Below are 72089 nucleotides of genomic sequence, written 5' to 3' on the forward strand. Positions count from 1 at the left end.
AAACCCTTTAGTGACTTATTTTCTTTAAAAAAAAACGACTAGCAACAAATCTATCAACTTTTTATTTGTTATTTGCCAATTTGCATGACAGAAACTAATTGTTCTGTTATTAGTGTTTCGAGACTGCGGTGAAGTTAGTATTAGGTTAAATATTGAATATTCATGCTCAGCAGCCAGTCAGCAGACAGAGAGTGGCAGCCTCAGATCAGCCTACCTGTATCGGCTCGAACAGGAGGCTGACACCTCTGAAGCCGCGGAGTGCAAATGTCCATTGTCCAACCCACAACTAAGTTCACCGTGGTTGCTGTGAACTTCCCTCTCTGCCTTCCCTGGTATTGAAACCTGCCTGCTGCAGTCAGAGCAAAGAGAAGATCAAGCATGCTTCGTGTCCACATTACAAATTAATCATGATGCGCAAAGCTGCCGGCAATCCCACCTGTATTACAAAGCGGGAAATATTTATGATAATATATAACTGGACCGATCCTGTCCTCCACTGCCTCTGCAGCCCCTGCTTTGGGCTTCACTGAGTCACCGCCTTGAGCCATCAGCTCAAACTGATAAACATCTGGCCCGCTTGGCTCCACCAAGCGTCACTCAACTTCTGGTGATGAGGGGGGTGAAAAATCCTCCAACTCAAAAGACCGAACCGTGGCGTAACTACTAGCTTAAATCTGCTCACTCTCCTTGATCCAATATGTCAAATCAAGCTTGCGGCCTATATCGTACGTTTTGATCTCCTAAAAGTCCATGTCTTGACCATATCTGATTATACATCGCATATTTTTGGTTTTTAGCTTGTTAGCTTGTCACAATTACATCATCCATGGCGCTTTATTTTCGCCGACTCTTATTTTGGGATTCTTCCAGAAGTGAACTTTGACACAGGGTGTTTTCCTATGCATCTGAAATTAGAACTTTAATCAAATTTAGGTGTCACGTAGCGTTATGCTTCTGGTGTACATTTATTAACTGATTAAAATGAAAAGCTAACGTAAGCATAGGATGCGTGTATGCTGCTTTGCTGCACTTTGCAACGGGTCTGGTGTGTTTCCTCCTTTACACCTCTCTCTCTCCTGAAAGGGAAAGCTATCTGTCTGTGCTGGGAGGACAAAGTAGTTGGACTACATTGCCCTGTTTCTAACATAAAGCCAAAAATAAATTTGACTTTTATAATGAATTGACTTACTTTTTTTATTGTTGCTAGCTCGTACTCCGGGCGCGGCCTGCTTTACATGAATGTACTTCTAGTTTCGACATTACAGTCAGGCAGTCTTGTAGACAGCTCAGGGGGCCGATTAAGCAGTGACACAGTGGACCGTAATGCTCCGAATATCCATTGAGCAGAGCAGTTTCGTTTTCTAACCAAAGTCATACTCACACATTTTAACAGATTTTTGATAAAAATTGGTCAGTAAGCACAATGGGGATCATATATAAGGCACACCATCAATTTTTAAGAAAATTTAAGGATTTTAAGTGCACCTTATAGTCCGGAAAATAACAATTTGATTGCACGATCAAGAGAGTCCAGCCTTTTTTAAGCAGTAATAATAAACAGGACAACTTTTCCTTTGATAAAGCCTTGTTTCCTCCAGCAGTTTGTGCACGAGTTGAGACGCATGTTTAGTCTGGTGCATATAGAGGGTTTCTCATGGGGAAAATGCTATTGGGGGCGGGGCTCACGGTTTAACCTAAACTGTTCTCCTCACTCATGGTTTGAATTTGTGCAGAATCAGGGAGAGCTCCTTTAAAAGCAAATGGGTGATTTTGAAAGCATATAGAACCATACCCATTAAAATAAAAATACAATCACCATATATAAACAATGGCACATTGTCTTAATTAGCAAAGCACAAGCACCAATTGTTGTGTTTTTTCCTTACAAAACAGAATTTTTTTAGATGGAATATTTCATTGCTGTATACTATATAGACCCTTTTCACATGACGTCACTCAACTTCCGTTTTGAAGCGGAGCAGGGTATCTTTACTTCCGGCTACATGCTTTTACATAGAAAATTCGGGAGGTGAAGAGGTGTTTCACTGATAATCAGCGCGATTTCATAAGGTAAGACTGAGACCACAATGTGTCGCATTGACTATCTTTATTTTCCTTAGTATTTGTAGCGATCATTGCTGTTATATAGATGCTTTGATCGGGACAGTAACATGAAGATCAAAGCTAACATGGAGCAGCTTGTTAGCTTACTTTACCTGTCATTAATCTGATGTAGATGTTATAAAATGATTACTGTAGCTTTGTTATTATAGAAATAAATCTTGTTCACTGAGTGAAAAAAGAGACATTTATATGCTACATTGTTCCCCTTACTTGATTATGTTGACGTGTTATATATAATTGCAGTCACTGAATTAAAAAGATCTTATTCCATTTGAATCTTTTTGTTCATTCCTAAAAAATTACCGTGGGTCTATTGGACAGTACTTCTGTTTCTGAATTTTCTGTGTATTATAATGAATTTACTTCATAATATTGTTTGCACTTATATTAATACACTTTTTTTTAGTTTTTGTGCAAAATACTGTATATTTTAAGTAGAAGCCTGAAATTGTTTTATTATACTGTATTAGTAATGACATGTGCTGCTGACCTCTTAGTCAGATCAACCTTTAAAAAAAGAGATCTTAATCTCAATGGGAGTTTATCTGGTTAAATAAAGGTTTTAAAAAGTATTATAATCTATTTTTTCTCCCCTTGTGTCCATCTCTCAGCAGCATCATATCCACCAAGCATGGCACAATCACAGAGAAACTGCTACTGCAGTGTCCCACAGTGTTCAAACAAAAAAAAAAAAAAAAAAAAAAAACTTTCCATATCTCAGTTTTCACGACTTCCCGGCTGATGCTGAGACTGGAGCCCATTGGGTGACGGCAATAAGAGGAGACAAGGGGCCAAATTTTAAAATCCTTCGCGGCAGCACTTACGTCTGCAGTCAGCACTTCTCTTCTGAGGACACCTATGTTTCTGCAAGTGGTCTTTAACAAATTAAACTCCATCTTTCTTTCTTAAAGATAATTGAGTTATAAGTTTATTTAGCTATTCCCAAGATAATTTCAGTGGCTCACCACGTAAATTTTTATTAGAGCTGTCAAAACCAATTTGTTAATGAAAGGAAATTAATCTGAGAAATTAATTAATTTCTGCACATACAAATGGTTTTTAAAAATACTCATCTGTACACTGTGATCGCACACTGTCTCTTTCTCCTGCATTGTTTACATTTCAATTGTTTACTGTTAAATCACTGCTGTAATTTACTGTAATTCTCAAGCTGTATGCAAACGGAATTTCGTTCTGTACGCACTCTGTGCATACATAATGACAAATAAAGTTGTCTAAATCTAATTTGTGTATGGATGAACCCAGAACCACACACAAGGGACTTAAAATGAAAGTCTTTATTGAAGGTTTGATGGGATGGAGGGTGATGTAACCAGCGAGGTAGAACTGCACGGGAACAGGGTGATGGTGTTGGCAGGAGCTGACGGACCGGAGAGAGACTTCTTGGAACCAGGAACAGGCAGCAGGGTCCACACCTCGGCAGAGAATTGACAGTTCAGGGGAGAACCCACCAGAGCTCGGCAGCAGGCTCTTCTGTAAGGCAGAGGGGAACCGGAGCAAGGCAGCAGGATAAACAGGACAGGTAAAAGGTAAAATGGACAGAGCTGCTATGAAGTATCTATGTAATAAATAACTAAAATATATGAAGTGTGATGTCTGAAGTTTTTTAAAATCCATGTTTTTTTGGTTAGTTCCTGAAAAATAACAGTATAGGACACAAGGGGTTTGCCCCGACAGCAGCATAATCCATAAATAAATACTATAATTAACTGATTATTAGTGTGCATGCAACATTATTGACAGCGTCTTTCTCAGTCTTTGATGTCCTAAACTATCACAGTTTTAACAGGAATGGGCAGAATTATTTTATTAATTGAGGCTCCAAATCTACTGTTGAGACTGAGAAACACACTGAACCCACAGAGGAATTTTGTGGGATACTGCAGAGTCTGCAACCTCAGTAAAATACTACACACACAAAAAAAAAGGGAGGGAATGAGGCTCCTCATTTTTATTCATAGAGCTGTGACCAAGTGGCCAACAGTATTGAAACTGTTCCAAAACAAAGTATGAAAAGGCTCAACATTATACATCAACTATATCCCTGCTGTGACTCATTGGCTAAAAGCTGTGAAACAGAATAGCTGATATAGCAATAAAGCTAGTGTAGCAATATAATGGAGAAATAGAAAACTAATAAATGACAAAAGTCCTGTTGGTAGCATAGCTATCATTATCCTAGCATCTATGCTAACAACAGAGCTAAGAAGACAAAGCTCTTACCTTCATAATCAAAAAGGTATTGTTCCACAAAGAACTTGTAATCTTTGTGGAGTTTGGAGGCTGGTGTGGCCGAAAGCTTTTGTGCCAGTCTGTGCACGTCTCCCAAACGAAATTTGGAAAGATTGGTGAGGGACTGTGTGAATTCTCTATGTAAAAACACTGCTCGCGGAGAAAGGGGAAGTAAAGATACCCTGCTTCAGCGCAGAACGGAAGTTGCATGACGTCACTGTGAAAAGGGTCCATTATCAACACAGAAAAGAACGGAGTGAGCACAGTTCCTCTTCCCTAGTTTCTTTATACATGAAAAGTGGGTGGGAGTTGTTAAACATAAATAGAATAGAACAATCCTTTATTTGGGAAATTCAGCAACTGAAGTCATCTGAAGAGACAAGGCACATTTATTTGTATAGCTGTCATGATTTGCTGTTGTTGAGGACCACAAATGCAGCAAAGATAACGCAGAGCCATCATAAAGGTAAGTGACTTTTATGAACAGAACACAGAGAGAACTTCAGGTAAGGTTACAGAGCAATTGAACCAGCAGATTAACTATGGTTAACTAGGATCCAAGGAAGACTGAACAGAAACCAGGAACTTAAATATGTTGGGCAATAATCATCTGGATAACAAACAGGTGTGAGATAATCAACAGAAATACATGCAGCGGTGAAGACAACAAGGGTGCAGGCTAGAACGGCACAAAACACAAGTAAGCTATACACAAACCAAACACTAATTAAAAGATGCACAATCCAAGGAACCTAAAAACTAATTACCTAACACCTTAAGATCGTGACACTAGCACATTTCAGTACAAGGACATCGCAAAGTGCTTTACATGACTAAAACATAGAAAAATAAAAACAGAATAAAAGCAAATTGGTGTAAAATGTAGAAAGATTTAACCAAAATAAAACATGGGGAAATGGAAACTAAAAGCAAATATTAAAGACAGTCGGACTACAAACTTAAACTAATGATTTTTCAGTTAACAGTTTAACTAAATTAGTCGAAGGAATCATTAGTAGAATGATTAAAGAGAGCGTATTTCTCTTCACACAGTAAACTGTTTTTCTGTTGGAAAATGTTCAATTCCCGAGATTATTAAACAATTTGAATTTTGGCTCTAAGGGAAGAAAGAAACTCAAAAGAACATAATTGTGTAAATAAGGGAATATTCTAAAATTATAAATAAAATTTTCAACATGTTACTTCAACAAAGGAACAAAAAAATTGACAGCTTACAGTAGTAAAAGGTGGGAGTAAATGATGTTCAGGTCCTTTACTTTGCCAAAAAATATTTATTTTTGAGTTCTACTGATATATTTCCCTTTCTCTAAATTTCAAAAATGCAATCTAATACATTTTTGGTTCACATGTAAAGCTATATGGACACTTGAAATCAGAATGGTGTTATTACAAATGCAAAAGGTCTCATTTTGGATATCTGTTCTCAGTTATTAACGTTGTCAGCCAGTTATTAAACGGCGTCTTTAATTTCCTGTCACCACTTCACAGTTACTTCCCTGGACGTCAGTCGCCTTTTCTTGTGCTGAAACAAAAATCTGGCAGTTAGCTCTTATCTCCTCATTCTGCTGACAATAGCTGCCGTTGAAATTAGGTCATGGTTCATGGCTGCGCTGCTTTTAATCACAACCCTGAACACTAGCCATTAGGGGAGATCAGGAGCTGTGCTTGAACCCACCCAGCTCACAATGGTGCCCACCCGGCCATTGTGTGAAGTTCATCTTGTGGGGCTGTGGTTGCTAATAAGGCTCTCTTATTAACAACGGCGATCAAAGGAGAGCATTAGCAGTGGATATGGAGGATGGTTTTCCAATCATGTTGATGAGGAGGGTTATCAAGCCTCGGAGGCTGCATCGAGGTGGATGCTTAAACACCGAACCCTGTGGGACATTAAATGAATGTGTGCGTAACAGTTCCTTAGTGTTACACTGATAACGACTTAATTATCTCTTCAGTTCATGCATTGTTTTTTTCAACACCGTTATCTGTTTTGGGTCACTACAAAACGCGTTTCTCCTCATGTCGTTTGTCACGGTTCAAGCCTGCAGCACGGAGAGCGGACTATAATTATCAAGGCAGACGGCAGCAGCTTCGTCACTGCAAACAGTTTGTGTCCAAATGCATTCATATTGTGACAATTCCCCGATAAGAGATTACACTATAGTTTTCTTATTTTGTGTGCATTGGTGGATGAAAAAAATGTTTGAAACATTGGTTAATGAAGTAGTTTTATTATTATTTTTTTTGTTTAGTTTTTTTCTTGCTTGGTCATAACATACTGAACATCTACAACACTGTGGTATTGTCTGGTACTCGGCTAAATTGGTTTAAATTACACGTAGCAGACATTGTGTCAGTAAACAAACATCGATTTGAGTGAGCAATATTTGCATGTGGGGTTCCTCAAGGCTCCATTATTGGGCCACGTTTCTTTTTCACCTTCCGGTTGAAAACATCTGGATTTAGCTTTATGCTGTCTTCGCACTCAAAGATTTTTAATACTGTAAAGTTTTCTTGTTAGGGTATTTGTATCTCCTTAAAGCTCTTGTGTGAAAACTCTAAGTTTTAAATACTTGTCAATAGGAGAATGTGGCCATAATGGACGAGTAGATGGGACTGAATCTTTTCAACCATAATGCAGAAAGGGCAATACTTATTTTCTTTGGCCCAAAAGGTGCAAGGTTAGAGATCAGGACTCAACCTGATTCATTTGAGGTACACAAAAAAACAACAGAATTGGCTGGTGCCTGTCTCCAGCAGTCATTGGGCAACACAGAAACACAGAGGGAAAACAACCATGCACACACACAAACTCTCTCCCAGGGGGGATTTAATACAACAGTCTTGTTTTTGTGCTGTGGGAAGCAAACAGAGTACCCAGAGAGAACCCACGCATCCCTCTGCAAACATGCAACATGCAAACTCCATGCCGAAGGACTCTGGCCAGGACCTTGTTGCTGCAAATTTACAGTGCTGAACTCCTTCCTTAGGATGACAGGAGATGAAGGTTGTGCTTTTTATTATACTGTCAATGTTAGAGGATTGTGTGTAAAAAAAAAAAAAAAAAAAAAAAAAAAAAAGGGCTTTACCCTTTCACCAGCTCTGTCAAGTAGTGAGTGTAAACAAGTGTTAGCTTAAAGTTTCAAATTCACTCTTTTATTAAACAACTGGTTATAAAAATCATCACCGGCAGGCAGTTTTACATGTTAAATACTGAACAGGCTTTTGTTTATCTATAAAAGTCTTGTTTGACACTACAGGGTTTTTGTGGGTTACTGCATGTAGTCCACTCATTGTTACCCTTCACATTAGCTATACATTTGGGTTAAAACATAACCCAGTGCTCTGGGTGATTTCCATTTTCAAACCAAGGACTGAACAGGATTAACAAATGGCCAAAAGTTGGTTTGTTTTTAACCTACTCAGTTGGGTTAGAAAAGAGACTGGAAGGCACCTGATCAGTCTTCAACGACCATCAAAATGATCTAATTAGACTCAGGATGAAATCAGAAATAGCATAAGAGCAAAATTGTTCTGTATAATAATGGTAATATCAGAGGAATGTGTATATGACTTTAAATATCCCATTAGACATTATGAAGCAGTTTTCTCTTTATAATCTTCAATATAGAATTAAGCAGAAAATAAGTTCAGATCTTACCATAATTGAACTGATAAAGGGTTAGCAAAATAACCCAAATGTTGAGTATACAATGAAGGTTTTAGATAAAGTAGTCCATATTTACAAGAAATGTAATCAATCTTTCTCACTGTGTCGTTCCTCTGATCTTTTTTTTATTAGCCAAGAACAAATATTGTCAACAAAATAATAATTGTTACAGGATTAGAGGACTAAAGATTAGCTGTGTGATAGAACTGGTAGCCTTGGACTTAGAGTGATCCTGAATTGATCATGTATGCATGTGGTAGTCACGATTTTGCAGAAATTGCATTCTTTTTCGCACAGACTGGATTCCTGCTCCTTAAGGAATGTTTCTTTTTTCCCCTGCTAGTTGAAAACATATTGGTTTAGCTTTATGCTGTTTTCCCTCTCAGAGATTTTTTAACACTGTAAAGTTTTCTCATTAGGTTATCTGTATCTCCTTATAGCTCCTTTGTGAAAACTCTGACCAGGTTTGAGGCTATATTTGAACAGACATATTGAAAATGTCAAACCGAAACAGGAAAATAAAGAGCAATGCTGGTGTTTGACTTCCTTTCCCTTCCTTATCCCTTTAGCTTTGAACCCACAGGACACACAGGAGACAGATCTGACATGGATCACTGAATGCACATGAAGCAGATAAATGCTTCCCTGCAACATTTTATCTTTAGACGCAACCTAACTGAGCTCGGCATGTCCACATGATTCAAAAGTTGCATCGAGGGATCATCCTGTTGCTTTCATCAGCTTATGTTGAAATCTTAAAATTGAACAAGTTGTATAAATCCACAGAGCAAACTAAGTCAAAGGATTATTTGACCGCCGGCCGTTTATTCGTTTATTGGCCACCATGTAGGCTAGTATACCAGAAGAAACTGGGATCAGAGCTCCGGTATCTGCGGCTGATTAGTTTTCCACAAAGACAGTGTGTGTCCCCTCATTTGTGAAACAGCAAAAGAAAAAAAAAAGAAAAATATCACAGATTAAATGATTCCCCGTCAACAAAAATTTAAATAACTGCAACAGGACTTAGCTTTCAGAGGTCTGTGATCTGCAGCTGAAGTGTATTTCTCAAGAAATGAAACAGGAGGCGGTAAACGCCCCAACAGCTCTGAAGTGCATCACAATAATAAATGTGAGGGAAATAATTATAACCGTCATACACGGCAGCGCCAAATAAATAATATTCTGACTGAATTAACTAATGTTTTCCTCCCTGTGTTTGCTTTAACAAAATCTTCCACGCTGTGCCCTCAGGAAGTGAGCGTGCTCGGGAACAACATTATGCATAATTAAGCATGAAAATTGCACATTACTCATGGAGAATTTACAAAAGAGCTTCTTGTCTCTTTAAGACCTACCCAGATAATAATTTACACAGACAGACATCTTTAGGATGTCTAAGCGAAAGGGACAATTTATGAGTTACAATTAAAACTTTGTGGCTTTATTTGACGATAGATTTGCAAAGTATGGCTTATTATATCCAGCTAAATCACGTTAAGCTTTATGTATACATTTCTCCTCAGAACTTTATATCCACTTATTACAAGCATGCGTTTTATTTTCATTTTGGGCTGTAAATGATTCATTATAACTACTGTCATTTTACAACATGGGATGAAAACATAAAGCCTCAATGCTTTTTAAAAGCAACATGAGTTTGAATTTATTCTGGATTCTTCCTATTCTTACCACATGAAAATGTTACATACAAGCTTCAGTACATACTTACATACACCCTGCACTATTTAGTTAAATGTCCCTAAGTACTGTATGTTGCACCAGAACTTCACTCTTTTAACAATGAAAAGTCTCCTGGCACTTTCTGGCTGATCGTTTGTCTAATCTCAATCAGAACTGATTAGATTAGCGTTTAATTGGTTTTCCAAACTTTAAAGAATGGGACACACAATTTCAATAGGATTGAAGTAAGAACGTCCCTGCCTATTGTGAGCCTGTTTTGTTTATATTTAAATTGGTTTAGACGTTGGTTTGGATTTGAAGTGAAGTTGAAGAAATTGAAGATAGTCTTCTTTCTTGATCATTCCATCCACATGAGCACCGCCTGCAGCAAAACTGACCCTCAATACTACCACCATCATGCTTACTAAGTGGTTTAGCATTCTGAGGTTTAAAAGACTTAATTCAGCTTCTCCAAATGTAACAATATTGTGGCCAGACATCTTGAAGGAGCTGATTTTAGAGCTCACTCAGTCCATGTCAATGTATAACAGGCTTCAAATTGGGCAGAGATGTGTTCCTGGTGTCCTCAGGGTAATGAAAGGCCTGATTGGTGGTTGTGAACTCTTCCTAAACGTCCTGATCAGTTTCCTTTCCTCTGAAAGGGTCGGTTTGGGTCAGACTGTTGAGACCTGGACGCAGTGGGGGGTTTCCTGTACAATGATCAAAAATAGCTTTAAAAGCCTAACAATAGTCTATCCAAAGGGCTGGCCTTATTTGTAATGAACATGTACGTTGTATTCCACGCTAAATGTATCTTTGAAAACATAATATCCATACCGATGATGGGTAAAACTCTGATCAGAACTATAGGTGAAAATAGATATTATTTTCAGTGACCGAACATTTTGTTCATATTGTGAGTTCTGATCCACGTTTTCTATGAAAGCTGCAGGATTCCCATTGGAATTTTGTCGTTTAACTCCCAGTTTCTCCACTTCATCCATATGGAACCATCCTTGGGCAAGATACCAAACCAGCACATTTGTCCCGGGGTGTAGCCATCCCTGCCTGAATATGTGTATGAGTTGCATGCGACTTGGAGGGTTAGCTGTTAAAAAACAGTCAGCATGACTTACAAGTAGCTATATAACTATCTTTTATGTCCTACTACTAATAACACTGAAAATAACACAGAATTTGAAAATGTTTTTGAATACTCAAATGCCAGATGGTCCACAATTTGAGCATTTTTGAAAATACAGATTTAAATTTTCTGATTGGATGGTAATCCAGTGAAAAGAAGCTTCAGGACCTATGAAATTTAAGAATGGACAAATTGTCGATCCAAGCTCATAGAGACATACGCCCTTTCATCTGCTGTTACTGAAAATGGGTCTTTGGAGAAAGAATGAGATGTACCGACCAAATGATTGAATCAACACAGAAAAGCTTCTGAAACTTCTGTTATTCTCTCTTTGTGACCCAGCTAAAATGTTCTGAACAGTGAACATTTTGTTGCTAACACAAAAAATGTGGCCTCTTCGTGGGGGATATAATGCTTTTTGAACCATGAGGATTTTTTCATGACGTATCTCTTTAACATAAAGTTGAGGGATTTGAAGTAAATATGACTGATTTTATGACATATTTCTTATTGCTGCAAGTCATTTGTGCAATAAAGGACGTTTATGAAATCAATGTCTCTATAGACTGCTGTTTGTATTGCTTTTTTCTTTCTTTCTTATTCTATCATTATAGAATTTGCTTTTCAGACAAAATCTGTTTTGTTGTTGTTGTTGTTTTTGATTGCAAGACCAGACTGCAGTGTTACTTTTTTTTTTTTATAAGGTTATCACAAAGAAATCAGCACAGTACACCATTAGCTCTGCAGCAGCACAATTGTATGTGAGGCCAAGGGGGAGAAAACAAGAAACATGGGAAACTCTCATTTAAGGAAACCCACTGCCACCCAGTGGACAGTGTTTGTATGCATGTTTTCACGGAGAAGCACCACAGCTCCTGACTGTATAGTTTTTAGGACTGACTGTTAAGATAATTTGGTTACAACTGATATTTTGGGTGACATTTTCCAGCTTCAGAATGAAGACACTGAGCTTTTCCATCTTCTATTTGTTCTTTGTGCTCTATAGCAACATTTGGACTCTTTACAGTTCCTATGTTGCATTCCATTTGCCTCGGAAATCAAAAATGGGAGCTGGGAATGAGATAAACCTGAGTAAAAAGTGTTCTGGTTAATGCAGTCAGAGAAGTCAGGGTTCCAAAATAAAAATAAAAAGTTAGAATTCCATTGTGACGACGGGCAGGAAAGATGTTGTTTTGTTTGTAGTACCTCTTAAAAATTTCCTTTAAAACCTGTACATTCCACATGCAAACGGCACTTTTAATTTGTTTTGTTCAGAGTTGCAGCCGGTACATGTAACATTAATTTTAGATGCACTCTTTACAACTGTGTCTTGTAAAATTAACATGTTTTTATCACATCTTACTGTTGTTGATGCGAGGAGCTGACACCTTGGATCCGATAACTGGCCTTAAAACATTTTTCAGACTTTCCGAGGGGAAAGTCTGACTGTAGCGGCCATTACAGTAGACTTTTTCCGATCGGAAGTTGGGATTTCCGAGTTCAGAGGGAATGCATCTCTACCACTGCTCCTGTCGGAGGTTTAATTAGCAGCTTACTGAAAACCTTTGCAGTTGCTCAGGTATGTTTGGTTTAGAGGAAGCCTGGCCTTCGTTAGATGCCTCTCTCCTTATCGCTGATTTCTTGAAGCACAAGCAGTATGCTAATCCATAAACACCTCAGCTCCCTCCTGCCAACCCTCATTATTTTCATGCTATTTAGTAATGAAAGGTGCAGGGCAGCTCAGTGCCAGTGAAATGGTTTTTTTATACCACAATTATGAAAATGAACACGCAGACTGGTTCAAATCCAAGAAAGAAGAAAAGGACTTTCAGATTTGCTTGTGCCAAATTTAGTTTCCCCTCTGATAAATGATGAAACTGCTGTTTCCAAGGAAATGCCACAATATTCTGATTGTGACATGATATTTGAAGGATTGGTGTGAATTTGTGTGTATCCAAAACTAGAAACACTAATTATACAGAGATAAGAGAAGGGTACACAGGCCACACTGGGCCTACAGTTTATCTCATTAGATTAGAATATAATTGAAAAGTTTATGTATAAGCAATTCAAAAGTAATTCAATTCGAAAAGAGAAACTCATGTTCATCACCCACAGGGTAACATATTTATGTTAAATTTGAGAAAAGCTTACAGCTAATGTAAACACCAAATCCAGTTTTTTGGTCAAAATATTACATAAAACCCATTAAAAGGCATTTTATACTGAATATTTAAACAATATGTCCATGCACTGTACAATAGGGCTACTTTTGCATGAATTACTGCATCACTGCAGCAGGACACAGGGGGAGATCAGCCTGAGACCGTGCCCTGGCTGCTTTATTAGTGACCTTCATCTCATCTGCATGATAGCTCTGGTATTTCTCATCTTCCACTTGATTATATTCCTTTGCTTCCTACGAGGATTTAGATCCAGCCAGTTTGCTATCAAACAAAAATCAAAGCAGGTAGTCCACGTGGGCACGGATCTAAAAATAGGTAAAATGTTCTTAAAAAAAAAATTTGTCCTAGATTTGAGCAGGTAAATAAGATTATCTGCCAATGGAATGAGTACTTTGACCCCTGAAATAAGATAATTAGATATACTGCACTTGAAATAAGATGGAGATAAATTGTTCCTATTTTAAGTGCAAAAATCTTATTCTATTGGCAGATCATCTTATTTACCTACTCAAATCAAGGAAAAATACACACGTTTTAAGAGCATTTTACTTATTTTTAGTTCCGTTTTTGCAGTGTAGTTCATGCTGGACAATGAAATGAGCGTCTCCATAAAGCTTACCCGCTGGAGGAATGAAGTCCAACATTTTCCTGGTAAGCCACTGTCCTGGTTTTTTATCTTATAAAACACAGTGGACCAACACCAGCAGATGACACGACACCCCAAATCCTCACTGACGGTTAAAACTAAATACCGGACCTCTCGACTCTTCCTCCAGACTCTTGATTTCCAAATGAAATGTAAGTTTATTTACATCTGAAAAAGAGGACTCTGTGGCACCGAGCAACATTCCAGCCTTTTTTTCCCCAACACTTCTTCTGATGTCTGTGCTTCTGGAGTGGCCTAACACAAGGAGTGTGAATTTGCTGCCCAGCTGCAGTCCTGTGTCTCATGAATCTCCCCAAAACCTTAGAATGGGCTTTGCTTCAGTTTCCTCCTGAGCCTGCGGTTATTCCTGTTGTTTGTGCATCTTCTACTACAAGTTTTCTCTTCAAGTCAACCTTCCATTAACAATCTCGAATTACCAAATTCTTAACTTGCGACTTTTGTAGCACACTTAACAGAAATAAATACATATTTTAATATATCACTATGTGTAATGATGAGTTTCAGTTTTTGGATGACTGTAGTAAATGTACTTTTCAGTTGCCTCTCGACCTATTTAGCATCAGGACACACCCACCCGTTTGTCACAAGTTAAGTTTTGACATGATCTGAACAGATCCAATCAAACCTTTGAATGAGAAACCCCTGGAATGACAGGAATGACTGAAACTAGGGCAGGTATGTGTGAGCGGTCTGAGCTCATCTCAGTGCGGCGGGCTTTTTTTGCAAATAGCTAACCTTAGAAATGTCCGTACAAAGAAACACCTTTCACTAAATCCCTACAGAACTTTTAACACAGTTAAGACCAAAACTTACCCACAACCCCCTCCCCCTTTTGCTTCTCTGTGTACCTCTACCCCCCCACCACCACCACCACCACCACTTCCAAAGTTGTTAGATGTTCTTGGCCTTATCTCAAACACTTCTACCTCCATGCATACATACAATTAGCCCCTCCTCCCCTGTCCCTGCAGCTCCCTGGCATTAACATAATCACAATAGCTTAACAGAGAGGAGACGGTGAGAAGTACAAAAAAGCACTCACAGCTATTCTGTTGCCCTTGGCTTTATTTGACCTAAAGCAGGTCAAATGAAGTAACTATAGGTAGTCATTACAAAGGGATTTTGCTGTTTTTTTTTTTCAGTTATGCTTTATTATTTTTTGCCCCATTGCCCAAATAAACAAGAGATAGTATGCATAGTATGATTATATCAACAAACCGCATCTACTGCAACTAAAATGAGAAAACTTCAGTACTTAGAAACATTTTGCAGCCACTTATATAAAAATATGCATAAAAAAAATGTTCAACTATGTTAATGCATGTTGAATCTTTATTGATATACGGTTGAAAATTACAGATCCAATCATCTAGCAGTTGAAAAAAAAATCAATGCCAGTGTTTCTGACACACAATGAACAGAAACTAATAATAAATACATGTTGTATAAATGTAAAATGAAATACTTTTCCATTGGCTTGTTTTTTTTTGTTTGTTTGTTTTTGTGTTTTTAAAGAAGACATCTGTGTAAAGATCAGTACAAAAAAAAGTAGCTTATGCAGACAAATCTTCTCCCCTTCATGGGAATTAGGTAGTTTTATGATGACGCAGTGTCAAAAAATAAAACATCTATTTTCAGATTCAAGTTTCTTCCCCTCAAACAGTAATTGAAACCACTTAACAAGAGTTTGCATAATGGTTCATACTATACATTCAGTACTGCGGTGGGTATCATTCCAGTGCAAATCTAGTGTGACAAACCCCAGCTTTATGTGAAGATTTCCTGAAAAACTGGCATTTAATTACCAAAAACGTAATCACCTTAAGCTTTACTGTGGATTTTTGCATCCTGTAACTTAAAAGATCAAAGTAGGATTAGACTGCTGCTTGCCTCAAACCTTTTTTTAAGCTTGAAAGAAATAAAAACAATTTTTCCAAACTGTAGCAAATGTTCTCCGGTCAGATATTACATGCAAAACATATGCAATCACAACAATAAAAAGTTATTAAAAAATAAAAATAAAAAAGCCCAAAGTTCAAAAGAATGGAATAAAAACAGCTTCATACAAAAAGCGACTAAACAAAATGCAGGGTTTAAACAGACGGGCAACTTTTCACACATGTGCAAACATCGAGGAGGTAGGAATGATCCAAGGCAATGGATTTAGATGTTAAGCTAATATACGTAACACGGACTTAACATGATAGGTAGTTTAGATTGATTGAAGCCCTCGCTCGTTTAACCATGCACCAGTGACACCCCATGGTACAAGGCTCGCTTCCACATGTAGTACGTCGAGCGAGCGGTGAACGGGAAGTAGGATCGGAATTCTTTGAACGTGGGGAAGGACTTCTCCTCGAAGCGTTGCTGAAGGAAGAGCTTGGCTTTGGCCTTGAAGTTGGCGAGAGCAACAACATCCACTGAAAGCATCTGCTGAGCCACGGGCACCCCCCTGGGGAAGGGGTGGGTTAACTGCGGGGCGTCAAAGGAAGGCACAGCGCAACGTTCCCGGTACTGGGGGATGTGGACAAATGGGAGCCCGGCCTGCTTCTCCGTTATCTCGCTGGCGTTACTCTCCTTGCTCTCGGGGACATTGACCTCTACCGTCTGGGGGATCGCCGCCTTCTTCCTCGTGTGGTTTTGTCTGCCACGCCACAGCCAATAGAAACACAACGAGATGGAGGGGAATTTGAGCTTGAATTTTGTCAAGGACCAGTTGGACCTCTGAACCTGCAGCTTCGCGGCTTCTCTGAGCTGTTTTTTGCTCAGATAAGCCAGCGTGAAACTTCTGTGCTTCCGTCCCCAGACCCTCATTCTTGGTGCCGGTGGGTGAGTGAGGCCAGGCACTGCCAAAGTCTGATCTCTTGGGCTCTGAGTTTTGTCGGCATCTGAGCTGTCTTCGCTGCTCCCCGCGGTGCCCTTGTATCCCCGATTAAAGAGCAGAGCTTCTCTCCTCCAGTTGTAATAGGTGGATCGTGAAATTCCCGGGAAGTTTCTCTTGAATATCCTGAAGGGGAAGGAAGTGTTCATGGCAATGCAGTTCTGCAGACAGCGCTTGGCCTCCTGCATGTGCAGCACATTCTGAGCCCTCTCAGCATCCAGCTTGCCCAGGTTAAGGCCGAACATGCTGGCCACGTTGTCGTGGTGGTCGGACTCGTCTTGCTTGGTTTCGGGCGAGGACCAGACCTCCTGCTCCGTGCTCTCTCCGGGGCTAATCTCTCCGGCAGAGGACGACGTCGAGAACTGTCCGCCGAATTTCAGGAGCTCGTGCTTCCAGTTGTAGTACGACGACCTTGAAATCTCGGGGAAAAACTCTTTGAACTGGTGCAAAGGGATGAGCTTGCCTTCCAGGAAGCAGGCCTGGAGAAAGTATTTAGCCTCATACCTTGCTGCAGACTTTTTGCAGTGTTCCTGCGTCTGCCTCTTCCAGCGATAGAAGGTTCTCTTGGTGATGTTGTACTTGTCCTTCAGACTTGGGTAGGAAAGCTGCGACTCCTGGTTGACTTGGCCCTCGCTCCTGTGCGGAGACGCCGTCTCCTCACTTTCAGGGCTTCTACACATGAGACAACTTGCCTGAACCAGGGAGACAAAGTATTTGGGCCTGAACAAGGCTTCGGACTGCATGTCCCCGGACCACATTATGTGGATGGTTTGTGGCTCTAAGTCCTCAGGCCAGGTCCTCGGGCGAATCAGTCGATTGAAATAGGGCCTGATCTTGAGGTTGAACATTGGGTAGATGGAGTAGATGTTGAACTGAAGGACGGATGCCAGGGCGTAGACATGCCACATGTTGGCATAGGAGCCAGGGAAGCAGGACGCTTTAACATCTGCATCAAAGATGGCCTCCAGGACGGCCACGGGCAGGTTGAGCATGTCTTCAGACTCTTCGGCGCTAAGACTGAATCGAACCGCTTGGAGCATCATTTTAGAATCGATCATCCCGGATAAGTAGTATCTCTTCCACAGCAGCATTTCCACCACAGTTCTTACCTGTGAGGGGGAGGGGGGGATATGAGAGAAACTGGTGTTACAAAGCCGGAAAAACTCAACACAGCAGGGTTCAATTTTAAACGCGTAGCTCTCTCTGCTAACCTGCAGCTCCAAGCTGAGTCCGGTGTTGCCCACAAGCAGTGTGCTCACAGCATCAAACAGCAAGTTGCCTTCTCCGTTGCAGCTCAGCGGCAGGAGTCCCCCAGGTGCGTCAGCAGGGTACAAAGCATGGGCTGCTTTGTCCACATGTGCCCACTCGGGAAAGTCCTGACAGGGGGCTTTGGGGAGCTGGAAAGGAGCGAGGACCCGCTCCACCTCCATGGCCACTCTGGTCACAGCGTCCAGGCCGGAGTTCTCGGTGGCCTCCTGAAGCTCTTGCAGGACCGACAGCACAACCTCATTCCTTTGGATCATACCTGCAGGTTTGAGGAGAGCTGCAGGGAAGACAGAGGAGGAAAGAGACAATATTTCATCGTCACCATGACTCCCACGTTTAGGCATCAACTGCAGCATTTTTTAACTCAGTTCAATAGGTTTGAGATGATCAGCCTTGTATATTGAAACATTTGTTCCCTGATATTGTCTCTCACAATAGACCAGCTCTGTTAACCGCTAAAAACTAATATGTGAGGCATTTTCTGAAATGATTCGGCCTTCTTCCAGCCTTCCATGGCGTAGGCCACCATATCTTATTTATTAACGTCATGACCGACATAGGGCTGGGCGATAAATCGATTAATTTCAATTTATAATTTATTTTTAATTTTTTGGAAAATCAGGGTCTTATTTTGCAAATGCACTCATTGAGTTTACATAAAGAGAATAACACACAATGCTGAATAAATGTTTAGGAAATGTATTAACAAAATATTATAAAAGAGGAAACTTTTTGTAACATAATACAAGATACTTTTATTTATTAATTTACTTTACTATTTACTTCACGGTTTACTTTACATTTACTAATTTAGTTTGAAGTTACACAAGAGATTTCATTTTTAAGCCATATAGCCCATATAGCCCAGCCCTAGATCGACATCTTTAGGACTGTTCTTAAGTGGCTAAAATTACATTTGACAGAAAAATGTATCCAAGCATTGGAAAACAGGCCCTGTAAACATTACAAGAGAAATATCAACTTGCACACTGCTCAATTTTAGGGCCTAAATTTAGCTGAATCAGAACAAAACTGAAGTTTTAATAATGGCAAGGACCAACAAGCAGAACTTTGGGGATGAACCCCCTATATCAAATGGAAAATCTGGCTCTTATAACACATCCAAGTTTAGATTTACTATCACTTCCTAAAAATTTCGCCAAAAACATTTTATCAGCTGTAAGACCATTTCCCTTTAGTCCGAAGAGACTGTCCATGCATAATACACAGATAGAGAGTATAGAGAGTGCTGCAAACATTTAGAAAGTGCTGCAAAGATCAGCTTTCTGGTCTTCCTAAAAAGTAACAAGACAGCTCTCCAACTACTTCTAAATCCAGCTGCAAGAAAACTGATAAAGATCACAAATGGAGCATGCATTATTCTCCTCATTTTAAAGTATCTGCATCGGCTCCCAGTGTAGTTTAGAACTGATTGTAATTTGTTTTTGTTGACTTTTAAGATCTGTTGTGGTCATAAGCCTGGTTATAATCCATCAGATTAGTATTTATTTGATGAACCATCCAGATCCCGAATGTCTTATAAAAATTGTATTTTGATAGCGTTCAAAGTAAGAACAGAAATCTATGGTGAGTTCCCTTGTTGAGGGCCCATGTGCCTGGAGCGGCCTTCCTGAAGTTCTAAGGGAGATGGCTCAGCCTTTTGGTACTTAATAGTATTTATTTTTAAATAAACCTCACGTTAATAGCATCTATACTTTTTGCAACTTTTAATTTTCCCTTTACTTTCTTTATTTTATCATCTCGATAACCAAACTTAATGCCAATTGCATAATTTGGTTGTACCTTAAAGTTTTACTCAACATCACAGTCTATTTTTAATCGCTATTTATTATTTGGATCTCAGTTTTAACACTCTTATCCAGGTTTTAGAATCCACGATTAGAAGCCTAGAGCCTCATCATCATCACCATTACATAACAATCAAGCGTTATGTCCTTCAAATTTCATTTCCATTTTGGTTTTACCTGGCCATGTCCAACTATCTTTTTTTGTTTGTTTGTTTTTTTCCTCCTCCCGTTTTAATCCGATGTAAAGCAGTGTGCCTTGCCTTTGTGTGCGAAACGGGCTCTAGAAAGACTTCGATACGACAACAATATTTACTCAGCTCTCCAGCTATGGAATCGCCACCGTTTTTATTTCAAATGCTGTTTACGTTTTTGTTTGTTTGTTTTTGGCTGACTGAATCAAATACTCGGCGTGATTTAACGGGCTACAGCATTAGGAGAAAAAGTTCAGTTCTTACCTGGGCGTCCTGAGACTGACATGAGTCCCAATAAAAAGTCGCACACAATCCCGGCGGAAGGTTACACCGTTCGAGTCACAATGATGCCGCTCTGTGAGTTCAGTCCATCGCCTGCTCGCAGCTCCGGAGTGTCCTGTCCGATTTGGGGACTGATAGGCGGAACCTCCCATCAGGAAATTGTCAATCGCCCGAATAGCTTTTTTTTATCCCACTTTTTTTCCCTCTCTCTCTCTCTCTCTCTCTCTCTCTCTCTCTCTCTCTCTCTCTCTCTCTCTCTCTCTCTCTCTCTCTCTCTCTCTCTCTCTCTCTCTCTCTCTCTCTCTCTCTCTCTCTCTCTCTCTCTCTCTTTCTCTCTCTCTCTTTCTCTCTCTCTGCGCTGTAAAATACCTCCTCCTCCTCCTTCCCGTCTCCTCACGTTGAGACAGGGTCAATTTCAATGTGAAGTGTTAACAAAAGCCAACGTGTTAGGAGCCTTGGTTGGCGGGTTTCGGTGCATTTAGGATTTTATCAACACATTTTTTTTATTTATTTTTTTTGGTTTGCGTCTCAGAGCTTTCTGCCTGCAGGTCACTTCCAAGGTTACTTTGACAAGTCCTCTGTGTAACAGGGATGCATTCCCTGCTCTCTGCTGTCCAGAGTTCTAGGCCTGGACAGGCCGAACCCGCCTGAGCACCATTTAAGATGGGATTTTAACTACGCTTTTGGAAAAACGCAAAATCCTAAAAATCCCCCGGCCTCCACACATTTTTTTTTTCACTCACTCACTTACAATGGAAGAGTCCATTTTATCTGTATATTTATTAATAGCTTAATTTGTAAAAGCATGCCAAAACTGAGATAGAATGCAAGGAGGCCTGCAATTTAACAGGGGTGACCGTTGCCAAATCGATCAGGTTGCAGCTTAAAGGCTGCTGTTTTCTCTAAATTGTGCTGTTTTCCAGCTGAAAGCCCCTCTAGTGAGCCATCCGTGTCACCCATCAAAAACCAGCCACTGCTTCTCTTCTAAACATAAACCTTTATCATGACAATGACCAGAAATAAATGAAGAAATGTATTTCATTGGATTGTTTACTTAATGTTTATTATTAAAGTTGCATTTACCACACACAAGAAACTGTGTTAAATTTGCTGTAAACGTAAGCTCTTCTTTTCAATACATTCTCCAGTCTGTACTGAGTAGGTATGAAAGCAGGTTTGTTGATTAGAAGAATGAATGTGCAGACGGGGTGTGGGCACGAGCTTTATGAGACCAGAGGAAGGCACCTGAGCCCCAGCTTGGAAGGTTTCTCTACTGTATCACTTTTGACACCTCCTCTACTGCCTTTTGCAGGATTTCTCTAATCGACGCCTTTTGTTCCACACACGCACAACAATCCCCGCGACTCTTCCCCAACCCCCACAGCCCCCACTGTAGACCCTTCTGACACACACATTAACACTCTGGGACCAGAGCATTTGGCCCCCACTGAGCAGCTCTGAGGCCTTGGCAGACAAACTGGTGCCTGAGTTCATTGGAGTTCAAGGCTTTGGCCCAAGCCTCGTCAATTACTGTGTGGGCCTCGTGAAAAAAACATGTGCGTTTCACCGCTTTCTTCTGTCAATATGTAATGGAAGTTTGGTCTGTAAGCATCAGGATGTTGTTATTTTTCAGTTTTCTTTAAGGTCTTCCTCTTTTGCTTTTGGGGTTTGTAAAATGTGTAGGTATCTGTTTAAATACAGATCCTAGTCTCCAACCTACCATCAGCTCTGGAAGGTGACAATCATTTTGCACACCATATCTTGCAAAGGTATTCCCGTTAAAAACCATAAACTTCCACGTGTTTTATAGAGTTTGTAGAACAACCTTTAATATCCTTACAAGTATGTTAGGATATCTATCAACTTTGGAGGAGAATGTACAACTGGATATCATCTGCATAGCAGTGATAGTAAATATATTTAAGAGATGACAATATGGGACCAAGCAGGAGGAGATAAAGCAAAAACAACAATGGCCCAAGAACAGAACCTTATGGAACACCACATTGAACAGGACAGGATAGCAGATGCAGCAAAGAAACTTGACTTATCAGACAAGTAGAAGGCCAACCAATTTAGAGCAGAGCCTGAAACACCAGCCCAACACTTGAGCCTATTTAGCAGGGTTAGATGTTATCAACCCAGCATCAAAAGCTGATGCCAGATCTAACATAGGCAGAACTAGGGAGAGGTACCGAATTCGTTACTTTTATAGGTACTGACCGAATCCCGTCGGTACTACAGGTTACAGATTCATGTAAAATCAAACGGTACCACGTTCCAGTACCTAAAAACATTACTGTGACACTGAGGGAGTAGAAGAGTGGGTCATTTTCCATGCCGAACATGAACACAGCATCACACACACAAGAGTGTGATGACGTCAGTAGCCGATGGTCCAGTCAATAAAGCATGGCTGATAGAAAGCAAAAAAACGACTAGCAAAAAATCTAGCGACTTTCTTCTGTTATCGGTGTCTTCCTGTGAAAGTAACAACCGTTCTGAAGTTACTGTCTTTGGAGAGCCAAGCACTTCTACAAGCTTCTCCCCGCACTGTCTGCTGCTGTCAGCTGCTTCGTCCTGAAACTCACCTGCAGTCAGAACAAAGAGAAGAGAGGAAAGCCTCTTCCCTCATTGTAAATGTATCCCGCCCTGATTTTACAAAGCGAGATAAAATATGTTTTTAATATTTTTTTTCTTCTCTGAAACTGTTGGGACTAAAACAATTCCCTGAATTGCATTCACATAGAGCTTTAATCCCATATTCACCTCATTCCCTCTGTGCCTCTGATAACTGTTGTTTTGGTAAACCTTTGTTTTATTATTTCACTGCCTTAATTATTATTCAGGCAATGTATTCAAATTAATAAATTATTTAATAAGGTTCATTTGTAGATTCAAACAAGTTCATATATTGAAAAATAAACATGTTAAATTGAAGATTTCAAGATTTAAACTGAACAATTTAGAGATTTTATTAATAAACTGACATTTATTACTACATAAACACACAAAAGTACAGAAAATAAATACCGGGAAATACCAGTATCGATCCCCAGGTACTCAGTATCGGTACCGTATCGGTTCAAATGTGAAATGTATCCATCCCTAAGCAGCACAGAACATTTTCCTGCATCGCTTTGCATCAAAGAAGAACAGTTTCCATGCCTGAACCATGGCAGCATTAACCACAGCCATCTTATAACATTAATTATGAGGGAATGCAATACTTTTTACAGTTGTTTCATATTTTATGTCTGGTTGTCTGTTTATGTGTCTTTTAAGTATTTATTCAAAAATATTCCACAAGTTCTATTAATTATTACTTGGGTTTTATACGTGCAGCCAAAGGATTGCAGTTACATTTTACTTCTACAAGGGCAATAAAGACATTCATTCATTCATTCATTCATTCATTCATTCATTCAAAGTAGTTTGCGCTAAGTCATTCTTTATTTGATGGAGAATGTAGAGGAATATACATTTTTAATTTTGCTTAAATCTTTGGTAGCTTCCAACATGTTTTTGCTCCTAAATTTATTTATGTATTTCAATTTGAAAGAATAAGCCCCTTGAGATGAGACCATCTCGTTTTCTTAAAAGAAAAAGATAAAAGATAAATCAGACAAATAAACAAGACATATGTAGAAGTATATCCAATGCAAGAAATACATATACACACACACATGGCCACACACAACCAATCATACCATACATTCAAACAGACAAAGCTCTCTAATAAGGATTACGCTAACAAAATATTGTAAGTTATTATGCAAAAAAAAAAGTCAAAAACTGTTACAAATGTTTTGAAGCTGTTGGGCAAATAGCCTGTACTTTAGCTCCATCCATTGTCCCATTTCTGGCCAGCCCAGATGTAGCTGCTGAAGGAGAGCCTTCCCACATCATGAAGCTGCCACCACCATGCCTCACCATGGAAGCAGTGTTTTTTAATGATAATGTGCCATATTAGTTTCCTGATTCACATAGAATACCCATGTAGGTCAAAAAAAAAAAAAAAATATGGCCAAACTTGATCAGAGTATCCTCTTCAACATGTTTGGCTATGTTCTCTACATGGCCTGTGACGCGCAAATGGCTGGTTTTCTTTCAACAATGTCTTTCTCTTATGAATGCCCGAATTGTGGTATGCACAGCGAATAGTCATGCTGCCACCAGCATTCTCCTGCCATGGGTCTCTTCTCTGATCATAACCTCTTTGCGCCTGGTCTTACAGTTTAGGCAGACGGCCACACCTTGGCAAGTTTATGGCTGTCCCATACTGTTTTCATATGCTGGACTGAACAGAGCTCTGTGAGACGCTCAGCGGTATTAGATGTTGTTTTATAATCTCACCCTGCTTTAAACTTCACTGCTATCTTATCTCTGACATGCTTATTGGTCTACTTGGTCTTCTCATACAAACACATTTTTCATTTTTCACCCTGTGTGATCCGCGGCAACATTTTATTTGGCTACTTCGGTTCACATTGCACATAATTAAAGCTAAAAACCTGACAAACATTTTTTATTTATACATTTGTTTTAGTGTTCAGAAAAGTCACAGATAAAGATAATGAGGTAGCTTCACAGAGCGACTAAATTACATACAGATGGTCTCTATAATTTATTTAACTTTGAATGGTTTTATTGGATGTTATTTTAGGAGTATCAAAACAGTGGGGCCTGGAGACTTTGCCAGATTCCTGTTTGTAAAACGTTTTAAAAACCATGGATCTTTTTATCCCTATTGCACAACCATGCATTCCTTTGTGGCAGTCTATCACTGAGGTTTGAGGTGACAAAATGTGAACAAGTTCAAATCTGAATTATTTTTCAAGGTACTGAAAGTTGCACAATTTGAGCATACTGAAAATCTTTTTGTCTTGATATCGTTAATAATCTTAAGAATCGCCCAGAAGTCGACCAACAGAGACTTTTCTGTTTACCGTATAAATTCGGTGATCCATAACATTGTAGAAATGATTCATTGGTCACTGTAGGCATCATTTTCCAGACTTTTCAGCTGCACTAAACACTCCTTTCTTGGTGTTATCTGTTTACCCGGAGACCTTCCAAAAAAATCTTTGGAAAAGATGCTCAATATGCTTATGTTTTCATTTATGTATTTATTTTGCAAGCTGTTTCCCAAAAGTTTACATTCAAAAAGTGAACGCACTAGAATCCGAGCTGCATCTGCCTCCACATCAACCCATCCAAGCATGGTTTCTTTACTGTGTCCGCCCGCTGTTTCTGTTTGAGTCAGCTCCATTGCCTCAACCCCCGCAGACTCCTTCCTATAGCCAGTCACACACCTTAGGTGTGTAGATTAGCTGTGCTGCGCTGCACTGTGAACACAGTAGTGGGCTTGCTGGAAGCATTTAAAATGCAAATAGGGCAACACTGGGACCGGCTCCGGCAGTCTCTTACCTGCTGTGGCAGTGTGTGGCTCTGTGCTTGTATGCGCAGGTGTGTGTGTGTGTGTGTGTGTGTGTGTGTGTGTGTGTGTGTGTGTGTGTGTGTGTGTGTGTGTGTGTGTGTGTGTGTGTGTGTGTGTGTGTGTCTGTGTGCAGGGGAAAGTAAATACATGTGAGGCCAGGAGACAGGAGTGTACTCCATGTGTAAAGTTAATTCGGCATGTTTGCAAAAGAAGTGCATGTTTACCGCCAAATTAACTCTAGCCAAACAGATTGACAAGATAAATCTTTACGCTCGATTCCTGGGAAGGACATACATCGTTAATAGGGAGCAGCGTGATAAAAACTCAACATTCAGCAGAGCTCTCTATGAAATCTATTCAGAGCTGTTTAAAGTGTCAGTTTTACAACAATGCTGCAGTCTTCAAGCCCCTCCGCCCGGTTTAACAATGCCTGGGGAACAGATTGCTGTCAGACGAAACTGATCAAATACTCAAAATTTGGTCAGCCTTAAGTGACCTGATGAATGCACTGAAGGAGAAACCTGAAGTCATCAGTTTATTGCCTTTTTTTTTGCCTTAATACTGCACGATAGAGTAGTTCAGGACGAGAACGTGATCAGTATTTCAGGCCAGGAAATATTCTATTACCTCAAATGCTTTTAACAAGGTGTTGATTGAGTTTAAAAGGTGCAGTCTAATGGCTTTTATAGATGTTGTTATCTTTAAATACAGCAGGTAAAATAGGTATTTAACTCGGCAGGAACTTCCCTCATTTATTTTATTTCAAATATTTTTTAGTGACAACAATAAACTCACCCGATGTCAGTAACAAGCAAAATAATCCCCCCACACTAAGAAATCAAAACAGATCCATCCATAAATTAATATAAATTCCATTATTGAAGTGGAATGGTTTAGGAATTACCATTCAGCATAAAAGGGAAACAATGTTCAAAAAGCAGAAAAAGCCAAGAAACCAGCTCAAATCTGTCAGTGTTTAGAGAGCTTTGTGGTTGTTTTGTATAAATCAATATCAGCTGGTTAAATGTTTCCTGATAACCTATGACAAGGTTGTTCATTACCAAAGTAATACACAGAGTAGTGCAAATGTTAAAGGCAAAGACATCTTTACAAGAAAGTTCTACTGAAATGATAACATTTGCATTTCTAAACTTCTGAATGTTCCAGTGAGCTCTGTTGGAACTGTTATCTGAAAATGGAAAGAACTTAACTTTGCCAGAAAGATTTTTGACAGAGGAGTCAAAAGGATAAGTAAAAAAAAAAAGAGCTATCCCAGGCCAGAACAAATGGGCATTTGCAGGGAGCTACAGAAATACCTGCACAGAACAAATAGTGTTTTTTTTTTCCTTTAGAAAACAATAAGTAGTGCATTCAATCACCATGGCCTCTATGCACTCACTGCACAAGACTCCACTAGAGAAGAAAAGGGATTTAAAACTTGTTTGATTTTTACTGCAGAAGATTTGAACAAGCAAGTGAAATACTGGGAGAATATAGTATTTCTGATGAAGCCAAGGTTGAACTCTTTGGATGTCATTGTGTAGACCATGTCTGAGATACGAATGGTTCTGCCCAACATACTCATCCCAAATATACAGCTAAGGAGACCCTTAATTGGTTTCAGAGATAAGATCTAAAATTCTACAGCCCAGTCAACCCTTATGTATCCATGTTGAAAATCTGCAAGAATAATTGGATGTCAGAGTGCATAGAAATGACACCCAGAACCTTCAAGATTTGAAGACAGTGCAAGTATAAAATATGTACCTGAGTAATGGACTAGTTTCTCGATACAGGACCGCTCTTAAAAAAACGCTTTTGTGTCTACGGGGTTTATTTGTGTCTATCCAATTTTTTTATACATAACAAAATGGCCTAATGTATCTTGATTACTTGGATTGTTACTGACATCTAGTGTCAATTACAAATAGTGTGCTGCACTATTTCTGCTACACTAGCACAACTTTCTTATAGAGATTACAACAGTATCATCACATATAACACTTAAGAGAAAGGATCTAATCTTCATAGTGATTTAAGTCAGTGAAAAAGCGCACACACAATAAATATTTTTCAAACCTAGATTTTATTCCTAAAACTTGTTGTCTTGGTGTACTTTCCAAAATAGTTGAATTTCTTTCATACTTATATATAAACAATACCTGGTTTGTGGGTTTATGGCCTTGAAACTCAGAACCTAAAAATGTACAACAAAGTTGTAAAAGTTAAACAGAGACATCTAAAAAGTAAAATTAGGCTGCTTTTTTAATCATGAAAAGGAATAAAATGTAAAAGTAGGTAATGTTTCTCATGTTTCTAAGAGAAAATAGTCTACCTGAGAACTTTTTTTGACAACTACAGCAAGAACAGAGATAATTTAATTTGTATATTTAACACCATGCATAGATCTAGTCCAGTCTGATCTTTTTTGCAGTCTTCTTCCACACTATTTGTAATTGACACAAGCGCATTCTGTTGACTCGCACCCCTGGAGCCACATTCTGTCGGAGCCTGCAGGAAGGGTGATGTCTGCGTAGATCACGTCATCTAAAGCGTGGACATCAACAATCCTATTAGCTTTCAATGTGTTCAGAAAACATTTGGCTTGAGTTGGGCTGGGTTTAAAAAAAAAATTCATGACTTACAAATAGTCAGTCAATCAGTCTCCTTATTGCATAGCACTTTTCACCCATGAAATCACGAGGGCTTTACAGTAGGAGTGACATGGAAATACCATGTTACCAAGTGGGTAGCCTCGAGGCAGCATTCTGAATGGACTGATAAAAACAACGTTATAGTAATCGATATGGGATGAGATGAAGCATGAATAACCATCTCCATATTTGCAAAGGAAGCTACAGCCATCAGTTTACTGACATTACACAGGTGCAAGAAGCAGGCAAACACGTATCACTGAGGTTTTAGTCAACCTGCAGTGGCATGTAGGTGCATTCATAACTCCTCGAGAGTTGTTACATTCACGATGGTACAGCCAGTTACTTTAAGGGACTTTAATGGGATTTTATGTGACAGACCAACACAAAGTAGCCCATAGTTGTGACTTTGGAGGAAAAGGATACGTGCTTTTCAAAATCTATTCACATAAAATGTGAAAATAGTGAAAATGATACTAACCAGATGCCCCTATTCAGCTCCTTTACCCCTAAATGAAATCTAGTGCAACCAACTACTTTCAGTTGTCACTTCATTAGTGGTAAAATGTGCTGTGTGGAATCCTGGTTATGCTATCAACCAATATCCCAAGTTTAGGAGAATTTATGAAGTGCTGCTTAATCTATCATCTGAAAATGGAAAACCTAAGACAGAACTGAAACCCTACCTAAACAGACAGGCTGGAATCCAATACACTTAAAATTTGTGACGAAAAAAGATTTAATCCGAGGAGCAGCGGAGAGGGTCGGGGTAACTCCGGAGGAGCTGCAGAGATTCGTAGCTCAGGTGGGAGAATCTGCCAACAAGATAACTATTAGATGGGCACTCCACAAATCCTACCCTCGTGGTAGAGTGAAAAGAAGAAAGCTATTGTTTATAAGAGGTTTTGTTTTAGTTTACCACAATCCGTGTAGGGAGAAGGTTTTCTAGTCAAATGAGATCAAATTTAAACTTTGTGGCCTACAAGAAAAACATCTGCATAAAAACGTGTCCAAAGGAAAACTTGGCTATGGGTACATCATCTGGTGGAAATGCTTTTTTTCTTCTTCTTCTTCTTTTTTTTTTTTAAACGTGTCCTGTCTGCCAGTGTAGCACTCCGAACTGCTATCTTAGTGCCAAAGAAATCCCAATGAATTTACTTTCACAAGTGGAGCAATACTGCTTCCGCTATAGTGCTCCGCCTGATAATCATGTAAGAAGATTTATCGGACATTATTCTGGGATTATTTCTAATTCAACGGACTCAGAACCTGAGAGGTAAACAGGGAAAAAAGGAAGGGAGAAAGGTAAGGCAAAACCTTAAAAAGGAGAGAAAGTGACACAAATAGAGTAGAGGATAAAGAGAATACAAGATGACATGATGTGGTGCTTTTCTCCGACAGGGAAGCCAGTCAGAACTGATTGGAAGATAGACAGAGATAAACTCGGGGCGATGCTGGAGGTAAATCTGTTTGAGGTTACAAAAGGCTTCCAGCAGGACACAACGCTAAACACACACCCAGGGCTACAATAGAGCCTAACATACGAGTTAGAATTAGCCATCAAGGTGCCAACTGGAGTCCAACTGAGAGCAGGAAAAAGCATCAGGTTAGATGTGCAGAGCTGGGAGAGACACTGTAACTGGGGTTGCAGCGTGTTTGACCCCCCCAACAGAGTCAAAGTATTGACAAATGCACACACAAATGCACTTTTCAAATTTTTATCAGAATATTTCCGCAAGCCAGTCATTTTGTAAATTATTTCTTAAAACCACATGATTCTGAATGTATGTAGATTACAAAAAATACTGGGAGACTTAGACTTTAAGATAAGGCCTCTTCCCCGTCCAGTAGGGCCTGCAAAAGGACGTTTTTTTTTATGCGATTAATTCTTTGTTTTTGACAGCACATAGCAGAATTATAGTTGTGGCCGACAGTCAACAGACCTGGCACTCGGATCCACAACTCCTCTGAAGTCTGGACTTGCTCATCCGCGGACACCTGACACTTAAGCCTCCTGCTAGCGGGACTCTGCAGCGCCACAGTCAGGGTGGCGTCACAGGCAGACCTCTGCTTTACCTGGAGCTGGGAGTCAGGAAGCATTTGGGAGCCGGTTTCATCCACCCACGTCAGGCTGATGTTTGGCTGCTGTGTGTCACACTGTTTATCCCTAAGGGGGGAGAGGAATACACATTGGAGCGAGAATGTCTCTCCAGGTGCAAGGATTATGTCTGAGGAAGCTGTTGGAAGAAAAAAAAAAAACACATTCATGGGACAGATTCCTAGTTTGTTTGTTTTTTTTACTCTGAAACCTATATGGTTATCCACCTGCACATTTATTTATTTTCTGCCAGAGAGGAAAATGGATGCAGCAGAGCACACCTGGATTCTTTTGGCACCCAATATGTCCGTCATCCACTGTGAGACGTAGAGAACACTTTGAGCTGTCATCCTCTGGGTTAAACGTCTGGATTTCTGCATTACGGACAATTACAATGTAATCACTTGTGCGGTTTGGGCTGAAATGCCATATGTCATAGCAAACGGCAGCTTTATCACATGGAAATGCATCAGAAGTCCTTTTTAAAAAGATCAGATCCTCTTCGCCATTTACACCTGGAGAACAAAAGCATATAAAATTAAGATCATAGACCAGACATAAACACAAACTATAATGTTTGCACGTCCATCAGGGTACCTGATCTGATATCACAGAACAGCAGCAGCTTCATCACAGCGTAAACCGTCTCAGCCATCCTGTGGAAATCTGTCTTGTCAAACTGAGGAGGTGTGAGATTCAGCTTTTGCCGCAGTGACTTTTAACAGTATTATCATTTCCTGTTTTAGCCAACAGAAACAGGAAATAATGGAGGCAGCTTGGGGGAAGGGGGGTAAAGTGTTAATACCCCTTGAGCATGTTCACATTTTATTATATCACAACCATAAGCCTTTGATTCAATTTTATTCAATTTTAAATTTTACAGTGCCAGTTCATGAAACATGTCATCTGAAAGCACTTTCCAAAGTCAAATTCAATCAGATTATACAGATTAGATTACATTTCATCAATATTAAGAAAGAAACGTGTGTTTTTTTTGCACATGTAGTGCAACCAACTATCTTCAGAAGTCACCAAATTAGCTAAAAGAAAAAGTGTGATTTAATCCCAGTATGAATTCCAGCTGTTCTGTGAAGGTTTGCTAGACAACATTAGTGAATGGACAGCATGATAAAGACCAAGGAAAAGGCAGCAGAAAGGCTGAAAGTGGTGGAGAGGTTCAAAGCAGGATTATAGCTATCACACGTCTCAGGCGTTGGACAAAGTTTAGTTCACCATCCAAGTATGTCACAGCTGTAAACCTATGAAGACATGATCAACCCAAAACTAAAAGATACACGACAATAAGAGCATTAGTCGGAGAAACAGACACGAGATCCTTGGAAACTCTGGAGGAACTGCAGAAATCTACAGCTCAGGTTGGGGACTTTGAAGACAGCACAATTGTTAATCCCCTTCTTCACCAACCTGACATTTACTGGAAGAGGTGGTAAGAACAAAGCTTTTGTTGAAAGGCAACCATCAGATGTCCTGTTCAAAGCAAAGAAAACATGCATTAGGAGGCGCTCTAGTAAGATAAGGCCAAAAGCAATGTTTTTGGCCTAAGATTGTTAACACCATCCCCCCTACGACTCGCGGTGGTGGCAGCATTATGCTGTGGGAATACAGCAGGAAAAGCGAGGCAAAGATGAATTTTAGCGACAGGAAAATCCTGGAAGAAACCCTGCAGAAGACTCTAGACTGGGGTTGAAGTTTTGCTGCAGCCAGAGCTACATTAAGATAGATTTAGATGTGTTAGATTGGACCAGTCAAAGTTCAGACTGACATCTAATTGAATATATATATATATAATATGTAGCCATAGCAAAGCTGGTAGAGACAAAACTCAAAAGAGTTGTTGCTGTTATTGTCGCCTACCTTGGTTCTTGAATCTACAGAGCATTGACTCAGGGGGTTCCAGAATACCAATGTCAGAGTTTTCAGATTTTAATTTGTAAAAGAAAGATTCATTTTTAAAATTCTGCACTTTCACTGTGGTGGTCTTTCACATAAAATCAAAATAAAATACACTGAAGTCTTTGTAATGTGACAAACTTCGAAATAGTTCAAGTTCTGTTACTGTCTTCTGGAGTTTTTTAAAAAAGCAATGTTTGATTATCTAAAAGATTCCGATTTCATTCAATATCAAAACAAATCCCAATACTAAATAAAACCAAATCTGTATCACTTAAAAAATGTTCAGCTCTTAACATCAAATTGTTTATGAAAACACCATTAATGGAAATCTACAATATTCCTGAGAATGGGTAAAGATCAGAAATAGACGTGTGGCTGCAGAAAAGACATGCTTTGACAACAACAACACAACAAAAAAGTCAGGGGAAAAAACACTCCATTCTCCAAAGGATGGCAAAAAAAGGAAAATAGTTAATTTCCTCTCAAAAATAGGTTTTTACAATCGTGGTAATCAATGCGCTCCTACAGTTTTAAACTGGTTCTCTGCTTTTATTTTCATCGTAATGGATTTTGTCCTTCTACTCCACCCATGAAGCTGTCAAACTTCCTTGGTTTATTTGCCCTAACACCACCTACTCTGCAGAATACATTTCTTATATTTCATGCCTCTTGTTTTGCAAACTGTCCAAAGATACCACAAAGCTCAAAACCTCATTTGAATGTATTTACTTTTCAAGTAACACTACAACGGCAAAAAATAAATACTTTCGATTTTTATTGAATGCTCTCCTAGTAATCGTTTTACAAGGTTTTGTGAACAATATCAGCAGAAGCAAATGCTCCCTGAGCCACCTCCTGAACAACCTTCAGCTGTGCTGAACTGCATTCAGCCCTTCGCTGAGAATGACAGCCAGCTGTTTTCAAAAAGATGTTTATATCCGAGATACCTTCTATGCCATTAGAGATAACATTGAAATACAAAACAGGTTGATAGAGGCATAGATAGCCAGTAGAAGACTGAAAGAAGCTGTTAGATGCAGCTAGTTGTTAGCAGATGTCTGAAGTTGATCCTCCCAGATGAAGCGTTCCCTGCAGCGAGCAGCAAGTTATCTGGTTTATGATGATGGGGCTGAGCAAAAAGATGACAGTTCTTGATTGAACTCTTTGTGTTGTCTCAACACTCGCTGTGTACAATAAGTTAAGAATGACCTTAGAGAAAAAAAAATTGTGTGCAAAAAGACCCTTTCAAAAGAGCACAGACAACATTTTCAGAATTTGGGCAGCCAACATGTATGTGTGCTTTTATTTTACGTTTGTTTGATCTGAGCTCTGAACTTTAAGATTAACTAGTTTAAACTTCTGCGTTATTAGGTTAAAAGAAATCAAAATAAACAAATGTATAAATTATTAAATAAGTATGTCAATTTTAGTAACAGAGCAAGGTCTTTTTTTATTACATTTACAAAGCAAATTTTGAAATTGAATTCTTGATTTATTTAGCTTTTGAAAGTGTTGCGTTTCCCATAGTTTATCAGCAGAGGGCGCTCAAGATACACCTATAACTACTACTTGCATGTATGCTTGTTAAGGTTAAGATTAAGGTTTACTTTATTAATCCCCAAGGAAGAAAACTGAGTTGCGATTGACATGTAAAACAAAAAACGTTTTGTTCTTTCTTTCAAGTTCAACTTTTTCCTAATGCCTGCGCTTTCATTATACTAAAAGCTGTACATGCATTTAGAAGGAAAAGTCTAGCTGCTGCTCACTTTTTCAGTTTCAGTCATTCACCTTTGTTTACAAATCTGTTACAGAGAAAACAAATTAATTTGAGCAAATGTTACGGCTTACATAACACCACGTGAAATTCAACTATTCAATGAGGCCTGCTGTATGAAATCAAGAACGTAATTTGGGGAAATGCATTTGCTATATGAAAATACAGTTTGCAATAACAATATTCCAGCTTCCCTGCACATGTTTTAATGAAAAGCTGCAATACTTTTTTCTTTACATTCAACTTAAAGTACAAAATAGTAAAGTTAGCTATAAATCTATGGTAAATATTGAAACAGGCATGCTTTAAATGCATAATCTGCAAAAACAAGGAACCTTAAGGAAGTAATGAAGGAAGGACAGCAAAGTGATAGGACAAGACAATGCAACACTAAAAGGATGCAAGAAAGGAAGGATCAAAAGGATACAATTAAAAAAAGAATATGAGAGAAAAGGAGGGGTTAGGAACCAAGGAAAGACATATGGACACAACAAAGAAAACAGGATATATGTAGGTCAATAAGGGAAGTATGATACAAGAAAAGAACAAATGACAAGAACAGGAAGGATGAAAGAAACATAAGAAATCAAACAAGGAAGGATGGAAGGATACACAAGGGAAAAAAGAAGGAAAGAGAAGTATACAAGGTTACAAGAAAGATAATGGTGTAGCAACCCTGATGTTCAGAGCACACTGAAAATGTCACCATTAGGATCTATTATTGCTAATTAAATACATGTCTATAATAAAAGGTTGCAATAAAAAGGCACAAAAAGCTGGTGAATTATTTTTATTCCCTCACATATACACTCAGAAACAGGTTCTGTACGACAAAAATATGTCTCCAGTTTCTAATAAAACGTCGACTAGAACCAGCCCAGACGGAAACCACTCAGGACATTTGTGTCAAACCACACACAGCACTTCAAAGCAAGTCTCACATTGAATGGACATGAGCATCTCTCACAGCAGCTGGGTTGGGTTTCCATGTCACCGTCACAGAGCTGCAAATAAAAAGAAACCACTTGCTTCGTTTTCATTCGACGAGCCGGGACCTCACACAAATGAGCACTTCAGCAGCATTTAAGATCATTACAGTGATCAAACAGTGACGTTTTCAATTCGGAGATCTGAAATCCTCCCAAAAATAATGTAATAAGAATCCCATGACCATCCGTAGGATCACCTGTACGTGACTACAGGTGATTTACATTCAACATCCTTGAGGTTTTAGTGCAGCCTGGACTTTCTACTCTCCAGCAGGAGCATTTTCGTACGCAAGTGGCAGCAGTGCTTCAACTTTTGGTAACCCGAAAGGCTTCGGATCGCCTTTCAGGGAGCCGATTGTCCATCGATCCGACAGTTAAGAGCTCAGAGGGGAGCAGACGCATTGGCCTGCCTTTAGAAGAAGAAAAAAAAAAAGTTCATTTGGGCTAAACACAAACAACAAATCATGTGATAGTAGCCACACACACACACATAGGAGGAAGCAGCCAGTTGCTGGGCATCAACTATACTTTCAGGTCCTTGTTACAGAGGAAGAAACTGCTGTCTGATTAAAGCTCAGATCCAGATAAGGTACAGCTTAACATTATACACATATAGGATTCACACAAATACATTGACTTTCAGGTAACAGAACATCCAAACTCCTTTCTTTCACCCTTGATATAAACATATATTAAGATGCAATCACTCACTGTCATATTTATTGCTTTAAGTATTATTGGTTTGGTGAGTTGGTATTACTTCACTGCAAATCGTGTCTTGCGGGGACACAGAAGCCCATCATAGGCGAAGGGAAGATGGAAAAGATGCCAAACTTTTCAAATATACATTTTTTTTTTAAAGATACTTTAAATCCAACTCATTTATTGGTTCCGCTGATAAAGATGCTTAAAAAGCCTTAAAACAAACCCCCTTTTTTTTTTTTTAAACAAAATATGACTTTTGGCCACGTTTATCCAGTCAGGAGACCAACAAGAGCATTTTAGCAAAGCAAAACTCTCCAGAGTAGGTAATAGAATATATTTAAAAAATTCCCCTAATGTAAATTGACAATTTCTAAGCTGGTCAGGGCATCTAAGGATTGTTAAATCAGTAATTCTGACTTTCTGATTCCCTGGGGTGTAAATATGTGATACGGAGGGCCACCATGTGTTGGTCTTTAGGTCAGGGGAAAAGTACAAGAAAATAGCTACTTAATGATTAAAATGTTTAAAACAACTGGAATGGTGACAGAACTGAACGAGGAGTCATGTTCATCCTGTCAGGATGGTGAGCGAGCTAATGAAGTCTCAGCTCACCGCAGCAAAGTCTACAATAGTTTCTTTTGAGGCTTTTGTGCACATCTTTACCAGGCTCGCCAATAACTGTGGAGGAAAGTACGTGTGCAGCTTTCAAACCGGAAACCTACAGAACTAAACCATGAAAAAACAGACAGTATTGCTCTAAAACTTCACATCTAAACTTCACCTTCAGCAGCAGAATTACAGTTAAAAAAAAAAAAAAAAAAAAAAAAAAATTACATTGTCTGGTAGGAAATGAAAAACATCTATAGTATGAATTCACATATTAATACATTCATACCAGGCGGGGCTTTTTTCTCTACAGTGGATACTACTGTAATGATGATGATACTGGAGCTCCAATATTACACAAAAACAGGTTCTGCACATTTATTATTTGCTACGGTTCCTCTCTGGACTCCTCGGAGGATAGAGCTCATGTAAACCTTGAGCAGCGCCTTCGCATCATTGGACGAGATAAAAAACACAAAATAAGGCAGGAAAATGTTTCCAGATACAGAAAGACAAACAATAAAATTATTGGTATTATAGATGCATATCAACCCACACATCAAGATATGTTAAATAGATAAAGATATAGGACGTCCCACTGTCTACATGTACAAACTACCCAGAGACGCCATGGGTTTTGTTTCAGTTATAGATTTATAAGAATAAACGCTGCAAATCTCTCAGATGTAACGCCCTAATCTCGTTTAGAGGTCATGCCCTGTGCGTAACCCTGGACATTAAGGAAACAAACAAAGAAACATAAGTTAACAAAAATAAATACATCCCACATTCTCTCCCCCAAGAGAGTTAAAAACAAGTGCTTATTTATACAAGATATTCCATGACTCACAGCTGGGAATGCTTCATCTACAGTAACAGAGTCAGGGAGCGTTTCTAGGGTTTCTTCATGCATTTTTTAAAGTGCCGAGGCTGAGGGTGCGGGCTCTGCGGTCACAGGCTGGAAGGCTGCTGCTGTCTCTGCGCGCGGTGGTCGGGCGGAGCCGGCTCGCAGTCTTTAGGGCCTTCCTCCGCCCTGCGGGCGTACATCAGGACGAGGGTGACGGTGGCGAAGGTGGCGGCGTTCACGGGGAAGGCCCGCAGCAGCGTGGAGGTGAGGCCCCGCGTGAACACCATGTAGCCCTCCCTCCTCACGCTCTGACGCACGCAGTCCGCGATGCTGCTGTACTGGTTGACCCCGCCCACGCCGTCCGCTTGCAGTCGGGATTTGATCACGTCCACGGGATAGGTGGAGAGCCACGAGGCGATGCCCGCCATGCCGCCGGCAAACAGCAGCTTGGGGATCATGTAGCGCTCGTCGGGCTCGCAGCCCAGGCTTCGCGTCAGCACGTCGTAGGCCAAGAAATACACGCCGAAGCCCGGCGTTTCGCGGATGAGGGTGGTGAGCATTCCGCGGTTGACGCCCCACAGGCCCTCCCGGCGGTAGATGCGCACCAAACAGTCCAGGGAGTTCTTGTAGAGCCGCCGGGAAGACTTCTTCTCGCCGGTGCCCTGCAGCTGCATGCGGGTTTTGGCCAGCTCCATGGGGCAGCAGATGACGCACTGGATGGCGCCCGCAGCGGCGCCCGCTACAAACTGGTTTGTGGGGGTGTCCTGGCCGAGCAGGCGCATGGTGTTGCCTTGGACACCAAACACTATAGCATTGATGAATGTCAGGCCCATCATGGGAGATCCGATGCCTTTATACAAACCCGTCACCTGCAGCAAACATCAGTGGTAGTCAGTAACATCAACAGGAGCTAATCTGGCATTCTCTCTGTCAAACACTTTAAATACTTGAGTCATTATTTGCCCATTACAGCTACAATGTTTTTGCAAGGCAAAACTATTCATACCCCTTGACCTTTGTCACATGTTTCACATCAAAACTAGAAACTTAAAACGCTCTTGATCGTGATGAATCAGCATTGACATGCAAAATCCTACGTTTAGAACAAAATCCTGACTGCAGTGTCAGTCCGAGCATTATTGTGAAACATAGCAGTGTAGGCATCATGGTGTGAGAAAACCTTTCTTCTATAGATAGAAGGAAGGCGATAGGAACTAGAGGGAAGACGGTGGTGCTAAATATGGAGCTGTAATGGACCTTTGAGAGTTGAGCCGAGGTTCATGTCCCAGCAGAACCATGACCACAAACATACAGGCAGAGTGGGATTTGGATCAAAGCATAATCGTTTGTTAGAACGGCCCAGTCACAGTTCAGAAAATTGATGCTCACAGATGCGTTCCATCCAATCAGAATGAGCGCGGTTGTTTTGTAAAGAGAGATCAGCAAATATTGCAGCTGATCTGTCAACATGTACTGAGGGTGGCTGGATACAAACATATGACACACGTCTCAGATTGATATTTGTAAAAAAAAAAAAAAATGGTGAAAACTCTTAATCATTTTGTACTTTAATTACTCGCCGTTTTGTGTTCGTCCAATACTTCAAATCTCAATAAGATACATAGAAGTTTGTGATTGTAGTGCAACAAAATGTGTAAAGGCACCACATGCTGACTAAGATTGCCCTGACCAATCCCGGCTCACCATTTCAAAATAACAGGAAGATCCAGGCACTTACAGGCAGATCTGTACTCTTTAAAGGTATACTATGCAACCTGGGTTGATGACTTCTCATCCTGAACTAAAGAAGTTGGCAAATGTTAACGCTTTGATAACGTGGATTTAAAAACTCTAAAGCAAAAAAGCAACATTTATCAACTTCCAAACACACAAACCAACACAACATGTTCATACACTGCAAAAATGAAAGTAAAACTAAGTAAGATTTTCTTGAAATTAGTGCATTTGTCCTTGATTTGTGCAAGTACATAAAGATAATTTGCCAGAGGAATAAGATTTTTGCACTTTTAATAGGAACAACTCATCTCCATCGTCTTATTTCAAGTGCGGTATAGCTAATTATCTTATTTTAGGCTTCTGAATACTCATTCCATGGGCATTTAAACTTTAAACAGCTTAAACTTGCTGCTCAAATCAAGGACAAATACACTAGTTTCAAGAATATTTTACTTACTTTTAGTTGCCTTTTTGTAGTGTATACCCATGACTGACAATCAGTTTCTTTCAGGACTGAAGCTTAGGAATTATAAGTCGAGCAATTTGACATACTGAAATGAAGTGAACCGACATACCGACTCCTGTTTTATGATGGACTGGAAGCAGTGGAAAGTTCCTCGATACAGGGGCTTATCCACACTCTGGACCTGGAGTCTAACCTGAATGACAAGATTTTTGTTTTTAATCATGCTGACCAAAACAAAAACAAGTCAACAAAAGGACAAAATCTCTTGAATTAAATTGATTGGGATTTAGATGCTTTTGTTTCTGAAATATATCTAAAAGAGAAAGAAGAACCTGTTCAAAGAATGTGCTGTACTCCTTACCTTCACTGTGTCAAACGGGTGTCCAACCAAGACTCCAGCAGCACCTACGGACAAACATGTCGAGCAATTAACTACTGGCAACATCTGATTCTAAAGCCATTTCTGTGAGGAGGAAATACTCCCAGGGATTAAAACACTCTTTAAACATCCTTTTTCTTTCTATTCTGCACTACTTTAAGATCTATCACACATTAAACAACTTAGAAGTTTAGAGAGTGACAAAAAGTGAAAAAGTTTAAAAGGAGGTATGATGAACGCTTCTGCAAACCATTGTTCATGTATACATTACAGGAAGACTGTCCGGCCCTTTGGTGAGAGGCCGCTGTTGTTAAAACTGCTTTATAAATAAAGTTGTCTTGGCATAAAATGTTAGCCCTCGACGGTACTGACTTCACCCTCAGGGCGGCTGTTCTGTTATATTTTTCTCCAGCTGCTCATAAACTTCTTACAAGCTGTCTTTGGCTTCCTCGCGCAACGTGTACGGGGCAAAACACGCACTGCGGTTTAATTTTAGAGGGTATTGCCATGTCCTCCAGGAACAGCTCATACTTCGCCCGGTGCCAACTCACTGGGGCTTCAACACCTTATAAACTTCCTCTAGCATGCCTCTGAATGTTACATAACACAGGCCCGTGCATCGTGTGAGGACAGTGTAACAACAGTTAGCGCTTCTTTCCAGCTTCTATTTTTAAATATACATAATAATGCAAAAAAATATTTTTATTAGCATTACCTGAAATAGGGATAAATGAATCAAGTTTAAATTTTCTTAGAAAAAAAAATAATAATAATAATTACGGGTATAGAAAAACCTAAAGCCTCTATTCAAACAGCACTATGAAGGACAAACTGCATCGAGCATTAACGTGGAAGACAAGAAGTATGTAGCAGCAGTAGGGCTGGACGATATAGAAAAAAAGCGTCACGATAAAATAGAAATCCTATTGATCGATATCGATGATTATCAACAAATTCAAAACATGTTTTTTTAAGTGCAGCCCTGGCCGTTTTACGGTTGCTTAGCGACTTATTTTTAGATACAGAACACACAAACACTGAATTCAAACTCAACACTTTATTCAACCTACTTTTTATCAAAACTGCAAGTTTTAAAAGGGAAAAAAGAAGGCTTGCTCTCTGACCTCTGGAGGAGGCGGAGTTTGTGGGCGGGGCGTTCCTGGGTCTGCATTATGATTGGTTGGGAGGATGTAACGATTGTAACATTAACTTACATGGTTTTGAATGTCTTGTTACTAAAAAGTGCTAGATAAATAAACTTACCTTACATTAGAAGGCAAAAGGAAGGAAAACTTTTATTTTATTGAACTTTTTATTGAGCCCCTCTTTTTTCCTATAGATATACGTTTATCAATCGCTATATATTTGTATTGAGTTATCGTCCAGCCCTAAGTAGCAGCTGTTCATACGTCAACATAATGCCTTAAATCAAAAGCATATCAGGCCAAAACACTCCAGTACATGACCTAAACTGGACTAGCTACGGTCTCCTAATAATAATTTCCTTTTCATATCACGTTGAGATCCAACAAGTATAGCGAAACGTTGGCAGAGGCAGGCTCTCGTGTCTCGCGCTGTAAATAAACACGACCGCTTAATCCCACGTAATCACCTGGTTTGTCACGTGATCCGTTTTTTTTTACAGAAAACCCTGCCAGAGACGAGTCTCTACAGTAAACTGGGGAACTGAGCACAAGCGTTTTCCTCCAAGCTTTTCCATAGCTTGGAGGAAAAATTGCTTCAGAGTGCACACACATCCAAGACTACACGAGGTTAAAATAGCAAAGCTGCAACAATATCAGCTTCGGACTGTGCTGTGTCCTGAATGGGTGGGGATGGGGGGTAAAAAACACACTGTCAGCTACTGTAAATAAAGAAAGCATGTGATTGGTCTGGGGTTGTGGGTGTGCACTGATTGAGGCAATCTCTGTCATGTAAGAGGAAATATGAAACGTCTGAGCCACCCTCAGCCTTTTAGGTTTCGGGTTGAGCTCCTGTTTACGCGCTTTCACTTCTCCCCGGTCCAAACAAACGAGGGGCAAACGTGGATAGTTAGACCCACTGAGCTGCTCTTGATTACATTAGAACCAGAAATGTGCCGTGATTATGCTGCAGGTTCCACAAGCCCAGCTGGTCAACTGTGTTTAATCAACCCGCGAGTAATAAAAGTAATTTATGGTGCGGCAAAAAAACAACACAGAAGCTATATAAAACAATAAACGTTGCTCAACCCCGTCAGTTTACTGTTAAATTTGAAAAAACTATCTGCGGTTTTAACCCTCTTGTTCATAAAGAGCTGATGGGATGCGTACCAGCCGCAGCAACTCACCTCCGATGCATCCTGCAACGAAGTCCATCACCGCACTTCAGCTTCCCGAGGACAATGTTGCTGGTTGCCGCTTATCGACAGAAAGTCTCGGACGCCTTGAGGTGTAATGCTCTATCAAACGCGGACAACTGCGAGGTTAAAATTGTTGCAATTATCTCTGGCTGTTTATTAAAGCTTATACACTAACGTTAGCTGACACTGCCAGTTAGCTAGCAGTAACGGTTAGCCGGTTCAGGATTCACTTTTACGACATACGGACGCAAAAAAACAACAACGTTTTCCGATGTCTCGCTCTCTATTTTGTTTATTTTTTCCCCCCCTCAGATAAAGCCCTCTTGTCGACCTATACGGCTTTTAACAGCGGCTGTGCGGCAGACAGCCTGTGCGATGCGAACAGCCGTTTCAGTTACAGAGCTTTCGTCACAGGAAGAAGTAACCCCAGTTCAGCGGGCCGGATCTGATTACACCGGCCTCGGCTGAAGTTTCTGTCCAATCAGAGCGAAGAGAATACGCCGACACCCCGCTCGAGGTGTATTAGCTGTCTTTTATTGGTCCATACGTCAGAACTAAAGGATATGGTCGCGTGATGGTTTATGGGACCAATAACAAATATAGTTCATGTTTGTTTTGGTTTTTTTTAATTATTATTTTTTTTACACATTTAGTGCACGTGTTGTTAAATTATCAACAATACAAATGACTGAGATTATACTACATTTCCTAAGTAACAGCACGAATGTACATGACACAGTAAAACATTATTTGCCTATATTCGGGTGAAATCAGAGCCGTACAGTGTCACTGTTTGGCTATTTCCGCGTTGCTTCAATGCCGGGTGTTGTATCGTAACACGTTCTACCGTGAAGAACGTCTCTCCAGCAGTTCCGCCCTGTTGTGACGCCATATGTGTTGAAATACTGTGTGGCGCGTTCACAAACAACCCGTGCATTAGATTATCCAGCCTATAAAATAAAAAAATCATATGTCGAATAATTCCTTTTTGTGAAATGTTTTATAACACCTGACTCGGTCCAACGCTGTATGGTTATAGATAGATAGATAGATAGATAGATAGATAGATAGATAGATAGATAGATAGATAGATAGATAGATAGATAGATAGATAGATAGATAGATAGATAGATAGATAGATTTCTTTTTCACAGTTATCTCTAATGTATCAGTCAATTAAAAAAAATAACAAAATAAAATTCACTTGGGTGACAGTTCACATGTTCTTGGTGGCCCATTCTCGTGCCACTCAAATTGAACATAGTCTTCTTGATTAACAGGTAATAAAGCAAATATAGTTTCTAACTATTTAAGTGCAGGACATTTGAATGTGTGAATTTTCAATTAACAAGAAGGTCAATCTTATGGTCTAGTTAGCACCATAGCACCCCTTGAGGTTAGGCTTATTGTGGCTAAGAAGACTGGTGACTTGAGCAGTGTACAAAGTCTTTAATTCCTATGCTTATCTACACTTATTCCTTCTGACAATATCAATAGGTTTAGCAGTCAAATTTATTAAGGAAATTTAAATATTAGGTTCTGTCTTATTTAGTCCTCGTTCTTCAAGTCTCTGCGTCCGTTCAGTCAATTGCTATAGTCAAAATGCCTGAAAGACACTGTGCTTGTTGGTTCAGGTTAGGGCTATGATGACATTTTCTGGTCTGGCCAGATTTAATCATTAAATAAAAACAATGTACAACTCAAAAATCATCAGGGATGTTATTTTTGCAAAGTAGCGAATTACATTTTGGGGCGATTTCAATTGGGATTGTATAATGTACGAGCTGACCTGAACGCACCACAACGGTATTTCCTGACCGTAAAGCACTTTGTAGAAGCGCAAACGGTGTTTGGCTCAGTGGTTTGGCACGTTTTGACGCGGGTAGCTTGATGCGACGCAACACCGGCTGTCACGTAACAGCAAAACAGTCAAGGTTACCGAACGAGAGCTCCCGGTGCACACATGGCTTGGTCACTCGGCGTGTGACAAGATGCACATCGCGGATTTCTTGTCTGGATCGGCTGCAGGTAATAAAGCTAAAGGTTGTCTAGCATCTGATCGGGGCACTTGCTAAATATCTAGCCGCTCTGCGCCTACTTTCATAACTGTGTAACGACAGCTGTTGGGATCAGATTATAATTATGACTTAACGTCTGTCTGTACTTTTTGTTTTAAACGGGTTTTAAGACTACCGCAGGCTTGGCTTTATACCCGAAGACAAAAATAAAATGAAAGTTGTCTTACTGCTTCTTTTAAACGTAATAGCCAATAAGTAGCTTAATTTAAAACGTACAGCCTTTGTTGTTTCGCTCAAGTATAGGTCTGTCCTATTAGTATATATGCCTCTGTTGCATATGATTGGGATGTTTAGTGAAGGGACTATGAACATTAGAAAAAAAAAGGACCTTGGTCATCACTGTCTGTGCTGTCCTTGATGTGAACCAACAGGGGCATGTGGAGTCGCTGTGGGCTTCCCTCTGGACACTGTGAAGGTACAGTAAGGCTTAGCCGCTGAGATGACACACGCCTGCCCCTTGATTGCAGGTATTACCCCTTTTTATATCATCTTTAACCTTTTTAGGTCAGGATCCAAACTCAGAAGCAGTTCACTGGAGTGTATCAGTGTGCAGTGGAGACGTTATCAAAAGAAGGGGTAAGTCCAAATGCTGTAGGGTATCATATAGTACTCAGCACCTTTTAAGTGGGATGGTTGAGACGTTCGACATTTAACATTTGATGCTACAAACTATGTAGCATTAAAGACAAAGAAAGCTACTAACAGCTTGTACGACAACTAAGTACAAGAAAAGTCTGCTCCAATGTGCTCCCAGCTATATAAATGAGCCTAAAAGGCTTTGGGATTCTGTTTTGTGGAGCGCTGAAACCCTCAAAACGGGGACTTTTGAAGTCTATGGATCAGTGGTGTGTCTAAGGGAGGAAAAATGTGGCATACGGTGATAAGAACCCAAGCTGTGGTGGTGGCTTTGGGGCTGCTTTGTCTCCTCTGGCACTGAAAACATGACGAAGAAGATGGGTTGACTCGGGTATCAGGAGCTCCTGAGGGAGAGCAGACCATGCCGACTGTGAAGGCGGTGAAGCTTGGGTATCATTGGACTTTTCAAAGACGGTGACGCGGTGCCTTTGGAGCAAGGCGGCCTACAAACTTCACTCAGTCACACCAGTTCTGCGAGGGAGACCGGGCCGTGATTTCAGAACATTATACTGAGAAGCTTGCAAAATGTTTGACCAAAGTAATTTCATCTGAAAGGCAATTCTACCAAATACTTGCCTTTGAGTTTGAATAAAGTAAAGAAAATCTTTTAAAGCTATTCCCCTCTTATGGTTTTTGGTATGATGCAAATAGAAATAACTGTACCACGTTACAATAAGGCTCTCTGTATAGAGGCTTATACTTGGTTTGTAGCTACGTTATTCATTAATCTGTTAATACTTTATAAATCATTAATACCTGTTTATTTATGCATTATGAAAGGGCAAAAAATGGACAAAAAAGAGACCAAACTGACCGGTTCCTTGCCAAATAGTGAGCCAAATCTATATTTGGCTAAAACTGTTTTAAATTCTTTATATTTCATCTAGAGTTGCTATACTAAATATTTCAGTCTAAAGTACAACCTTAAAATCTCAATAAGCATTTGTAAACATAATTCTGTACCATGTAATATTCTACTTTATGTCATGGTGTACACTTTACAAGAAGGCTTCCTTTGGTAGTTGTGGACATTATTATAGAGCAGAATATTACACGGTAAAGAGTTACGCTAACAAATGCTTATTGAGCTTACAAGGTTGTAATTTAGACTGAAATATTTAGTATACCAACTCTCGATGAAATATTATGAATTTGAATGTATACATGTTTTAGCAAAATATAGATTTGGCTCACTGTTTGGCAAGAAACTGGTCAGTTTTGTCTCTTTCTCATCGTTATTAATGCATAATAAACAGTTGTGAATAATGATTTATAAAGTGTTTCCAGATTAAATTATAACATGTTTACAAACCATTTATAAACCTCTGTGAAGGGAGCCTTATAGTAAAGTGGTACTGTTATTTCTGTTTGCGTCATACCAAAAATAATAAGAGGGAATTATTTTTAAAAGAATAACAATGGCAATCCTTGCTGACCTAAAACAGAAAATTAGAAATGTGATTTCAGACAGAGGAGTTCCAATAAAGTGTATGTAAGGGTCTGACAATCAAGCTCAAAACTATTCATACTCCCAATAGTTTAAAAGTTTAAAGTAATCTTTTATAGTACATCAGCACGTTTCTTCTGACTGTCTAGAATTGATATTATTAAAAATTTGGAGAGAACCAGTCAGAGTCCTGACTTTAATCTAGAGAAGAATATTTTTTGCTGTAACATCATTTATTTAAAAAAAAAAAAGGAGAGCAGAATAATTGTCAAAATAACCAAAAATGTGTGCTTTTCTGTGCTTTTTTTTTTTTCTCATCAGGTGCATGGCTTCTTCAAAGGCATGTCCTTACCCCTGACCACGGTCTCTCTGACCTCCTCGGTAGTGTTTGGCACCTACAGGAACTGCCTGCAGTGTATGAAGCAGGCCAGGGGAGCTGACAGGAGCCCAAGCACCAAACTGGAGGTCTTCTTGGCTGGGCTGGCTGGAGGCGTAGCTCAGGTAAAAGAAATCGGCCCACAAACAACTGCTTGTGTCATAATAACCTTAATTTCACTTGTAGCCTTAGATGAGCTGCATGCGTTTAGCTTCACTTGCCCCTGATCCTCTCCTTACCTGTTTCCCGCAGACGTCAGTGATGTCCCCGGGTGACATAGTGAAAGTCCGTCTGCAGTGTCAGACGGAGTCGATGCGGGAAGGAGCCGGGAAGCTCAGACCAAAGTACCACGGACCGGTTCACTGCCTGCTCAGCATCGTCAAAGAGGAGGGCTTCAGGGGGCTCTACAGAGGAGCCCTGCCGCTCATGCTGAGGGACGGCCCGTCGTACGCCACTTACTTTCTGACCTACGCGACCGTGTCGGAATGGATGTCAGGTGGCAGCAATGAGAAATTACGTGAGTGAAGGCAGCGTCCCTATATTAGCACCTTTGCATCCTGTTTTTTGTGGTTATCTGTATGCGAATAAAGTCCCAGAATCACATCAGAATGTAGGAACTCTTGTTAAAAAAAAAAAAAAATACCATGCCAACGCTCAAAAAAAATAACTTGTTTCCAGAATGTAATAAAATTATGGAAATAATTTCCACCTAAATAAAACGCATTCATTTAGCGAGAAGCAATTTTGTTGAGTGAACAAAATGTAAATATGTTGGGTCAACATTATGTATTTGCATTACTGTTATTTAATTACCAGGGGTCAGTCCAACTAGATTTGTATGGGCAAATTTAACATACTAACGTAATTTTCTTATGCCATTTAAACTTATATGATAGGATTATGACTTACTTAATTTAATAGGGTAGTTACAACTATTTTTTTTAAATATTACAGTACATGATTTTATTGTGCTGAGCCAACAAAACAAAGTTAGGTGAGAGATTACGTTTATCATATGAAAATGAACATAATAGTAATTATTCAGAAAATAAATCATATTTTAACATATACATATTCAGCTATTTAAAATGTAAATGTCAGCCTATATACCCCCAGCTGGTGTCAAGTTTGGATAAGAAAAACACAAAGCAAATTGTATTTGTTGGAATCACTTTACTTTAAAACTGACTATGACTGTTGCTGTAAAAATACAGCAAACAATACAGCCTGAAACTTCAGTGTCCGACATCATGTCATGTCTGTAAAAAAAACAAAAAACAACAGATAGACAAGCAAAAGTTGTAACTCTTGAGTTAGGAAATTGGGGCCCACTGTCGAGCCTGCCCCCCAGTTAACATCTCATATGCAACATCAACATACTGTATAAAATGGATTCATGTCAGTAAAACAAATCTACAGAAAAAGAACATTTCTGGACTCTTCTAGGTAGCCATGAAAGCTCAAGTGGCTTTTGAGAAATCAATCTGCAACATACATTCCTATACACAGACAAAACCATTGAACAACTGACACATATCACACGTGATATTTCTTTTCGAAATAACGACTCCTCTTTGCCAGCCGGAATCGGGGACCAATGAGCTATATAATACACTGGAGTGCTGAATTTCCCGAAAAACTGAAGTCACTGGCCGCCATCTTGCTACTCCCTACTCTCACAGAATCTCACAGGATTTGGTTGCAACAACAAGCAGTTTTCTGGCTGAGTGAAAACGTTTCACAGGTAATTCTACAGTCAGTGGATGTACTAACACTATCAACTACTAGGAAATTAGGTGCTGAAATATTTTACATGTTATTCATATTAAATATATACATATGCATATATAAGTATGTGTATATGTATATATGTATATATATATATATGTATACATATATGTAAATATATGTTTTTGTATATTGTTATTTATATATTTCTAAATGTTATATATATATATATATATATATATATATATATATATATATATATATATATATATATATATATATATATATATATATATATATTTAAATGAATAAATGCAAAATATTTCAGCACATGACTTTCTCCGTACTTACCAGTTTTATAACATAAAAGTAATAAAAGTATATGGCATTTGACATTTTAAAAGTTTTAGGCCCCCCCTGAACATGAAAAAATCCTCGTTATTTGATGCTGTACCGCACATATTCCCTAGTTACTGGTGGAAAATAGGGAGTACCAATATGGCGGCTGGTGGCTTCAAAGCGACTCGTTCTAACAGCGGGCGATTAGCACTCCAGTGTATTATATAGCTCAGTGTCGGGGACTCACTCACCTTTGACCATGGCCTTCAAGAGAGGGGCACTACTAGGAATGTGCACATTACTGTCACCTACTGCTTTGGAGTCGTATTGATTTGCGATCTTAACCCATTAAAATTAGGTTGTTTTAACATAAATTATTCAGGTAAATTTTAAATTGTTGCATTTTATGCTAAAACTACATGTTTTAAAACTGCTCAACCACAAAACGTGAATTTATATAGTAGAAGCTACATGTTAGACATAGGATAAGGTAACAGACACCCAGTTTGCTTTTTTTTTGAGTGAAGATAATCATTTGTTTTTTCTTAGACTGGAGTGGTGTGATGCTGGCCGGCGGAGTGGCGGGAATAGCCGGATGGACCGTGGGAACGCCCATGGATGTGATAAAGGCCCGCCTGCAGATGGACGGCGCGCGAGGCCTGAAGCGGTACAGGGGCTTTTTCCACTGCATCGTGGAGACGGCGAGAGCCGACGGGGCTGCGGTTTTCTTCAGGAGCCTGGGCATCAACTGTCTGCGCGCGTTCCCGGTCAACATGGTGGTGTTTTTCACCTACGAGGTCCTCACTGCTTTTCTTCAAACCGCACCGGATAGAGTCGACTCGCCTCACATAGGACTGGAGTAGGAGAGACTGCGCTCGTTCCCGGTCCTGCTGCCGTTTTCCAGGAGGGATTGTTTGCACAGTGAAGCTGTTACATATCATACTTCCATAAAAATGCATCAGATATCAAGTGGCCGGGAAAAGCAATGCTGGAAGCAGATTGTACATTTCTCCGTCTGACCACTAGGTGGCCTCCCTGACCTGATTGTTACAGCATAGTCTGTTAACTGTGTTCTCCTGCAGAACAGTGCATCAAATATCTTCTATAAAGTGAGACATATTTTACTTCATGCAGAACCAATAAGGATCTGGAATCGGCCGCTGTGCGCACAGTTAGGAGAAGCCGAGCTGTCCGTCCCCATACAAGCAGCCTGCTTCACTTCCGCCGCTTCTTTGCAAACAGAATGTTACAAGCGACTCAAACATATTGAAATACTCTCATAAACTCATGTATGAAATCAGTTAAAATAATTTTTTTTTCATTTGGACAAGTGGAGCAACACGTTATCTGGTGCTGGGGAATGGGTTTAGTTACAGAGGTAGAGGGAAGCCAGGGTTCTTTCAAATGCTCAGAACAACGAAATGCAATGTGTTATTTATTTTTTTAGAACTATGATGAATATGTTTTTTTTTTTTGTTGTTTTTTTTTGTGCAATAAAGCTTGACAATACTTTGTGGACCTCTTCATTAATTTCAATGGTAAAGGTAATGATAATGCATTGACGCGTGTACACTTTATCGATGATGTCAGCGAGCGAACGTTTAGTTTGTGATTGACGAAGATTCTGCAGATACCAGATATCTTTCAGTCAGAGGATAAAAGGAGCAGCAACCGAGCCGTGCCAACACACATTAATAACCACAGTGGAGAGAAAAGCCGTGCCAAGTGTTGTACTGAAGTGCAGTTTCCCAGACCGCATACTTTCATACTATTTTACAGCATAATTAATGACTTTATGGAGGATTTTACTCTGCCTATTGCAATTCAAATGAGGGATCTGAATGCTTAATCTTGTCTTATGTCTTGTTGAGAACAATATTTAGGATGTCTGTTAGCTGTGACCAACTTGCTAGTTGTCAATATTTTCTCTTTTCAATCAAGATTTTAACAATTCCTCAGTTATTAGCTGCACCTACACTCACTGGCCCCTTTATTAGGTACACATGGATAGTACCGAGATAGACCCCCTTTTTGCTTTCTGAACTGCCTAAACTTCATGGCATATGTTAGTGATGCACAATATATCCCAAGAGGAATGAAGAAAATGGACATATATGTTACACCTTATATTGTAATCACAATATTTATCTTGATCATTGCCATTACAAGATGTTTCAATGTTCTGCAGCCCTATAGAGTAGCTTTTTTGGAAAGCTTCTTCAGGGATCTTGGTCCATATTATCGCACATTTGCTGGAGATTCGTCTACAGCCCGTCTATTATGTGACTGTGAACATCCCAAAGCTGGATTGAGCGTGGGGATTGGAAGCCACTGGAGTATATTGAACTCATAGTCATTTTCAAGAAACTAGTTTGTACGGATTTGAGCTTTGTCGCATGGCGCATGTTTCGATTAGCCATCAGAAGATGGGCAAAGGTTGGTCATACAGGAATGGTCATAACCAGGACTAACTCTCAGGTGAGATATGGGGTTTAAATGAGGCGTATATGGTTCTATGAGGCCCAAAACGAGTCAACAAAATATTCTCCACCAGGACTGGCCTGAACTGTAGATAAGAGGCAGTGTAGATCAATGTTTTGGGGTTGATTGTGCCAGATTCTCACCCTATCCAAAGTTGCAGTTGAATAAGGGAATCCCTGGACCAGGCAAGGTTTTTATTCACCTGTTAGAACCTCACTGCTGCACCCCACCTGCTTCAAAGTTCCTCTAGAATTAAAAAAACAGATTTCCAAATACTCTGAGAGAGTCTGATTTGGGTCTGGACTTTAACGGGGCCATTCTGACACGTGAATATGCTCTGATCTAAACCATCCCAGCACTGCTCTGGCCGTATGTTTAGGACCCTTGTCCCGGTGGATGCTCTGCCCAAGTTTACAGTCTTTGGCAGCGTCTACCAGGTTTTTTTTTCCAGGATCTCCCTTCGTTCATCCATTCCACCATCAACTCTAACCAGCTCCCCTGTCCCTGCTAAAGAAAAGCATCCTGACAGCGAGATGCTGCCACCACCATGATTACGTTCAGGGTCTTGGCTTGTGGAAAACTCGAGGGCTTTCTCTCAAAAACTGAGCAATGTTGAAATTCTTCCTCAAAGGACAGATTTGTGGTGTGCACAGATAATGGTTTCCCCCTAGATAGTTTCTCCAACCTGAGCTGTAGCTCCTCCAGAGTTACAATGGGCCTCTTGACTGCTTCTTTGATTAATGCTGTCCTTGCCCAGGGTCTCAGTTCAGGTGGAATGCCAAGTCTTGGTTGGTTTGCATCTGTGCCATAGTCTTGTCATTCACCGTACGATGAACTGAGCAGTTTTTTTGTGAGAGTGTTGAAAGCTTGGGATATTGTTTTATGGCCTAACCCTACTTTAAACCTCTCAACAACATTGTCAACCTGACCTATGTGCAGTGTCCCCTGGTCTTTGTCATGTGGTTCGCTCCCTTATGTATTCTAACCAACCTTTGAAGCCTTTAGTGAACAGATTTGTTTATATAGTGAAAAACGGGCACTAATTTGTGTCGCTCTGCCCAATAAAATATAGAAAGTCTGTGGTTATTATGAGACAAAATGTGGAAAAAGTCCAAGCTGTGAACACCGAAAATCAGCAAAAGGTTACAAAGACGTTCAGTCAGAGTAACAAAAAAAAAAGACCAAACAAACAAGGCTAGACACAGACTCAGGTTTATATTGTACAGCGAGGATAATGACATAATGAAACTATGCTGCTGCAATAAGAGGTGAATTTACTTTGAGGCTCCATACATCCTTACCGGGGGGGTATAAATAAATGTGGAGGGCGCCGTGCTGAGGTTTCAGGTTCTCTTGGGGTTTATTTATTTACCTGAAGAGCAACTCATCAGCTCCATCCTCCCTAAACCCACTGCTCATCTTTTCAGATTTCTCCCAAACTGGGACAAAGAGAACAGCCCTGCTATTTGCCTAAAACAGTTTACTCCATCAGACTCTACATCAAGGGGGATCCTGGAAATATATTTAAAGAGCCGATTTAATGAAACCGCAATCACTCTGAGTGGCCCGCAAACGTTATTACTACGAAAAAACTCCATTCGTCTCTTTTTTTCCTCCGAGAGCCCGTGAGAAACTGACTCCTGGTGAAATATGTGTTAAAGTGGGTATTTCGTCGGGCTTTACATCTGTAATTGGCTCATGGGAAGCACTTGAAGAACCATTGTAAAGAAGTCAACTGTAATGATATAATTGAACAACAAATTTACTAAGTGAACGAGCGAGGGTACGGTTGGGAGAGAACCCAGGAGCTCCAGCTCGGAGGCCATCTCTTGGATTCAAACGCTGTGAAGAACAGCCGAAGGAGTGCATCATATGGTTTGAAGCCGAGCATATGCTTTTTTTTTTTTTTTTTTTTTTACACACGTAAAACTCATTAGGCTGCGTGTAAACACAACTTCAAGACACAGCCCGCGACTGGGGGAGGATAACAGTTTCCATCAGAAGCGGCTCAAAAGGAGTGATGATACGAGGTCACGTTAGTTCACAGGCTTTCACACGCAAGGGTTAACTGTTTGGCCATACATAAAGCGGAGCAGGGTCTGCTGAGCCCTGCGCCTTTATTGCAGTTCCAAGCCAGCGCCGGGATCCATAAACCAGGCTCCTCCACAATGGGAGACTCGCTGGAATTCTAGGAACAGCACTGCGTACTGTGAAACGAGAAAAACCCTTCAATGTTGTCTTTGTTAGCTGCTTTTAATTAAACCCTCTGTGTCTCTTTTTTTTTTGTTTTTTTTTTCTCAGGATCCAAAACAGCCCACAATTATACAAGCATCCATAGATCTCATTCAATAAAGCTGCAGACTCTCCGCTTGTGAAATGACCAGAACCGAGTGACACCTCGTCGCAGTTGTTTTTAATAGATTTCTCGCCGCTTTTGTCGCAGAGAATCTGGGAATAAAAACAACAGAGATTCAAGAGGGGGGGGCCCTCGTGTGTTTCGTTTGCGTGGCAGTGACTGGAAAGATTTGATGTAGCCAGAATATTCAGGTTTGAAATGAATTGGACGTCTGATAAGGAATGCAAAACGAAATATAAAATAGCACTAAATAATATTAATCAAGTTAATTAAGACACATTTTTATTACAGTAACTGGTCTATCAGGGTTTTGACCAAAGGAGTCATAGCCCAATATTAAGTTAAAGGAATCATTTGTAATTCTTTAGGGAAACAGGTTAAGGAGAAGGAAAACAACAAAGTTTTTAAAGAAGGGAGACATTTTCGTCTCACATGTGATCTTCTAAGAGATAAAAAACATGGCTTACATTTCAAAGTTTCATAGATCAATTGCTATTTAAAGTTCCATCCAACCATTATCTATACCGGCGTGCATGTTGCCGTACTATTTAAAGTAAAAAAAAAAAAATCATAAATATTGCAGGATCTTTCTTAAAAGGTGCTGAATTTCTAGACCATAAAAGTAAAATCACCCTCATTTAAAGGACTCTTTGACAGATATTGTGAGACATTTAAACCAGCAGCGTCTGACTATAACAGCCGGGCTTAAAAACATTCATATCTTGAAGGTTTCCGGGCGGCATCCACAGACTAACAGGTTAAGCTGACCCGAGCTAAAGGTAGAGTGAAAGCTTAACTGCACGTGTCCTGTCTGAGGTGTTTACATGCACTATGTTTTGCTGACAGGTCTTAAATGCTTCACTTTTTAATGGCAATAGCAGCTTTGCCATTCTTGTTGTATTTATTTACATTCTATAGTGAATAGTAAAAAAAAAAAAAAAAATTCTGTATATTTTCTGTTACTTTTACGACTTTATTTTTCATTTTTAACTGCATCCTAACTCCAAGGTATTGGAGGGCAATAAGGACACAGGATGTCTGGTTATCTCCCGCTTCAGATTAAACTCTCTGCCGGAGCCCTTGCGCAGAAAATCGGTAATTTCTCCACTCTCCCTTAAAGTGGTTCTTGAATATTGTTGCCAAAGTGTTAATCTGGTCCTGCTTCAGACAACCATTTCATCTTATTGGCTTGTTATTGAATAATGCCCTGTCAGTTCTATACCCCTGTTTGCACTGTTTGCTTTATCATAATGACCACAAGACGTATATTTTTAGGTTAAAGAAAACATTTCAAATTGCTAATGGTTCTAAGATGACGGGCATATATTGTTAGATACTACTCTTACATAAAACTAATTTTTAATTGAACACAAAAAGAATACACAGACAAAAATAAATTTAATTTAGTTTGTTAAGTTTGTTTATTTTTGATATACTCAAATTAAACCCACAGTCTTTTTTATGTGAACCAAGAAAACGATGCATAATGATTGTCTCTATCAAAAATGATATTATCTGAGCCATTTCAATAAACTTATACCTGTTAGTAGAAGTATCACAGGAGTCCTGGAATAGTCACATAATAAGATGAGGAACATAAATACTATTGGGCCTCCTTGATGCGGATGGAGATATTTGTTTTGTTGTTTTACCTGGAAACTGGATTCCTTTTGTAAAATATGTCAGAAGAATACATTATTAAATTAATTTTGGTCTAAGCAATGTCTTAAGTATTTCTTGTGGATGTTACAAGATATAATAACTATGAAGCAAAAGTAGATATATTAGATTATGCGTACAGTCGAAATGTAGTGAATCAATCAGCGTGGCTTGTGTAGGTCACCGAGTAAACGGCTGGTATTCAGAAAATACCAGAAGAGCTTCACTTTGTTTTCAGAATTGGTCCTTGGTACCTACCACTTGGACCCTGTTTTACCAAATGCTGTTTTGGGCTATTTTGGGAGCTCTCCGCTCCCCTTTTAGTGACGTGTGCTGCTGGGTAAATCTGCCTCTACGGCAGCCTGGGCCTGCAACCTCAGATGGCATCAATATGGGGAAATAAGGAGGGGAGGGAGGGAGGAAAGAGAAAAAGAGAAGGATGAGTAGCAATGAACAAGCTGGATGGAGAGGAACAAAGGAGAAAGCAAAGGAATATCTATCTATCTATAGATAAATATCTATATATCTATATCTATACCTATACATAGATAGATATAGATATAGATACAGATATAGATATAGATATATGTTTGAGCGAGTCAGTCCTTGCTCTCTCATCTGCAGGTGGTCAAAAACGCCGCTGCACGTCTCTTAACCAGTCCTCAAAGAAACAGCACATCCCTGTTCTGTACTCCATCCACTGGTTGCATGTGCATTTTAGAGTTCATTTAAAAATTCTTATTTCGAAATTTGATGAAAATTAATACCAAGATCTGCTAACTTCAAATGGTTGTCATAAACAAAACAAAAAAATGTGGGAAAGTATTTTTCTAATTAAGTAAAAATGATTCCAAGTTGGCAGTATTTTTTCTACAAGGGTCGGCGTTTGCGTTCCTGAGTCCTCGCTGAGTTTCAGGAATCTGGTAAGTGGAAACAATAAACCCCATTCTTCTTCTTGTCTGAGTAGCAAACTGTGACCAGACATTTCTCTTAAGTCCACTTCTAATTGGTTGATGAGCCCCATGTGACTACACTGTCCCCAGAAGAGACAGAGATAAGAAGAAACATAAGACTCTCCATTCTACTTCTTCTGTTAAAGCCATTTGCTGGTGCTGCAAAAAAATTAACATGTCCAGGTGGTTTAACGTCTTGACTTGCTTTCCTTTTTTGTCCTCGCCAACACTCTCCGCCCCTGAGGTATAAGAAATACCAATATGTCAAATCAAAGTGGTCAAATCCTTGTTTTAACTCACAAAAGAGTAGAAATCGCTTCATAATGTTGAACCATCAATCAGCTTATACAATCTTTTGAAATTGTCTTGAATTTCTTTAAAAAAAAAAGTTTTCCTTTCCATCATTGAGAGAGATTGTAGAATTCAGATTAGCTGCTTTGTTTGATCTGGTTTGTTTTTGTATTTTCTCTTAAGTACATCAAGAGGAAATAGAGCTGAGTGTAGTTGAAATAATCCTTGATTGCATATAAATAATTAGATTGATTAAACAACTCTTCATTTAGATAAACATTCAGGATCTTCTTTGCTTCTTAAAATTTGCAACAAGGATCACTTGCTTAGGAGAAAACTCGTTTCATCTTTCAGAACTGAAATTTGATTGATCATAATAAGACTGATTGGGACTTCTTATTTAATATTTCTCCACAAATATAATGTTGAGCAAAACCATAATGTAACTCAGGACTGTTTCACATGTAGCCTACCTGTTGACTGCGTAGCAGTAAAGGTCTTATGCTGCAGCACAGAAGGTCTTAATCTGCAGAGGAAGCAGGATAACTTTGGAATAGGATAACTGATTTATGGGAAACACTATGACATATTTTTTTAGTGAGGGAGAAAATAAGGAGTCAAATCATTATTACAAATAAAATGAGAAAGAGCACTTGTTCTAACAAACTGCCATAGTTATTTGCAAAGATAGAGAAGTTGCACATGAGTCCACATTCACATGCTCAATCATTAGTTTTATTCAAGCCAAAACAATGTATTACACTAATCTGGATAAATTAGGGTGATGGAGGTCTCATACCAAAGCTGCTTAATTTGGCTTTACAAAGATTCCGAACCTGAAAACCAGACCTAACACAAAATCATGCATTTTGACTAACTCCACTTAAATTAAACTGTTAATGTATTAACATAGATTTAGTATTTTTACCCACTAGAGTCGATGTAAAGACGCAATAACATGGCACAGTGTGTCCAGAGAAGCTGCCCCGTTTTTACCCAGCGCAGATTCTGACAAGGCGGGCAGGTTAACTCCATTACAGCCCTCGTAATCGCCTGCTAGCTCTGACAGGTCTGGTGCAATAGGTGAGGTTTCAGACCAGGCAAGCTGCACGCAAACACCCGAACGAGTTTCTGGCTCCAACGCCATCTCATCAAGAAAAACCAATGTGATAGAAATAGAAGAACTTGAAATAAAATGTTAAACAGAAAGATGTTCTCCCTCTTTCTCATCACTTAGGAATCCTGGATGATGAAATTCTTGCACTTTGGGTGCAGGAGGAAAGCAAAAGTTTAACTTTAAAGGGATGTTTCAGGACTTTTGAAGTGGGCTTCTGTTAAAAGTATAGAAGCAGTTAACATCTTACCTGCAGTTCATGAGTCTCTCAGTATCTTCGTTTAGTATAAATCAAGATAATTTGGTCCTGGGGGCTGAAACTAACAACAGGTTTGATAGGGGCCAAAATCAAAGCAATAGTTTAAACCCCTTTAAACCAGGGGTTGATGCTATCAACAGGGCATTTATGGCCCTTGGAGTGGTTTTGTGCAGTCTGCCACCCCACATCAAGAATTTTACAAACTTCACCCACCAGCACAGTTTTTTTATTTGTTTGTTTTTTTTTTTGTTTTTTTTGAGAGCAAGATTTTCAATGATAATAAAATCTCTCAAAAATGCTAAACATTAGGAAGTTCACAGGTGGGGCAAAAAACCAATTCCTATTTCCCTCGTAGATAATCTTCAGGCTCAGTGTGAATAATCACTTTAATGAAAAGATGGGGACAGTTTCAAAGTTCATAACATAGTGTTCACATTTGATCTTTGTGACGTTCTGAAATTTAAGTTGTTTTACAAGGGATCTATAATTCCTCCTTTTAAACAAGGATAGGTCTGTGGGCCATACACAACATGTTCATTACATGTTTTGCACAAAATCATTCTCGGATATCGCGATTTCTCCCCCGGCATTTCCGCCTAATTGAGCTCCTTTCAGAATGAGTACAAATGATGTTAAATTATTAAATTTAGATGCACGCGTCGCCATCTTGTTGTCTTGCGAGCAGAGCGGTAATGTTCGAATAGTTTACTGGTACGAGTCAAATAGTGAACAGATCTATCCTGAATAATATGGAAGCAAATGTGTCTCAATATTCTAACTAAAATGCAATGCTTTTTCATTTTCAAAATGCAGCTGCATTTTTGACAGAAGTTTTGCATTTTTCAATAATCCAAACTGCTTTTTCATTTCAAAGACAAAGCTGAATTTTTTTTTACTCATTAATAAAATTACTAATAGATCATCTGAACTGCATTCTAATTATCTTCCTCAAGACTGCGCATTGTGTAACATAACTTAATAGAAAACTAAGAGGAAATTGGTTTTTCGCTTTCATGCCCACTCACGCAAAAAGTGCAACATAAATCAATTTGATTTTGCATTTCCAAGCGTTGCAGTGACATCAGCGCCAACTCTTCTTCTGCTGCCCCAGACGGCGGCGTATCTGTACTTGTGTACTTGTAGAACATCAACAGAAGCCAGGTTTATTGAGGATGCACTGTTGCATCCTTCTGCAGACTTGGCCCAGCGAGGTATCCCATAATGCACCACCAGCAGCAGTAAATTGAGAAGGCGAGTGTCTAAATTTACTGACGTCAAGCCAGCCTCCACTTCGAAATCGACCGTCAAACAAGGCCTCACTGGGTTTTTGTAGGTCATGCATACCTACAAAAGCAACGCTGGCTTGGACCTTTCAAAATAAAAGCTAGATGTTTAACTTTTAGCAACTCAGTTCTAAAAAAAAAATCTTGTATCCTCCTGTGAATATGGATATATGAGAATGATTTTAATGTTTGTTTTGTTTGTCACTGTTTGAAGTGGTTAATTAGATGCTCCTTACTTCAGAATGCCAATTTATTTTACCCAATTTTCCATGGTTATTAAACCAAAACAGTGTTTCCAGTAAATAATTTCACGTTTGGATAAAAAATAACCCCAATCTTGTGAAAATGCCTGCAAAGAGAAGCATAACGATACAACAGTGAATTTCTGACCCAGAGTCAGACCCAGAGCAAGAAGAAATGGAGACTCCTGCACAACCAGCAAGGATTTCTGAATGGTACGTCTCTAAATGGACACAGGGCAATCGGTAGCCTATTGTTGCCGTTAACTTGTGCTAACTGACAAAATGTGTTCATGCTGAATGGCCCTTGTACAACGCATACAGCAGTAAACCCAGCCGATGAAGTGGGCAGAGCTCCGCTTGGGTGGCTAGGTGTGGGTGGCTTGGGATTCCTGGGGTGTGGGTGCCCTCCGATAGTGACGTAATAAGGTTTTTTTAAATGGCTCATCTTCTAGCCACCAACAAAACATTTACTTATTGTCAAAAAAATATATATTTTTATTTTAGCGCTTGAACAGCAGCAGAGACCTGAATAGAAGTACAAAAACATAAAAAAAACACAAAAACTCAAACTAGGCCATCACTTCAAGATTGTGAACTATACCCTTAAGAGGATTTCTTTTCCTATTTAACCAATTTTGACCAAACTGCATCTGTTTGTCCATCATGTATTTTAAAGTTTGTCTACACCAAGTATGAATTTGAGAAAAAGGCTTTTTACATAGGAGCTCAGACAGATGTTCTAGACAATCATATAAAAAAAAAAATCTCAAAACCGATTGTGTCATAGACATTCCCTTCTTTGGAGGCTTATTTACCCCCCGAGCTTAGACTCAAACCGATAAAACCATAAGAAGTATGCTGTTAACAAGCCAAAGGATTAACAAACAGATTGACCACAAGCAGTCGAAGCAGAAAAAAAAATGTGGCAAGTGTTAAACAAAATGTGGTGCACTGCACAGCCCGCACACAACACAATTATAAATCAAATGGTATTTAGGCAGAGACCTCTTAAGCACCCTCACAACAAAGACGGGAACAGACTGTGTGGATTGTTCAAGCAACCGAGTACAATCCATATTTTTATTTAGTTGTGGCAGAGCCATGTGCTATCCATAATTAGAATGACAGGAATAATACTCCTCAACAAGGACTAAAGAAGCACATGAAAAATGATCTGCGCATATTATAAAGAAAATTCTACATCACAAATTAGTTGTTGATTAGGATTGGAAGATTTTTATTTGAGCATATCAGACTGCACAAAAAAAAAATGGAATGAATAAATATGGATATTTTTGGAAAACACATGTGAGCAAAACTAGGAATCCACAGAGTTCATAATTGCACAGCAAGAGCCAAAAATCTTGTTTTATAATGCAGCTGGTTGCCAAAGGCAGCACATCATGAAAGCCTGGATAGAGAGCGGAGCCTGGTTAGTATTTAAAATACAAAAAGGTGCAGATAAACAGCATGGTCAATCACTGTCTGCGTGATATTAACCCAGCAAACAACTGCGCACACGCTTAACCAAACAGCATCTGCGCAGAGTTAAAATATATACATAACAGCTGGATACAACCTTATAGCCGTTATACCCTGAAAAAAACAGTTCTGAGATTTTTATGGCCGTAAACACATAGAAAGCTTTTGGAGTAAGAGGGTTTAATCTCACTCTGGGTCTGTTTTTAACACCCGATCAAGTTTTCGGGTTACATTAAAGGCTGCACCTGCTCATTTGCAAATCATCCCCATTTCTGAAACACGGTATAGCTTTTGCACACAAACACAGCCTTGTATGATGTGAGCAATGTAGAAATACTGTGTTGTGTTTCAGGTACCAAGCTGAGTCATTGGAGTTAAGGGATTTGCTGATGTTGAGACTGAATCCAAAAGGAGAAAACATCTATGACATATTGTTGTAATGCTTACTGCTGGTGAACCCGATACTCAGCCAGACACAGAGTTACGTTTTTTTTTTTTTAAAAGGTTTATTGTGAGGATGATTAGTGACAGCTGAGGCAGGCAAGCAGAACCAGACTTGAACAGATGAGTTCTGGCAGATGGTGTAGGAAGGCAGGGATGAGCAGGAGAACAGAGGATGCAGGTAGTGAACAGACCAGAACAGGCGATGTGGACCGAGGAACCACCAGAACAGGCAGAGCAGGCAGCTTAAACTCACAGGGAAACAAACAGAACTGCCGCATGCAGACAAAGGAAACCTTTACCAGAAGAGTCCCGCTGGCTGAGCACATAAGAACTATAGAGTCAAAGCACCACTAGATAAGATCACACAAGACGAGAAAAGACGTTCTGGCAGGGATGAGTTGGCTGACGCAGGTTTATGTTGACAGGTGAGCCGAGTTGACTAATTAGTGGCAACAGGTGGAGCTGATCAAGAGTAGGGTGGTGGCTGGAGGGAGGCTGAGCTGATTGGATGATGACGACTGGTGGCTGAGAGGTGACAGGCTGAGAGGAAAAGTCCAGAAAAGTCCAAAGCAAAGCAAACAAGAACCTAAATCAGGACAATTGTATGTGCTTGAACCAGAGTTTCTGCAGGGCAGCCTTAATATGCCATCCCAGCAACAGGTCAATCAGGTTTAGGAAAGCTATTAAAAACTTCTCATAATGCATCGGCTTAAAAGTGCACAGTTTTCAAATTTGTTTCTAAAGATGCTCTTGAAACAAGATGTTTACATACCCTATAAAAAGACAAACATTTTCCTACTTTCTAACAGTGAATTAGGCCAAACCTTTCACTTTTAGTGTCGGTTAAAATTAGTAAGACAATTTTTTTTTTATTACACTGAAAATTGACAATTTGCAGATTTTTCACATCATTACTGTCAAGGGTTGGTTATTGAGGCTGAATTCAGCCACACACAGAGTTTTGCCTAAAACAAAGTTTTATTGAAGATTACGGAGTATGGATAAGGAGAACTAGAGTTCTGTGCCAGACTGAATGAGGTGGAGATGACAGCTGGAGCCGGCGGACGCGGTGGAGCTGGAGAAGGCAGACGTGAGGGAACACAGGCAGGTAGGCGAGAGGCGAGGGCAGGCGGACACAGGTGAAGCTGGAGGACTGCAAGCAGACACGAGTGACGGCAGGTAGAGAAGATCTATGGTGAGTAGAATCGGGGCTGTATGGGAGATGGAAAGTGCTAGAACTGTCCAAGGTGAAACAGGTAAAAACTGAACCCTGACAATTACTTAATCTTATTTTATGAGTAACAGAAAGAAAGGAAAAAATGCTGTAATGCAATTCTCTCTTGAATAACAACAATAAATATGCAGCTAAAAAGTTCTAGGATCAAACTATTAAAAGCCCAGCCCTTTCTGGTTGACTTAAAATCAAGAGTACAGCGGCCTCTGTAGTAAAAATGGTCACAAACAAAAAATGCATAAAGTTTCACTTTTATATTACATTCTGGATTTTTTTAGATTACAAAACTTAATTCAATCTGAAAAACTCACACGGAAAGAAAAGACAATTAGAAGAATTTTATTAATACAATATTTGAAAGACTTTGGCGCTCAGACCTTGGCAGGAAACATTAACGATGAATTATACTTTAATGTACATAAGCAGGTGTATGAGAATAGGGATGTTTCCCCCAGGCCTGAAACTGGTGGTGGAGTGGAGATAAACAAAGTTGGTTTAGTCCATAGAGGTTGATTTACGAGATGATCTACTTGAGCTGTATTGATGAGGTCCAGTAGACTGCGAGAGCTGATACCAATGCTTCACTCAGGGACCCAGAAAGATAGATGTCCAACTTGGATAAACACAGATTTGCATTAACCTGTCCATGATGAGCAAGCTTGAAGCGACTGTGGAGAGGAAAAACTCCCCTTTGGGAAGAAACCTCTGGCAGAACCAGGCTCAACATGGCGGTCTTTTGCCGGACCGATTGAGATGTAACACGGAATTCCATGAGAGTCCAGGAGGAATTACACTCTGATAGGGACGAGGTTGTAGGAGCACCATGGGAAAGCCAAATGGAGCTTCCTACGATGGTGGAGAAGGGGATGGAGGTGGGTTGAATCAGGGCCATCTGAGTCCAAATCAGACATTGTGTGACCACTGCTTGCACTTTGCCAGGCAGAAGGCTGAGACGTGGATTTGAAGTTCTTTTAAGATGAACCCAGGATGCTGATTGGCTTGCGTCGGAGGCGGATGAGCCTCTGATTGGATGGAGGTAGGCAATAGAGTTTCTTCAATAGGGGGTTTTCAGCTGACGTCACGCTCACGTGACTACTCAGCGCGTCCGCCATATTGGGTGGCAGTCGTTTCGCACCGTTGACCTGCGTTGTATGACGCCTTAGGCAGTATTGGAAGTGAACAATGGGGAAAACGTGTTTAATGGTTGGTTGCACGGCCCGTGGAGGTGGAGATCAACGCTCTTTCTATCGCCTACCAGCCGTAATAGTGAATCAGTGTGAAAAAACAAAACAGCTGTCTGAACAATGCCGTCACCTATGGCTGACACGGATATCCAGGTCCGATTTGGACGGTGTTAAGCTGGAATACGCCAGAGTCTGCGGTGCTCACTTTGTCACAGGTAATTAACTGTTAAGTATTTAAAACATGTAAGAAGAATATATTAATAATAGGGCTTGGGCGTTATGACTTATTACTTTCCGCGGCTGTCATGTTGACTGCCTCCGCCGCCTCTACTGCCTATTACTACCGCGTACTGTACTCCCTCTCTCAGCCGTGTTTTAATTTGATTAATTTTACCTTAACTTGATTTCAACCATGGTAAACCGTTGCTGTATTGTGGGCTGTAACAGCGCAACACATGATCGCCATGGGAAAAACATAGAAACAGATTAATTTTCCACCGCTTTCCTGCCTGGAGGCGCAACCACGGAGAACAATTGTTAGCGATAACAAAGAGTCGTCGGCTCGCTTGGATCGCGGCTGTAAGACCGAACATAACTTTCCACAGTATCCCGATGTCAATGAGAGTGTGTTCCAAACGTTTGAAACACATAGCAGCAAGTTAAAAGTACATTACATGCGCGAGTGGTTGTTAGCGCTAACGGTTAGCATGCGCCAGAGCCCGTCTGAGCGCAGCTTACCTTTGAACGAGTTACAGAGATAACAAAGAGTTGTCGGCTCGCTTGGATCGCGGCTGTAAGTCGACCGAACATAACTTTCCACAGTATCCCGATGTCAATGAGAGTGTGTTCTAAACCTTTGAAACACATAGCAGCAAGTTAAAAGTACATTACATGCGCGAGTGGTTGTTAGCGCTAACGGTTAGCATGCGCCAGAGCCCGTCTGAGCGCAGCTTACCTTTGAACGAGTTACAGAGATAACAAAGAGTTGTCGGCTCGCTTGGATCGCGGCTGTAAGTCGACCGAACATAACTTTCCACAGTATCCCGATGTCAATGAGAGTGTGTTCTAAACCTTTGAAACACATAGCAGCAAGTTAAAAGTACATTACATGCGCGAGTGGTTGTTAGCACTAACGGTTAGCATGAGCCAGAGCCCGTCTGAGCGCAGCTTACCTTTGAACGAGTTACAGAGATAACAAAGAGTTGTCGGCTCGCTTGGATCGCGGCTGTAAGTCGACCGAACATAACTTTCCACAGTATCCCGATGTCAATGAGAGTGTGTTCTAAACCTTTGAAACACATAGCAGCAAGTTAAAAGTACATTACATGCGCGAGTGGTTGTTAGCACTAACGGTTAGCATGAGCCAGAGCCCGTCTGAGCACAGCTTACCTTTGAACGAGTTACTGTGTTCCCACTGTTTGCTGGCTTTATGATCTGCAGCTCCTACCGGCGCCAATACGGTAAATACAACTTAATTTTGCACTGGTCATTGTTCTGCTTAAATAATTAAAGCCACGAGCGGCGTCGATCGGCCCTGCAGCCAAGCGCCTACGCGCACCGCCGGCCGCCAGCCACCGCAGAAGCATGCAACACATTTGCGTCGGATTGTTTAAATTTTTACCATCTTATTAAAACTCACCCGTCCACGTATGATGGCGATTTCCTTGATGTACATAACCAGATGTGAACTGGTTGTGAGCCTCTAGACCCTTGTAAGCTCTCATTTCCTCAAGAGTGTGCAGAGGGTTTTCACCGAACACCAGGTAATGCATCTGGATTACGGCTAAACAAGGCACCGTGGAGGGCATAGGGGTCCATATGGTCGATCACGGAACATTTCCTCAGATATACGTCCTTATCTGGTCGCTCTAGCCCGCTGGCGTACTTATCCATTCGCGATACGATAATACGTGTACGACAACTAGAGATAAGGAAGTGTGCCACCCAATATGGCGGACCGGAAGTTGGCCAGTGACGTCAGTGAAAACCCCCTATTGAACTTCCGCTTAAGCTCCATCACTATTCATATAAAACAGGCTAAGTTAAACTCTTAGTTTGTTTAGTCCACAAATAGACAATAAACCAATTACACATTGATCAAAAAGGTAAACAGATAATTTAAATTCAGGCATAAAGAATACTGCCTTTTTTCAAACCATTGTTACCTATGTTTAATAGAATAGAAATACCTTTACTGCCCTATAGTAGGGACATTTGCATGTGACAGTGGCAAAAACAGGTGGGCCTAGACACCAGACTCACACACATGATTAATTAATATGAAAAAAAGCTACATTTAAAGTTAAGCTGTACAGCAGAAGAGAAAAAAATACTGTGCAATTAATAATAGATAATAAGGCATACTCGGATAAAAATTAAGTGTTTAAGTTAAAAATGAAATGAGTCTGCTGATCAATGTTATTTAATGGTTAACATTGTCGACCACGGAGAAAAAGCAAAGAAACTGTGAAAAAAAATCACAGAAAGGAGTTCATTAAATGTGTAAACCAGAGGTAAAAAGCACGTGTTGTCCACATTAAAAGAACTTTAATGTGCTGTTTTAAACGTCGGATGGAAGTTCTTGAAAATCCTCTTGTCTTGAAGGAGTCTGTGCATCCAGATCGTCATTCTGAAGTGGGAGGGAGAGGATATAGTTTCACCCCATTGATTTAAGACCATTAAAATGTGTCTGACTAAAACTTGCATACATCAGCTAACTAATATTAAGATTTTGTATTTTTACATTGTGTTAATCACTACTTTCCTTTCTTATGGTGTGTAGATTTTGAGAAAATAATACTTGACACATATAGGCCTGTTGCAAAATCTTACCATTAGTGTTACCTATAGGGAATCTGGGCAGTTCTTGTAACGTCGGAGTAAAATATTTAAGAGTACTGAAGATGTCTGGCAGTAAAACAGAAAAACAGCCAATGTTTGAAAAGGATTGAAAAGAGGTGAACACAGTGGCAGCAATGAAGACATCTCAGATGACCATGAAGCAACTGAGTGTAAAAGAACATTGTGTCTAGCGCAGCGGGGAAATAGATAATACGCCAGACATAAGAGCATGAGGAGGCCTTTCCTGTGCTCTGCCACAAAGAGGCTCTTCTGAAGCAGACTGCGAGGTAAAGCAAGTGTGCTCCTGAAAATAAATTCAAAAGGAAGAAGACTTAGATGGAGGACAGCTGAGGAGAGGAATTGAAAGAAAGAAAGAAAGAAAGAAAGAAAGAAAGAAAGAAAGAAAGAAAGAAAGAAAGAAAGAAAGAAAGAAAGAAAGAAAGACTAGAGGATGATAATGTCTACAACAAACCAGCTGTTATTGCAATATCAGCATACAGAGATGTCACATGTTAAATTAAGCAAAGACAAGGACAAATTAGTTGGCACCCTTGTAGAGATGCAAATTCGGATCTAAATACATTCTTCCGGGGGTGAAAAATTCAACATTAAAGAGGTAATAGTTTTTTGTTTTTTTTCAACAAAATGACAAGGGGTATAAATATGATAACTCTGTTATTGATACGATGTTCAACCTCCTTTACCCAACAACACAGCACTTAGTTCTTTGCTATATTTCATGACATTGAAAAATACAGAAAGTGAGATGTTGGAACATTCTCCAACATCTCATATGATATATTACATACCATCCACCCTACAGCATACTTCTTGCTATCAATTAAATTAGAAATTAAGTTAAATATTAAATTATATAGATAATATATAGATTTGTATCTTTAAATGTTGCATTTCCTTCTATAAATAGGGCAGATGGATATAGAGTAAATGGAATGCACCCCCGCTTTTGGTCCGACCTACATGCAGTAGAAGACGTGAGACTGAAACCTTCAGCGAAACTAATAAATGAAAGGTTGTCTACCTTCACCGAACGAAGATTATAAATATATTATGCATCCATTTTGCTAGAGATGTCATCAAAATGCACAGAACTGCGATGTTTTTTCTCAAATGTTCAATTTTATGAATGCAGAGGTCTGCACGTCAGTGACGTAACTGGCTACGTCCCTGGCAACCTCCTAGCAACGTGACTGCTTCACGTCTTTCTGAGATGCACTGAAATATTGGGCAAAACTAAGAGAGGAAAGGTTGTCTTAGTTCCCTGAACGGAGCTTATAATATATTGTGCATACTTTGCATTAGAGACGTAATCAAAGTGCACGCCACTGCAGATGTTTTGTTTAAATGTTGTTCATATGTACCGGAATCTCGGTGACGTAGGTAGGAAATGTCACTTCCTCACATCTTTCTGAGAAACTCTTCGGCAAAACTAAGAAATGAAAGGTTATATAGGTTTCTTGAATAAAGATTATGAACATATTATCCATACTTCTCGCTAGAAATGTAATCTAAATGCATATAAACGCAGTTTTGCTTAAATGTTTACGTTTCCAGGGGCAACGGCAGCCATGTTTTTTTTTTTTTTTTTGCTGGGGAAAACTTGATAGTCACGTGACCTGGTTGCAAGCCAATGTAAATGAATAGAGGCCAAACAAAACGCTGGACTGAAACGTAGTGAGGAGCCAAATTGTGACAGTACTACGTTCCCCCCTGTGGACCAACGTGGATATCACATGTTTTTCAGTGAGACTGGGCTGGATAATGATTAAGGTGATGACAAATAGTACTAAAATGGATCACAGGCCTTTTGGATACAAATCTGTCATTGCACACCAACAACACAAAATAGCCCCGCAAAGACAATAGTCTACTGCTAAACTCACCCATGACCAAAAAGGCTTTTTTCTGTACACCAGTGATGTTGTATAGTGCAAATATATATCTTAATAGGAAACAATATCTGCATCGAATTATCACTGCTCTTCGCAGCTCCTACAGAGATGGGTTTTTTCTAACCTCCTTTTCCTGAATGCATAACGTACTGACTATTTTCGTGAAGGAAGGACGATTTTACCCAGTATAACAAAATGTGTTTTTGAATAGGATTACCAACTTAGAAATACATATTCTATTGAATATGACTGTATTTCAGACTGGATTTTTCTAAATCTTTCTGTGCACGATTAGGCTTCTGAAATAAAAGACAGATTTATTTAAAGGCGTTTTACACATGTTTATCAGGGATGTTAACAATTTTGTCCCTCTGTGCAGTATTTTAATCCACCTTTACATAGTCAGCCACATTAGCCTTTGCTGGACTCAAATCTAGACCTAGAAAAAATAAAACTGCACAAGATACAAATAAATGTTAAAAGCATCAAGATGAAAGACTCAAACTTAAGAAAGCTATTCATTTGCTCCATTTATCTACATAAAAAAAAAAAATTGTCGTGCCAGCGATGTGGTACCTTTAGGGGCTACAAAGGATAACGACCGCCTCAAACATTGTACAGAATGTTCTGTGTGCCATTATAGAAATGTTCGGCTCTTCTGGTCTTCAAAGACCTCAACATGCCAAAGAGTAAAAGGGTCACACAAGCAGACATTCTAATTAAACAAAGGCTTGACACAGCAGGCCCGTCATAAAACTGATTCTGCTTTTCTTTGCCTGTTTGCTGACAGGCAAAGAAAGGCAGCACATTCTCCAGCACTGCATCTGTTCCCGCAAATAGTTTAACCCCCCCTACTTCTTTTGCTAGTTTGACAGATTTCAGTCCATATCCTACTGTCCTACCCTTTATAGGAACAAGAGAACAAATGTTGGGGCCCCTATGAATCTTAATTGTGTGGCCATCATTTCGGTTTGGCACTGCCAAACACAAGAAGCCACACTGATTGACTTTGACTGAATTATTTTGTGTTGGGGGTCAGCCCCGCTTGCATTAGATCCGCTCAGTGAACCTCCATCTCTCCGTTCTCATTTATTTAACCTCTGCTCTGTTGCTCAATATGCCTGTTTATCTAGCTGCTGCGTTTGAACATACAGGGGTTTATTTTGAAACGAGCACTCTGCCAACATTGTGACTTCACTTCTTTTTCTTTTTTCTTTTTTTTCCATTAGGAGACCACCAACCCAAATGTCGTTAAGAAACACATGCACAAAGCCCATAAATTGCAGAGATATTATGTTAGATTAGTTAACCCGCTGTGAAAGAAAAACACAGCAGGATATGTGAGAAGATGGCTATGAGGCATCAAATATCATCAGTGTAAAACTAGTTTAAAGTTAAAAGGATCTTTCTTTTTTCACTTAAATGAACTACACACTTGTTTTCCAAACTTGCTTTGTACTGTTCAGGACTGCGTTTGCCAGCAATTACTGGAAGAGAGGTGTGGTGCACCATAAACAGATGGCTAATCCTATGTAGTGCATTACAAATTTCCTCTGTTTTTCCACACTTGCGGTATGTTTCACATTATCAAACAAATTTTGATATCAAAAAACATAACCTAAGGGAAGGCAAAGAAGCCATTTTAAAATTACGAGGCATTTCGGAGCCGAAAAGGATTTATTGAAACAAACCTCTCCCTATGTGAAAAGGGTCAGGTGTGAAACCTTAAATTGGGAAATAACTGATGAAGCACATTGTTTAGGTTCAGTTTCAGTAGCCACACCCGGGCCTCATTACTGCCTACCTCTAGATATAAGAAATCTAGAATGCAACCTGTGTGACAACATAAAAGTAGATTTAAAGGTTTAAAAAAATCATTGATAATTATCATTCTGGACACTGTAACAAAGCAATTTCTAAAGCTTTGGCACTCTAGCAACCCAATGTGTGTGAACAACTCTATTAAACAGTGCTAAACTTTCCAACAGTCAAACATGGTGGTGGTAGTGTGATAGTCTGGGCTGGGTTTGCTTCTTCAGAATCTGCCTGACTTGTAAACAATTGACTGAGCCATGATTTCTGTTGTCTAAAAGAATATCCTAAAGGACAACGCCCTTTGCTTATGAGCTCGAACTCGAACACATTTGAGTTATACAGCCGGGCTTATTTGGAAACAAAACTGCAGGACCATCTAACAACATGCCTGACTGTGTGGACTTTCGATAGTTTGTCTGTAAATGTCACTCAAATTCATATTAACAGCTTGTAAACCAACTCATTTACTCAAACGAAAATAAGGAAGGTTTTTAGGTTACCAAAATGTCTAGGCAAATAGGTTTATCCCAACATTTCAAGCATTTGCTAAGCGGATGTAGGACTGAGGCTTAGGTGTTTACTGACAAAAGAAGCATAAATTAGGTCAGTGCTTATGGCTGTGAATTAGCCACATTTAGTTGAGTTCTGAGGGAGCTTCAACCGGTGTGTTGCTGTGTGGCTCCTGCAGTCAGAGAACATCCACCAGCTTTTGGGAAGAAGAAACTTTCCTTTTGCCTGTTTCTACACAATGATTTATTTCAGCTTGTACTGACTGCAAGCCTGCTGCGAAAACAGAGCATAAAGTGCTGCCCTATGTGTGAGTTAGAGTCATTGTCCATGTGTTTAGGAATCTTTAGTTTGGATTTTTGAACTGCTTTCATGTGCTTTGCTTCCTGCCAGACTAGCAATACTGCTCTAAGGTTATAAGTTTTTTCGTAATCATCTCTTCAATGATTAATTTGATAAACATGCTACAGTGACAGTGTCGGATTATCTGCTTCACTTTGCAAGACACAAAAGTTTATGTCTGTTCCATAGGTCCCAGGTGCCGGCTGTTTTCCATTTGGATTCTGCAGCTTCCTCACACTAAGAGACAGATGGATTCTCTCCTGTGGGCAGATATTTAAATTCAAGGCATGTGTAGCTCTTACACTTACATTTACATCTTGTTACGTTGTACCGCACCGAACGATCATGAAAGAAAAGCTAACATCTGCTCTGAATAGCAACAGCGTAAACAAAGGCCATAAATTTGGCCAGGATTTACAGTGCCCATCATGTTTGAAAACATGCAGTGTGTCTACAGCTGACTTGAATATGCTTTAGATTAACTCTAACAAAATCCTTCAAAGGACCCGATGATCAAGAGCTACATCTGTAATGTTTGAGTGGTTAATTCCACTCAGTGGATGTGTGGATTTTGACACCTTCGCTATTTCATAATTTTGAAGTTTTCAATTAAAATGAGTGGCTTGGATCAGGAACTTACAAACCAACTGTGTATTGATTGCTACAAGCCTTGGAAATGTTTCACACCCTCTTTGACAACTGATGGTTTAAAGGGGACCTATTTTGCAAAATTTACATTTTGCACATTCTCATACTTCCCTTTGGATCTCTACTGCTTCTAGAAACAGTCCAAGCTCCAAAACAAAACATCCAGCCATTTTTGGCAATAAGTAAGTGTATTGTTGGTGTCTGGAAAACGAGCAGTTTCAAAAACCACCAGATTATTACATTATATTTGGTGGGCACCACCCATAAAGCTCTATTATTCTTGCGCATTTGGTAGTCACACAGATCTGTGCGGACGC

At 39.8% G+C, this 72089-nt stretch overlaps 3 protein-coding genes across 4 annotated transcripts; 1 reads left to right on the plus strand and 2 right to left on the minus strand.

Moving 5' to 3' along the window:
• Positions 1 to 15236: 15236 nt before the first annotated feature.
• On the minus strand, positions 15237 to 20370 carry vrtn (vertebrae development associated). The gene is made up of 3 exons (XM_012879065.3): positions 20153 to 20370; positions 17835 to 18166; positions 15237 to 17732 (listed from the first exon to the last, which is right to left on the minus strand). The coding sequence occupies exons 1-3, from the start codon at positions 20172 to 20174 to the stop codon at positions 15981 to 15983; spliced, it is 2106 nt and encodes a 701-aa protein (XP_012734519.2). The 5' UTR covers positions 20175 to 20370; the 3' UTR covers positions 15237 to 15980.
• Positions 20371 to 36203: 15833 nt separating this feature from the next.
• Positions 36204 to 42604, minus strand: LOC105937628 (mitochondrial basic amino acids transporter). Its single transcript, XM_012879049.3, has 4 exons — positions 42109 to 42604; positions 39762 to 39805; positions 39510 to 39593; positions 36204 to 38066 (listed from the first exon to the last, which is right to left on the minus strand). The coding sequence occupies exons 1-4, from the start codon at positions 42134 to 42136 to the stop codon at positions 37302 to 37304; spliced, it is 921 nt and encodes a 306-aa protein (XP_012734503.1). The 5' UTR covers positions 42137 to 42604; the 3' UTR covers positions 36204 to 37301.
• Positions 42605 to 43964: 1360 nt separating this feature from the next.
• slc25a47a (solute carrier family 25 member 47a) lies at positions 43965 to 50060 on the plus strand. Of its 2 annotated transcripts, XM_012879050.3 has the most exons (6): positions 43965 to 44148; positions 44570 to 44613; positions 44703 to 44774; positions 46603 to 46782; positions 46910 to 47174; positions 49274 to 50060. In XM_012879050.3, the coding sequence occupies exons 1-6, from the start codon at positions 44112 to 44114 to the stop codon at positions 49585 to 49587; spliced, it is 912 nt and encodes a 303-aa protein (XP_012734504.2). In that variant the 5' UTR covers positions 43965 to 44111; the 3' UTR covers positions 49588 to 50060. The 2 variants fall into 2 exon arrangements, with proteins under 2 accessions (XP_012734504.2, XP_012734505.2); XM_012879051.3 differs by lacking the exons at positions 43965 to 44148; positions 44703 to 44774 and having other exon boundaries at positions 44581 to 44665.
• The last annotated feature ends 22029 nt before the right edge of the window (positions 50061 to 72089 follow it).

The sequence above is a fragment of the Fundulus heteroclitus genome, chromosome 15 (genome assembly GCF_011125445.2).
Source record: "Fundulus heteroclitus isolate FHET01 chromosome 15, MU-UCD_Fhet_4.1, whole genome shotgun sequence".
NCBI classification, from domain to species: Eukaryota; Metazoa; Chordata; class Actinopteri; order Cyprinodontiformes; family Fundulidae; genus Fundulus; species Fundulus heteroclitus.

What these genes read in the sequence shown, in the direction of transcription:
- vrtn (XM_012879065.3), bottom strand. Translation starts at nt 20,174, where the DNA reads ATGTCAGTCTCAGGACGCCCAG. An exon ending in GTCAGTCTCAGGACGCCCAG is followed by an intron (nt 18,167 to 20,152) that starts GTAAGAACTGAA and finishes TCTTCCCTGCAG; the next exon opens with CTCTCCTCAAACCTGCAGGT. An exon ending in GACTCAGCTTGGAGCTGCAG is followed by an intron (nt 17,733 to 17,834) that starts GTTAGCAGAGAG and finishes TCCCCCTCACAG; the next exon opens with GTAAGAACTGTGGTGGAAAT.
- LOC105937628 (XM_012879049.3), bottom strand. Translation starts at nt 42,136, where the DNA reads ATGGACTTCGTTGCAGGATGCATCGGAG. An exon ending in ACCCGTTTGACACAGTGAAG is followed by an intron (nt 39,594 to 39,761) that starts GTAAGGAGTACA and finishes CTTGTCATTCAG; the next exon opens with GTTAGACTCCAGGTCCAGAG. An exon ending in CCATCATAAAACAGGAGTCG is followed by an intron (nt 38,067 to 39,509) that starts GTATGTCGGTTC and finishes TGTTTGCTGCAG; the next exon opens with GTGACGGGTTTGTATAAAGG.
- slc25a47a (XM_012879050.3), top strand. Translation starts at nt 44,112, where the DNA reads ATGCACATCGCGGATTTCTTGTCTGGATCGGCTGCAG. An exon ending in CTTGTCTGGATCGGCTGCAG is followed by an intron (nt 44,149 to 44,569) that starts GTAATAAAGCTA and finishes GTGAACCAACAG; the next exon opens with GGGCATGTGGAGTCGCTGTG. An exon ending in TGGCTGGAGGCGTAGCTCAG is followed by an intron (nt 46,783 to 46,909) that starts GTAAAAGAAATC and finishes TGTTTCCCGCAG; the next exon opens with ACGTCAGTGATGTCCCCGGG.